This window comes from Loxodonta africana, chromosome 10, assembly GCF_030014295.1.
Source record: "Loxodonta africana isolate mLoxAfr1 chromosome 10, mLoxAfr1.hap2, whole genome shotgun sequence".
NCBI lineage: Eukaryota > Metazoa > Chordata > Mammalia > Proboscidea > Elephantidae > Loxodonta > Loxodonta africana.
The window spans coordinates 10,300,608-10,358,882 of record NC_087351.1 but is presented as its reverse complement, the minus strand read 5'-3'; the positions used below and the strand labels follow the sequence as shown (position 1 = coordinate 10,358,882).

Here is a 58,275-nt window from a genome sequence, read left to right as displayed (position 1 = left end):
TTATTTTCTATTTTTGTGTGTGCTTGAAAATTTTCTTAATATAAAGTTTAAAAATATAAGGAAAATGACAACCTAATAATTTACAGAGAGAAGTAAAATAGTCAGGTGGCCTGGATGTTCAAGTTGCCTTAACCAGGAATGTTACATGGAAGGCTAATTTGAGCTAGGATTACTGAGTACACACAACCTCCACCAGACTGAATCCAGCACAACTAGATGGTGCCTGGCTACCACCACCAACTGCTCTGACAGGGATCACAATAGAGGGTCCTCAACAGAGCTGGAGAAAAATGTAGAACAAAATTCTAACTTAAAACAAAACAAAAACTGGACTTACTGGTCTGACAGAGACTGGAGAAACTCCAAAAATATGGCCCCTGGACACCCTTTTAGCATCACCCTTAATGATGTCACCCCTGAGGTTTACCCTTCAGCCAACGATTAAGACAGGCCCATAAAAGGAAACAAGACTATATAGGCACAACAGCCCTGGGGCAAGGACTAGAAGGCAGGAGGGGACAGGAAAGCTGGTAATAGGGGACCCAAGTTCAACAAGGGAGAATGTTGACATGTCGTGGGGTTGGCAACCAATGTCATAAAACAATATGTGTGTGGTTTTATGAGGTGCTAGTTTGCTCTGTAAACCATTATCTAAAGCACAATAAAAAAAAATTGCTGCGTACATCTGGACTCTTAGCAAGGGAAGTTAGCTGTAGTGCCACATTTAATGGCACCATGCTCTGGGGTCACTTCCACCAAGGGGATGTACCCCCTGTAGGGCCCCATGGGCTCCCTTCCCTCAGGTTTGCTTGTAAAAACATTGGGTTCCCTAAGGTGTTGTAGGCTGACTGGAAGCTGGGTCTTCTTGCTCCTAGTCCAGTCTTCTTGTAGGACTCTATCTGTGTCTACTCTGGGACATCACCTCACTACTATATTTCTATAATTACTTTTTTTTTTTTTAACATACCAATGTGTGCCACAAAAGATTACTGCTATGTTAACATACAGTATGACTGAAACACCTCTGTTTCTATAACCTCCAAAAACCATTGGTTTGATCTCTAATTACTAAATTACAGCTGCAATACAGTCCTACTTGCCCAAGAATACTCCCAGAGCACCTTGAGTGGGATTTTGAGTGCACCAAAGTCATTGACAGCTTCCTGGTTTACTCCAGTACATGATCGAGTCCCTCTTTGTATGTAGCTTTTGCTCATATCACTGGCGTAATCTCTTATCTTCAGATCTTGAGAGGCACCTCACAGTTGTTATCTCCCCATACCAACCATGACTCAGACAGTGACAGCCTTTACCAAGCACGTAGCACCAATAAAGCCTAATCAGCCAAACAAGCCAATCACCAGGAACCAGCCCTTAGTCTGACAAAAAGGGACTTAATAACTTCTTTTTTTTTTTAAATAATTTTTATTGTGCTTTAAGTGAAAGATTACAAATCAAGTCAGTCTCTCACACAAAAACGCATATACACCTTGCTACACACTCTCAATTACTCTCCCCCTAATGAGACAGCCTGCTCCCTCCCTCTACTCTCTCTTTTCGTGTCCATTTCACCAGCTTGTAACCCCCTCCACCCTGTCATCTCCCCTCCAGGCAGGAGATGCCAACATAGTCTCAAGTGTCCACCTGATCCAAGAAGCTCACTCCTCACCAGCACCCCTCTCCAACCCATTGTCCAGTCCAATCCATGTCCGAAGAGTTGGCTTTGGGAATGGTTCCTGTCCTGGGGCAACAGAAGGTCTGGAGGCCATAACCACTAGGGTACTTCTAGTTGAAGTCAGACCATTAAGTCTGGTCTTATGAGAATTTGGGGTCTGCATCCCACTGCTCTCCTGCTCCCTCAGGGGTTCTCTGTTGTGTTCCCTGTCAGGGCAGTCATCGGTTGTAGCCAGGCACCATCTAGTTCTTCTGGTCTCAGGATGATGTAGTCTCTGGTTCATGTGGCCTTTTCTGTCTTTTGGGCTCAGAATCACCTTCTGTCCTTCATTCTCCTTTGATCCAGGTGGGTTGAGACCAATTGATGCATCTTAGATGGCTGCTTGCTAGCGTTTAAGACCCCAGATGCCGCTCTTCAAAGTGGGATGCAGAACGTTTCTTAATAGATTTTATGCCAATTGACTTAGATGTCCCCTGAAGCCATGGTCCCCACACCCCTGCCCCTGCTACGCTGGCCTTGAAAGCATTCAGTTTATTCAGGAAACTTCTTTGCTTTTGGTTTAGTCCAATTGTGCTGACCTCCCCTGTATTGTGAGCTGTCTTTCCCTTCACCTAAAGTAGTTCTTATCTACTATCTAATTAGTGAATGTCCCCTCCTACTCTCCCTCCCTCCCTCCTCTCGTAACCACAAAAGAGTGCTTTCTTCTCTTCAGTTTAAGCTATTTCTCAAGTTCTTATAATAGTGGTCTTATACAATATTTGTCCTTTTGCAACTGACTAATTTCACTCAGCATAATGCCTTCCAGGTTCCTCCATGTTATGAAACGTTTCACAGATTCCTCACTGTTCTTTATCGATGTGTAGTATTCCATTCTGTGAATATACCATAATTTATTTATCCATTCATCCGTTGATGGGCATCCTGGTTGCTTCCATCTTTTTGCTATTGTAAACTGTGCTGCAGGAAACATGGGTGGGCATATATCTGTTCGTGTAAAGTCTCTTATTCTCTAGGATATATTCCAAGGAGTGGGATTGCTGGATCGTACGGTAGTTCTATTTCTGGCTTTTTAAGGAAGTGCCAAATCAATTTCCAAAGTGGTTGTACCATTTTACATTCCCACCAGCAGTGTAGAAATGTTCCAATCTCTCCATAGCCTCTCCAACATTTATTATTTTGTGTTTTTTGGATTAATGCCAGCCTTGTTGGAGTGAGATGAAATCTCATTGTAGTTTTGATTTGCATTTCTCTAATTGCTAATGATCGTGAACATTTCCTCATATATCTGTTAGCTACCTGAATGTCTTCTTTAGTGAAATGTCTATTCATATCTTTTGCCCATTTTTTAATTGAGTTATTTGTCTTTTTGTAGTTGAGTTTTTGCAGTATCATGTAGATTTTTTTTTATTAACTTTTACTGAGCTTCAAGTGAACGTTTACAAATCAAGTCAGACTGTCACATATAAGTTTATATATACCTTACTCCGTACTCCCACTTGCTCTCCCCCTAATGAGTCAGACCTTCCAGTCTCTCCTTTCATGGCAATTTTGCCAGCTTCCAACTCTCTCTATCCTCCCATCCCCCCTCCAGACAGGAGATGCCAACACAGTCTCAAGTGTCCACCTGATATAATTAGCTCACTCTTCATCAGCATCTCTCTCCTACCCACTGTCCAGTCCCTTTGATGTCTGATGAGTTGTCTTCAGGAATGGTTCCTGTCCTGGGCCAACAGAAGGTTTGGGGACCATGACCGCCGGGATTCCTCTAGTCTCAGTCAGACCATTAATATCATGTACATTTTAGAGATCAGACGCTGATCAGAAATGTCATAGCTAAAAACTTTTTCCCAGTCCGTAGGTAGTCTTTTTATTCTTTTGGTGAAGTCTTTGGATGAGCATAAGTGTTTGATTTTTAGGAGCTCCCAGTTATCTAGTTTTCCTTCTACATCCTTTATAATGTTTTGTATAGTGTTTATGCCATGTATTAGGGCTCCTAACGTTGTCCCTGTTTTTTCTTCCACGATTTTTATTGTTTTAGATTTTATATTTAGGTCTTTGATCTATTTTGAGTTAGTTTTTGTGCATGGAGTGAGATATGGGTCTTGTTTCGTTTTTTTGCAGGTGGATATCCAGTTATGCCAGCACCATTTGTTAAAAAGACTGTCTTTTCCCCATTTAACTGTTTTGGGGCCTTTGTCAAATATCAACTGCTCATATGTGGATGGATTTATGTCTGGATTCTCAATTCTGTTCCATTGGTCCATGTATCTGTTGTTGTACCAGTACCAGGCTGTTTTGACTACTGTGGCGGTATAATAGGTTCTAAAATCAGATAAAGTAAGGCCTCCCACTTTGTTCTTCTTTTTGAAGTAATGCCTTATTTATCCGGGGCCTCTTTCCCTTCCATATGCAGTTGGTGATTTGTTTCTCCATCTCATTAAAGAATGTCGTTCGAATTTGGATCCGAATTGCATTAAATGTATAGATCGCTTTTGGTAGAATAGACATTTTTATAATGTTAAGTCTTCCTATCCATGAGCAAGGTATGTTCTTCCACTTATGTAAGTCTCTTTTGGTTTCTTGCAGAAGTGTACTGTAGTTTTCTTTGTATAGGTCTTTTACATTTCTGGTAAGATTTATTCCTAAGTATTTTATCTTCTTGGGGGCTACTGTAAATGGCATTGATTAAGTGATTTCCTCTTCGATGTTCTTTTTGTTGGTGTAGAGGAATCCAACTGATTTTTGTATGTATATCTTGTGTCCCGATCCTCTGCTGAACTCTTCTATTAGTTTCAGTAGTTTTCTGTAGGGTTCCTTGGGGTTTTCTGTGTATAAGATAATGTCATCTGCAAGTAGAGATACTGTTACTTCTTCCTTGCCAATCTGGATGCCCTTTATTTTTTTATCTAGCCTAATTGCCCTGGCTAGGACTTCCAGCACAATGTTGAATAAGAGTGGTGATAAAGGACATCCTTGTCTGGTTCCCGATCTCAGTGGGAATGTTTTCAGGCTCTCTCCACTTAGGGTGATGTTGGCTGTTGAATTTGTATAAATGCCCTTTATTTTGTTGACGAATTTTCCTTCTCTTCCTATTTTGCTGAGAGTTTTTATCATGAATGAGTGTTGAACTTTGTCAAATGCCTTTTCTGCATCAATTGATAAAATCATGTGATTCTTTTGTTTTATTTATTTATGTGGCAGATTACATTAATTGTTTTTCTAATGTTGAACCATCCCTGCATACCTGATATGAATCCCACTTGGTCATGGTGAATTTTTTTGATATGTTGTTGAATTCTATTGGCTAGAATTTTGTTGAGGATTTTTGCATCTACATTCATGAGGGATATAGGTCTATAATTTTCTTTTCTTGTGGTGTCTTTACCTGGTTTTGGTATCAGGGATATGGTGGCTTCATAGAATGAGTTTGGTAGTATTCTGTCCTTTTCTATGCTCTGAAATACCTTTAGTAGTAGTGGTGTTAACTTTTTCTCTGAAAGTTTGGTAGAACCCTGCAGTGAAGCTGTCCGGACCAGGGCTTTTTTTTGTTGGGTGCTTTTTGATTACCTTTTCAATCTCTTCTTTTGCTATGGGTCTATTTAGTTGTTCTACCTCTGTTTGTGTTAGTTTAGGTAGGTAGTGTGTTTCTAGGAATTCATCCATTTCTTCTAGGTTTTCAAATTTGTTTGAGTATAGTTTTTCATAATATTCTGATACGATTCTTTTGATTTCAGTTGGGTCTGTTGTAATATCGCCCATCTCATTTCTTATCCAGGTTATTTGCTTCCTCTCCTGTTTTTCTTTTGTCAGTTTGGCCAGTGGTTTATCAATTTTGTTGAGTTTTAAAAAAAACCAGCTTTTGGTCTTGTTGATTTTTTCAATTGTTTTTCTGTTTTCTATTTCATTTAGTTCAGCTCTAATTTTTATTATTTGGTTTCTTCTGGTGCCTGTGGGTTTCTTTTGTTGCTCTCCATGAATTTGTTCAAGTTGTAGGGAAAATTCTTTGATTTTGGCCCTTTCTTCGTTTTAGATGTGTACATTTATTGATATAAATTGGCCTCTGAGCACCGCTTTTGCTGTGTCCCAAAGGTTCTGACAGGAAGTGTTTTCATTCTCATTGGATTCTCTGAATTCCTTTATTCCATCCTTAATGTCTTCTGTAATCCAGTCTTTTTTGAGGAGGGTATTGTTCAGTTTCCAAGTGTTTGATTTCTTTTCCCTGCTTTTCCTGTTATTGATTTCCACTTTCACGGCCTTATGGTCAGAGAAGATGCTTTGTAATATTTCAATGTTTTGGATTCTGCTATGTGGTCAGTTCTAGAGAATGTTCCATGTGCACTAGAAAAGAAAGTAGAGTTGGTTGCTCTTGGGTGGAGTGTTCTGTATATGTCTATGAGGTCAGGTTGGTTGATTGTGGCATTTAGATCTTCCATGTCTTTGTTGAGCTTCTTTCTGGATGTCCTGTCCTTCACCGAAAGTGGTGTGTTGAAGTCTCCTACTATTACTGTGGAGCTATCTATCTCACTTTTCAATGCTAATAGAGTTTGTTTTATGTATCTTGCAGCCCAGTCATTGGGTGCATAAATATTTAATATGGTTATATCCTCTTGGTATATTGTCCCTTTAATCACTATATAGTGTCCTTCGTTATCCTTTCTGATGGATTTAACTTTAAAGTCTATTTTGTCAGAAATTAATATTGCCACTCCTGCTCTTTTTTATTGTTGTTTGCTTGATATATTTTTTTCCATCCTTTGAGTTTGAGTTTGTTTGTGTCTCTAAGTCTAACGTGTGTCTCTTGTAGGCAGCATATAGATGGATCTTGTTTTTTAATCCATTCTGCCACTCTCTGTCTCTTTATTGGTGCATTTAGTCCATTTACATTCAGGGTAATTATGGATAGGTATGAATTTAGTGCTATCATTTTGATGTCTTTTTTTGTGTATTGACAGTTTCTTTTTCCCACTTGATTTTATGTGTTGAGTAGATTTTCTTTATATATTGTCCTTTCCTCATATTTGTTGTTGTTGATTTTGTTTCTCCTGAGTCTGTATTTTTCCCTTGTTTTTTATTTTGATGAGTAGGATAGTTTGTCTCCTTTGTGGCTACCTTATTATTTACTCCTATTTTTCTAAATTTAAAACTAACTTTTATTTCTTTGTATCACCATATCTTCCTCTCCATATGGAAGGCATATGATTACATTTCTTAGCCCCTCTTTATTATTCTAATGTTGTCTTCTTTTATATAATAACATCGCTGTCACCCTGTTTTGGGCTTTTTTGTTTGTTTGTTTTATAATCTTGCTTTGTTTTTTTGGATTTCTCTATCTGGGTTGACTTCTGGTTGCTCTGCTCAGTGTTCTAGTCTTGGGTTGATACCTGATATTATTGATTTTTTAACCAAAGAACTCCCTTTAGCATTTCTTGTAGTTTTGGTTTGGTTTTTACGAATTCCCTAAACTTGTGTTTATCTGGAAATGTCTTAATTTCACCTTCATATTTAAGAGACAGTTTTGCTGGATATATGATTCTTGGCAGGCAATTTTTTTCCTTCAATTTTTTAAATATGTCATCCCATTGCCTTCTTGCCTGCATGGTTTCTGCTGAGTAGTCCGAGCTTATTCTTATTGGCTCTCCTTTGTAGGTGACTTTTTGTTTATCCCTCACTGCTCTTATAATTCTCTCTTTATCTTTGGTTTTGAGAAGCTTAATTATAATATGTCTTGGTGACTTTCTTTTAAGATCTACCTTAGGTGGAGTTCGATGAGCATCTTGGATAGATATCTTCTCATCTTTCATGATATCAGGGAAGTTTTCTGCCAATAAATCTTCAACAATTTTCTCTGTATTTTCTATTATCTTTCCCTGTTCTGATACTCCAATCACTCGTGGGTTATTTCTCTTGATAGAATCCCACATGATTCTTAAGGTTTCTTCATTGTTTAAAATTCTTTTATCTGATTTTTCTTCAAATATATTAGTACCAAGTGATTTATCTTTGAGTTCAGAAATTCTAGCTTCTATTTGCTTAATTCTGCTCCTCTCCTTTTCTACTGAGTTGTCTGATTCTGTAATTTTATTGTTAATCTTCTGAATTTCTGATTGCTGTCTGTCTATGGATTTTTCTGGCTTATTAAACTTTTCCTTGTGTTCTTGAATAATCTTTCTAATTTCTTCAGTTGCTTTATCCTTGTGTTCCTTGGCTTGTTCTGCATATTGCCTCATTTCCTTCCTGATGTCTTGAGGGGTTCTGTATATCAAACTCTTGTATTCTGCATCTGGTAATTCTAGGAATGCACTTTCATCCAGGAGATCCCTGGATTCTTTGTTTTGAGACCCTGTTCGGGTGATCATGGTCTGTTTCTTTATGTGACTTGATATTGACTGTTGTCTCTGAGGCTTCTATAAGTTATTGTATTTAGTTTATGGTTGCTTATTGTGTCATAGCTGCTTGGTTTGTTTTGTTTTGGTATACCCCTATGGGTTGGTTGAGTGAGCTAGCTTGATTATTTTCGCCTTTGGAGCTCTGGTGTCCCGTCCCCAGCTGGCTAGAGCTGTTATCAGGTACATCAGTCTAGGAGTCCATTCAGTTTTCTTGTATGAATTCAGCTCAGGTTTCCAAGTCGCTGATATCAAGTGTGTGATACAGTTTCTGTCGTACAGTCTTAGAGGAGCAGGGGTGATTGGCATATATACCGGCATCTGATTGCAGCAGGGGGTCACACTCTGACCAAGGCAGGGGGCTGAGAACTGACCCCCAAACGTCTCTGAGGAAAATGCGTCTCTGTTCCCTAGAGCGTGCTGGTAGGTGGGTTCTGCAGAGGGACCATGGGCACCCAAAGTTTTTGGTTTTAAGGACTGGGAGGTACCAGTTATCTTTGGACCCCTGTCGCGGGTGGCTGGGTGGCCTGAGTGGAGCTACCAGTCCTTAGGTCCCTGATGTGGGTAGGTGAGGACCTTGTTTAATAGGCAAAGCAATGTCAAACGTCAAACACCCACCTCTCCACCGCACAGCTGAAATGGTTGGTGTTTGCCAACAAGGGCCTATTGTCCTGAAATAGGCCCACACAGGTCCATGCAGAAGGGAAAGTTGCTCAAGGTCCATGGACGGCTTATGCCTGGACAGGAGCCGCTTCTGTCCTGAGCTCTCTTGATTAATGGAGCTAGCAAATTATCTTTTCCCCCAGTTGCAAATATTTTCCTTCCTCAAGGCCAGGAGTATGGCTCTAGGTGCTCACCAGGGTCTATCTCAGGCCCAGGGATTCAGCTGCTGAAGCCGGGTTGGGGGTTGGGGGGGGGGGCGTGGTAAAATATACGCAAGTACTTAGCTTTTGCTGAGAACGCTGTTCTCCTCAGGTTCCGGAGGTGTGAGTTCGCTGTGTGGCTGGCTGCTTCTCCCTGAGGAAACTGCGGATGAACACTAGTACTAGCCCGTCTCCGCCACTGCTCCGGGAATGGTGCGTGAGGGCTCCCTGGGATTCAGGTCCGGTAACTCCTCTCTACTTCTGAACGGCCTCTTCCTCCCCCTGCCCCTCAGTTCATTGTCTAAGCTTGCCTTTGATGCTCAGGGCTCCCAGTTTGTCACAAATATACTCGTTTCACTTGTTTTTTCAGGTCTTTGTTGTAAAGAGGGCTCGACGGAAGTGTCTGTCTATTCCGCCATCTTGGCTCTGCCTCCGGGACTTAATAACTTTTCGAGAGAGTGGGTGAGCACTCCACAACTGTGAAATGCCACCCTTGACAAGAGAACTCTAAACCCATTATCTATTGCTGTTGAGTCAATTCTGACTCATAGTGACCCTTTAAGACAGAGCCCCTTAGGGTTTCCAAGGAGCAGCTGGTGGATTCGAACTGCTGACCTTTTGGTTAGCAGCTGATCTCTTAACCACTGTGTCACCAGGGCTCCCAGTTGTACTCTCCTAGGAATGTTTAGGATAATTAAAGGATAAACTTCCCTCATGTACCTGTGAAGGAGCTAGTGTAGTAGATGTCGTTTTTAGAGGATGAATGCCAATGTCAAGAGAGCAGATGGAGAGCCCCAGAGGGTTCCAGAGTCTCACCTCTCCTGTGACTCCTCTAGCCTGGGACTGTGGTGGTCACCCAGGAGAATGACGCCTTCTGTCTGCAGCCGGGAGCTCCTCACCCCCCTTCTGCTCTTCTTCCATCCCAGGATCCGGTTCCAGGGACTGTCCCAAGGGCTTAGACATCTGATGTCTGCACCCAAGGACTTCCCCTGTCCAGCTCCCTGACCCTATTCCAGGCACTTAAATCCTCTTTAGGTCAAGGTGGTTGGTGCCTCCGTGCTACTACCAGTGGCAGCAGGCATCCACTTCTCCTGCATCCAGCTTCTGGCTTCCCTTTAGGACCTCTCTTCCTTGGGATAAATGAGAAACTTCACTAACCGAATTGTTGGTTCAACTTCCACTCCTGGTGGCGCCTGTGTAACATCTTACCTCTTAGGGGCTGAAACCTGAGGAAGCACAGGTACCCTGAGGGTTCCTGACATTGTGGCTTGTCCTGCCTGCTCAACATCTCTGCCCTGTTTCACCAGCCCCAGCCTCCCAGAATGACAGGAATGGCTAAAGGGAAGGGCATGAGTGAGACCTTCATGGTTTAAAAATTGCTTTCAAAGTTTCAGATCTGTGAGATGGCTATTTGCATTTTAAGAGACAAGAAACTAGGGCACAGAGAGATTGAGTAATGTGTTTACAGTCACAAAGTTAATCCGCATTGCAGCCACGATGTGAACTGAGGTATTCTGTCTCCTGGAGTTTATTTGTATCTAAACCCAACTTATTACTGAACTACTAGATTTCTATAATGAAAATACTGTTTGTAGCAGCAGAGTTGTGGTACCATCCATGAAGACTCATTATGAGCAGCGGGTTGACACTGTTTGGAGCCAAATGCCATATTTCATTGTGTTGACCTTACTAATGTAAAGCCACACATTTCTAACTTTTCATTGTGAGCAATCAATAGGTAAGGTCTACAGTTGATAAATCAAGAAAAATAGGTATAAATACATGCAGTTTCAAAAGCATAAACTGTTAACAAAAACTCTGAGCAACAGGTCGGGGAGTGGTGAGGCAGTGTGACTGGGTGGCAGGAGAATTTTTTTTATTTTCAACACTTCTGAGTTTTTAACCATGTGTAGGTATTACTTGTATAAAGTAAAAAAAAAGTTTAAAAATGGAAAGAGGAAATGAAATAGAATAAAAAGTAGCCCACCAATGAGCACTGTTTAGTCATATGTGATACTAGGCAGTCAATAGAAAAAATGCAGTACGTCTATATGAATTTTAAGTGAAAAAAGAAAACCGCAGAACAATATGTTAGGCTAATACTATTTATGTGAAATATTCATACACACACACATGCACACACGCGCACACACACACACACACACACACACACACACACACACACCAAACTGGAGGGATAAGGGGTGGGGAGGAGAGAAACGCTTTTATAACTTTCTACATATCTGTATATTGTTTGAATTTTTTACAAGAAGCATGCATAATATACTCATACTATGGAACATTCTGCAGGGTCAGAGCTAAAGTGAGTCTGAGTATTTCCCTTTTCGTCTTAGCCATGAAAGAGCCCAAGCGTGAGTACACTGTGGTGTGTTTGAGAGCCAGGATCTTACGCTGACGGTAGTGAGCACGGCCATGGGTTCTCGGCTTCTACGGCCTCCGCGGGACTGTTGCAAAAGGGAAGCTTGTGAATTAAACCATTCCTGTCATTCTGTAACGTGACCACAGAGCTAACCACAAAGCCTGATTCGTGTTTCTTCTTTTTGTGTTGTTAGATTTCCTTGCTATGCTTGGTTTTGAGCAGATGCCACTAAGAGTACATGGGATTTAAGCCCCCAAATCAAGCATCTGGTGATTGTGGAAGGATGCCTGTCTCACACTTTGGAAGCCTGGACTTGGAGTTTTGACTAACGCTGATGCTCGTTAGGATTCTACTGTGACCTTGACTAGTTGGTTATTGACTTTGAGCCTCAACATTCTCATCTGCATCAGGGGGATGCTTACGTTATTTATCCCACAGGGCTGTCGTGAAGATCCAATGAGACAACCTATACGAAAGCCTTTGAAAAGCATAAGCACCATACAAGCAACTGTAAAAGATCATTAGTTTATTAGTCTTGGTAACAAAAAAGATACTTAATGCCCAGTGACCACAGGGTTAGAAAATGTCCTGTTTCCCCTTTCCATCCCCTGCACACACACACACTCACACACATTCACACTGCCAATCAGCCCTCCCATCCCCGGAGCAGCCACTGTGCTGATGTGACTCCTGGTGCCAGTAATTCACTGTGGTTTTAATTTACATTTAATTGTATTTTTCTGACAACTAATACTCACCCTGAGAAGTTCCTTCTCGTTCCTTCTAGTCAATCCCCTTCCCTTCCCCAAAGCTGACCACTGTTGTGATTACGTAGTTTCTACCACAGATAGGTTTCCCCGGCTCTATAACTTTATATAAAAGGAACCACACGGTATACACTTTTTTGTGTAAGGCTTCTTTCATTCAGCATACTGTTTTTGAGATCCATCCATGTTATTGTGGTTATCAGTGGTTTGTTCCTTTCAGAAGACATTTTTATCACAGTGAAGATTTCCTAGTTTATTTCAACTTCTTTTTTGTGTAATTTCTATGTGGGAAATTCCAACCTATTCTTCACATTTCTCGTCCAATTGTTAATCAATTTTTTGCACAGTTTTGGGTCTGTCGAATTTTGGATCTTTAAGTTTTTGTTTATTTCTGGTTTTTTATCATGCCCAGGTAGTTTCCTTCTTAGAGTCTCTTGGAGGCTGTACCAGAGCCAAAGCTATTTTAGAATTCTTTCTTTGAAAGCATGTATACGTTGCCATGCTAACACTAGCTGGATTGTGTGTGTATTTATCCAAATGTCCTATTTATTCCTATACATACCACATGCCGTCGAATCTACTCCAACTCTTGGCGACCTCATGCGCGTCAGAGTAGAACTGTGCTCCATAGAGGCTTCAGTGGGTGATTTTTTGGAACTAGATCACCAGGCCTTTCTTTTGAAGTGCCTCTGGGTAGACTCGAGCCTCTAACCTTTAGTTTAGCAGCCAGGAGTGTTAACTGTTTGCACTACTCAGGGGCTCCTTCCTTAGGTTATGTATTTACAGTTGAATTATTCACGTAAACACTTAGTTTAGAATACCTACTAGTTTCTGTAGAACTCACCAGTTATTCATGGTATTTGATGAAACACTTTAAGTACAGAAGGAACCCACTTCTCTCTCTGCTCCTTTTTTTTTTTTGGTGTATTTGACTTTGCAGTTGGGTCTAGAAGTTGCAGAGGTATGCATCTGCATCTCTGGTTACAAGAGAGAAGTGCATAAAGCAGCCAAAGCGAGCTTTTGCTGTTTGGAAGAATGACTTCCATGCCATCTGCAGACAGCAGGCTCTGTTTGAAAGCTGCGCTCCCCTAACCCCACTCTAATAACTGAAGTGGCTAAAGAAGAGGGAGTTGCAGGTGCTGTGTGTCTTCCCACCTCTCCTACCTTTCCTCTGAACTCTCAGTCTCCTCTAGCTCCCCTCTCTTTGTACCTACCCCCCTTTTTAATTCTCCAGAAACAAGGGCCACCTTGTGCAGAATTGTCACCTCAGCCCCCCCCCCGCCCCCAGGAGTCCCTTTGCTTCCTGCTCCTCCTCTACTTCTCCATGCCCAGCCCCCACGTATCAGCCAGGGTTCAACCAGAGACACAGAACCAGCGGGAGATACGTTAAGACTTACTACAAAGAATGGGCTTACATGATAGTGGGGACTAGAAAGGCAAGTCCAAAACCTGCAGGGCAGGCACCCAGGAAGCGCAGAATGGGACTCCTGGGTGTAAGCTGAACCTGTTTTCTACAAAGGAATTTCTTCCTCTTCAGGGAAGCCTGAGTTCTACTCCTAAGGTCTTTCAAATAATTGAGTCAGGCCCTCCCAGATCGTCTAGGGCAATCTCTTTTATTTATCATGGACATTAATCATATGAACAAAATACCTTCATAGCAACACCTAAATCAGTGCTTGATTGAATAACTGGGGGCTATATAAAAAAAAAATAGCCAAATTAACCCATAAAACTGACCTTCACACACAGTTTCCGATAGTATTTTGCTTGTACTTACTGCCTTGACTGGTAATAAAATGTTAACTAATGGGAGCTGGATGTTTCCCAGGGGTATTTTCATTTTATGAAGATATCTTTTTTTTTTTTCAATTGTACTTTAGATGGAGGTTTACAGAACAAACTAGTTTCTCATCGAACAGTTTGTACACATATTGTTCTATGACTTTGGTTAACAACCCCACAACATGTCAACGCTCTCCCTTCTCAACCCTGTACCAGTTTTGAAGATATCTTGAGAGCCAAAGAAATGAAATAATCATGAAATAAAAATTGCTAAGGCATGTGTGCGTTGGAGTGGAGTATGGGTGGAATGAAAACTTACACCTACTCCAAATACCAGGCCTGCTACTTGCAAGTATGGTCACCTTCTCACTGTCCCACATTTCTCTTTCAGTTCCCTGGGATATCAGCCATTCTTAGTCTTTTATTTTATCTCCATGAACTCCTTCACCTCCCTACCAACATATCTACCCACTGCCTTCCCACAACCACCTCCAGGTTCTCTCCTATGTACACACCCTGAGATCCACATTGAACACATCCATGGGCTTCCCCCACCCCCACCTCCCTGTGCATGTATTTATAGGCTGCATTTTTCTTCCATGTTCAATCCGCTTCCTGTAAAAATTTTTAGGAAGACCAAATTATTCTTTCATCCATTCAGAAAATGTTTATCTAGGGCATTGCCTGGTGGTGCATGTAAACAATTTCTGGGCCAAAGGACCTTGACTCCTAGTGCATGGGACAGAATGAAATGAGCCCAGAGAACAGAGGAAGGAGCAGTGTGTTCTGACTGGGGGATGTGTGAGCGCTTACAGAGTCCTTCAGCTGGGATTTGAAGGTTAGGAAGGATTTTGATGGGTGGAGAAGGGTATTTCAGGTTGAGTGAACTACATGAGCAAATGCAAGGGGGCCTGAAGATGCAGGGGGAATTCAGAGCCTGCTCATGGGTTTGGATGTATCATGTTGATGCATGGATATTCTGTCTTAGAGGTAAATCCCTTCAGGAATGTATCAGTTGTCCCATCTCGTTTGTACTACTTCAATACATCTCTCTTTTCCCTTGGCTTGTGTATCTGGTTTATTGAATGTGCTGCAATCCAGAGCATCGTGAGCAGAAACTAACAGTAGTAGTGGTCTGCTGCCAGATCCTTCCTTCAAGAGGGCTCATTCTCCTAGCTGCTGGGCATGTTGGCTGCTGATGCCTCACAGCTGAGGTTCTTTCTGAAGGGTGCTGACTTGCCCAAGTTTATACCTCTCCCCAGGGACTCAGGCCCTTGCCTCACTTTAGGACAACTCAAATGGCTGTTGCAGCTTCAGAGCTCTTCATAGTGGTTCACCTCTTCTCCTTCTACCCAGCCCTGCTTCTTTCACTTCCTAACAGGGTTTGTTCCTGAAATTACCCTCCAACAAACCATTTGCATGCAACGTTCTGCCTCAGAATCTGTTTCCTAGGAAATCTCATCTAAGACAGTTGGTGCCAGAGATTTCTGAGCTGAATTACCCACTGGCTGGCTAGGAAGGAGGATGCCATCACTGGTGGTTGGTGAAGTACTGGTAGTGCCTGGATGCAGCTGTACAGTTGTTAAATCTTTCACTGGTGGTGAACTGGTGGGACACAAGTGGGAGGAAGTGCATTGCGAGGTGTAATAACCCAGGTCTTTGAGGTGTGTGGGGGAAGTAGTAACTATAAGGACCATGGGATTGAATGGTTCTTGCAGTATGCTATTGAATTATAGGAGGGGGGAAAAAAAGATTGAGGGTGATTAACCTCCAATTTAAGAAGAAATATGAAATCCAGAAGGTTTCCTTGGCAGCATATAAGTAAACTCTCAGATCCTGCCACCAGATGACAGCAAAAGTTGATGATCAGGCCCAGGACCTTATCTCCTCTTTGGAGAAGAATGAATTCTCAATCATGGCAAGTCTGTTACACTGAGAGCATGGTCCTGATTGGGAAAGTTTGGGATCCTGAGACTTGAGGTGGGAAATCTGCATTGATGAACTTGAAAATCTTGAATCTGGAAGTTCCACTGGATCCACTTGGCCTGAAGAGGTAGCCCATTACTTTCTATTAAAGGCTGGTGGTCCCCCTTTACTCAAAATAATGTGGAGACCTTTGCCTTATAAGACAGCTTGCACTCACCCCCCAGAACCAACCTCATCTCCCTTCTAGCCCACCAGACCAATTACTAGGTCAAGTAATAATCTAACCCATCACTCCCTTTAGCTGCTAAAGGGAGAAGTGGACCACATCCTGAAGGGACTGCGGGGTCTAGCTAACGTGTCTTGGCAGGAGCTGGAAGCATATATATGGGACTAAATCCCAAGGATGTGGGCTCAATGGGGGTGAGATACAACACTGGATAAAGGATACAGGATTTAACACCCTGTAAGATGGTGTTAACTTGCTTCTAGGATGGGTGGTCTGTGGGGATGTTAACTTGCTTCTAGGATGGGTGGTCTGTGGGGAAGCTTTGAAAAAGCCATGGCCTGCACTAAGTGAAATGGAAACGTTGGGACTTCCACGGCAGACAGTAGGGGAAAGGATCACAATGCTCAGAGACGTGTGCGTGCTAGAGTGGACGTGGCATAGAAGACTAGAAAACCCACCTGCTGACTCTTTCCACAGGAGTACCTGGTCGATACTCCATTTACTGGTAAGAGGGGCTTAACTGAGAAACTCAGCTGTGACTCTTTGTAGTAATTCTCCTGGGGCTGTCAGCAAGGTATGCTGTTACAGAACCGGCTCCCAATAGCTATGGGGATGATAGATTCCTAAAATTTAGCGACCAGGTGGTAGCTCTGAGAACCTCGGAAGCAAACTGTGCACAATTATCGTAATGAACAGAAAAGGGAGAACGGCAGCCAGAGGAGGCTGCCACACAGGGAGCTGTGAGGAAAGCTGTGGACAGGGTTAAGAGATAATGGGCCTGGGGCAAGATGGGTGGATAAGTGGTAAGAGTATTGCTCCATCTGTGAAATAAAAAAAAATCAAGGATAGATGATCAGGAGGCCAAGGGCAGCCACCGAAACAAAAATCATGATTACTTACAGTTTCTGAGCCTGAGCCAGTGTTCTGGCCCCGAGTCCAATGTGTGAAATCTGTTGTCTCAGGTGTATCTTTGCTAGAGAAAGGTAAAGTGATCTCAGATAGAGACCATTGATCTGACTGACGCATTCTTTTCCATCCTGATAAGGAAGGAGAAGAACAAGCATTTGGCATTCATGTGCAGTGGACATAGTGTGCATGTATGTTGTTGGCCCAGGATTGGGTTAGTTTTCCATCTTCTTACGTAATATAGTTCAAAGAGGTCTTGACCACCTGTAGATGCAAGGTGTCACTTTGTTCTAATGTGATAAATTCTGTGATAAAGTTATATTTATGACTTCATCAGACTGGATGAGCAAAAAGTGACTAGTATGGAGGCCTGTGTGATGGCTAATTTTAATGCATCAACTTGGCTAGGCTATGGTGCCAGCTGTTTGGTTAAACACTAGCCTAGATGTTGCTGTGAAGGTATTTGGTAGATATAATTAACATTTCCATTCAGTTGATTTTATGGTAATGTGGGTGGGCCTCATCCAATCAGTTGAAGGCTATAAGAACAAAAATTGAGGCTTCCTTGAGAAGAAGGAATTATTCCTCAAGACTGCCCTACAAACTTTGGATTTTAGACTGTAATATCAATTCTCTCCTGAGTTTGCAGCCTGCCAGCTTACCCTACAGATTTCCTACTTGCCAGCCCCGACAATCACGTGAGCCAATTCTTTAAAATAAATCTCTGTGTGTGTGTGTGTATATACACACGAACACACGTACATACACACACACACATATATACACACATACATGTGTAAAACCAAAACCAAATCCATTGCTGTCAAGTCAATTCTGACTCATAGCGACCCTATAGGACAGAGTAGAACTGCCCCATAGAGTTTCCAAGGAGTGGCTGGTGGATTCAAACTGCTGACCTTTTGGTTAGCATCTGAACACTTAACATACATATATCCTATTGAAAGAGCCCTGGTGGCACAGTGGTGAAGCGCTCAGCTGCTAATTGAAAGGTTGGTGGTTTGAACCCACCAGCTACCTCATGGAAGATGTGGCAGTCTTCTCCCATAAAGATTACAGCCTTGGAAACCCTATGGGGAAGTTCTATTCTGACCTATAGGGTTTCTGTGAGTTGGAATTGACTTGCCATCAACGAGCTTATCTTTCTGATTCTGTTTCTCAGGAAAACTCTGAGTGATATATCATGGAAAGACACTTACGCCCCAGAAAGCGGGAGATAAAATCTATGAAGTTTCAGAGACCCATTATATCGGTGAGATTTTTAGAGGTCCAGCGGTCTTGGACATGCCAGGACAACCTCTCTAAAGTAAAGGACAAGTTACTGCATTTACACCTCCCATCAACTATTTTTTTTTTTTTATCAACTAAGCAGGAAGCACAATACCCAGGAGACATTTTGAGGTTCCAGAGACACCACATTCCACACTTGGGGTACTTCTCTAACTCATTTACTGAAGAACAAGAAAGTCTTCAGCAGTGCAGTGGATTTCTCTTATATATGTCCTTTCTGGCTTTGGGTTTATAAGTGTGCCAATAATGATTGGTTGGACTGTGGTCTGGCCTGTGATTTGTCTGTGTTAATGCACTTTGCAGTGATTGGTCAATTTACTATGCAAATAGGGTGCAAAAAGCCACCCAGTAAGATTGAATGACTTGTGGGGATTGGTTGGTTTGTGGTCCTGTGGGGAGAGCCATGCCTTGAAATTGATAAGGAGCTTGCTTATATAAGCAGCCAACCTGACAGAGGTTTTTGAAAGGCAATGGGAGAGAGAGGAGGAGGGAACCTCCTAAAAGAGCTACAATATGAGTCAAGAGCTGTAACACTGAAGACGGCATGAAATGGCGCAAGGTAGAGGCAAGCACAGAAGAGCCCAGCAGAGTCCAGCAGAGCCCAGTGGCAGAGAAATGGCTGCAGTGGTACAAGTGGCAGGAACCGTGGCACTGGCAGGTAACTGTGGTGGGTTTGCTGGCCCAAGGATAGAGGCGGCTGTGGTCAGTTTTCTGGCTCACAAAGAGAGGCAGCTGTGGTGGGCTTGCTGGCCCACAGAAAGAGGCAGCTATGGTGGGTTTGCCAGCCCATGGAGAGAGAGAGCTGAGCACCTTTGGGTAGGAGGCTTGCTGGCAGAGCGGGGTACTTGTTGACATAGCCAAGAGAGCTGTAACACTTACCTGAGCAGGGCAGAGGCCTAGAAGGCAGAGGCCTGTGTCAGCTGACACAGCCAAGAAAAGGGCCATTGGCTGGCACAGCTCAGAGGGAGCTGAGAGCTATCCTGATTGGAAGCTGTCATGCTGATGAAGTTGGTCCTGATCCCGAGTTGTAGCTTGTTACTTTCTTAGTAAACCACACAACTCTAAGTATGGTCTATGAATTGTGTGGCCATTGCAACAAAGTATCGAACCCAGTAGAGAGTAGAGAGTGCTGTGGGTGGAGGGTGACCCATGTCAGAAATGGCGAAGAAATTGGAGAGTGGGGGTATGTCTGATCTCTACCTCCTAGGAACCAGCTTTGTGCTGATTCTGATTTTTATCCTCTGTGAATCTAGACACAGAGGATAAAAATCCTTGATTGTAGCTTCCCAGGGCAGGAAATGTCTCTGCAGCAGGTTGTGAGCGACACTGTTGCCTGGGCCTTGTGGCCTGGCAGACCCTATGATGTTAGAGGTATCCGTGGTGGGAGATAGACCTTGTGCAGTTTATGATAAGCCCCGATAGGAGAATCACTATGTAGACCTGAGATTCTGGAACAGGGCCCATCACCTTCAGGGAAAGACTATGGACTTTTGGAAAATCAGCGCCTGTTGTGTTACTGGGGCCTGGTAGAAATTGAGCATCTGTGTGATGGTTAATATTATGTGTCAACTTGGCTAGATCGTGATTCTCAGTGGTTTGGCAGAAATTATGTAATCATCCTCCATTTTGTGATCTGATGTGAGCAGCCCATCAGTTGGAAAGAGAGTTTCCCTTGGGGGTGTGGCCTGCATCCAATACCTATTTGGATGTTCTGGCAAAGCTTGCTCTCTCCCATCTTGCGTTTGTGTCATCATCCTCTGACCTCCGGTTCTTGGAATATGAGAAGCCTTCTGCCTGCCACCTGACCTGCAAATTTTGGATTCTCCAGCTCCGGCAGCCTCCAGCCCCATAGATTCAGGACTTGCCAGCCTCCACAATTGTGTGAGCCATTTCCTTGAAATAAATCTCTCTCTATATTTTTATATGTGCTTCACTGGCTTTTCTCCTCTAGGCAACCCAACCTAAGACGTTTGGTACTCAGAGAGTAGTTCTAGAGGGACAAAGTCTTAAGGATGAGCTTTCTGAATTGGTTCTCAAATCTGACTAGTCTTAAAGGCTCTAATGATTCTAATTCCAGTAGTGAAGAGGATACTGCTAATCCATGGCATGAGGTGGCAGTAGAAATATGTAAACTATCACCACCATTGGATCAAATATTTGTGAGAGACAAGGCTCTGGGTGTTTGTGTATTTGATACCTTTCAACATTTCTGTCAAACTGGAAGGTATAGGGAGGGTGGTTGGTTGGTCCTGCTTTTACTAGACGAAGTGGTTCAGGGATTCAGAGTCACAGCTCAGGCACCACATAAAAGACCTGAAGGTTGTCACTTGTGCCCTGAAAGAAAGCCTTATATCTTGTAGTAACAGAGCTAATATTGCAGAACACCAAACATTGAGTCTTATCCTAAGAGTGGCTGAATTACAATGCCAATTAAATTCCCAGTGCTGAAGTTAAAGCGAGAGCATGGGCTGGGAAGAAATGGGATCCTGAAACTTGGAATGGAGACATATAGGAAGATAATCAGAAAGCTGGGGACATGAAGCCCCTAAATTCTGTTGAATCGCTCTTGCAAACAGAACCAGCCCTCTCACTCCCTTCTGAAGAGATTACTCCAGCTTTGTCTGCTAAGCCACTCTGCCAGTAAAACTATTATCTCTTCCACCCCCATCTGAAAAGATCAGCCCAGCTGTGTCAAAAGAGCCTTTGTCTGAGATACTGCCTGGACCATTGACTAGGCTATTGCCTGAGGCAGGTACCTTATAAGCCGTTCTGAGTGTCCCCAGGTTGCACCCCCCACCACTCATTTTTGCTTCTAGACCTATAACTAGACTTAAGTTCCAGTGAACCCCAAGAGGTGAAGTACAAAGTGTGACCCGTGAGGAGGCTTGATTTTTCTGATATATACAAGCAGAAACCTGGGGAATATGTGTGGGAATGGCTATTAAGGGTGTGGGATAATGGTGCAAGAACATGAAGTTGGATCAGTCTGAGTTTATTGATATGGGAACACTAAGGACAGATTCTTCATTTAATATTTCAGCTTGAGAGGTTAGAAGAGGATATAATAGTTTATTTGCTGGTTGACTCAAACATGGATTAAGAGGTGGCCTACACTAAATCAAGGTGAAATGCTGGAACTGCCTTGATATACTGTAGAATAAGGTATCCAAAGATGTAGGGAAATTGGATTTATCAGGCTGGACAAACAGACCCACCCAGGGAGTGCCCAGAGGACAAACTTTTCACCAAAACTGTGAGGAACACAACATGGTTGAATCTGGAGAACATTAGGCTGAGTGAAAAAAGTCAATCACAAAAGGACAAATATTACACGAGACCACTATTATAAAAAAAACTCATGAAAAGGTTTTCACACAGAAAGAAACAATCTTTGATGGTTATGACAGAGGGAAGGGATGATGAGGGAAAAACACTAACTAGACAAGAGATAAGTGGTAACTTTGGTGAAGCGTAAGACAGTACATAATACTGGCGAAGCCAGCACAACTTGACCAAGGTAAAGCCATAGAAGCTTCATAGATACATCCAGACTCCCCGAGGGACCAAAATACTGGGCTGAGGGCTGGAGGCATGATCTTGGGGGACATCTAGTTTAATTGGCTACATAGTTTGTAAAGAAAATGTTCTACATTCTGCTTTGGTGAGTAGTGTCTGGGGTATTAAAAGTTTGGGAGAAGGGAGAATGAAGAAAAGCAAAGAAACAAGGGAAAGATTAGTTCAAAGGACTGATGGACCACAACTACCACAGCCTCCACCAGAATGAGTCCAACACAACCAGATCGTGCCTGGCTACCAGCAGTGACTGCTCTTACAGGGATCACAGTAGAAAGTCCCAGACAGAGCTGGAGAAAAGTGTAGAATAAAATTCTAACTCACACACACACACACACACACACACACACACACACACACACACACACAAAATAACAGACTTACTGCTCTGACAGAGACTGGAGAAACCCTGAGAGTATGGCTCCCAGACACCCTTTTAACTCAGTACTGAAGTCACTCCTGAGGTTCACCCTTCAGCCAAAGATTAGACAGGCCCATAAACCAAGACAAAATGAAATTTCTAGGGGTACAGTAGCGTAGGACATGTCAAGTTAATCCTTCTAAAGTGAAGGATAAGTTTTTGCATCTGGCCTCTCCTACGACTAAAAAAGAGGCACAATGCCTGGTGGTCCTCTCTGGATTTTGGAGGCAACATAACCTTCGTTTGGGTGTGCTACTCTGGTCCATTTAGCAATGACTGGAAAAGCTGTTAGTTTTGAGTGGGGTGCAGAGCAAGAAAAGACTGCAACAGGTTTAGGCTGCTGGGCAAGCTGTTTTGCCACTTGGGCCATACGATCGAGCTGTTCCAATGGTGCTTGAAGTGTCTATGGCAGACAGAGTTGCTGTTTGCAGGTGTTTGGCAGCCACTTAAGATTTTGGGACAAAATCCTGCCAACTTGTGCAGATAATTACTCTCCTTTTGAGAAGTAGCTTTTGACTTATTACTGGGCCTTAGTAGTGACTGAACACTTAACCATGGGCTGCCAAGTTACCATGCGGCCTGAGCTGCCCATTATGAGTTGGGTGTTGTGTGACCCACAGCCATAAAGTTGGACGTGCACAGCAGCACTCCATCATTAAATGAAGTGGTATATACAAGATTGGGCTTGAGCAGGGCCTGAAGGAACAAGTAAGTTACATGAGGAAGTGGTACAAATGCCCATGGTCTCCATTCCTGTCACTGTCACATTACCTTTCTTCTCTGTCTTAGTCATCTAGTGCTGCTATAACAGACATATCATAAATGGATGGCTTTAACAAAGAAATTTATTCTCTAAGAGTCTAGAAGCTTAGGAGTTTAGGAGGCTAGAAGTCCAAATTCAGAGTGTCGGCTCTAGAATTCTTTCTCTCTCTGTCAGCTCTGGAGGAAGGTCCTTGTCATCAGTCTTCTCCCGATCTAGGAGCATCTCTGCTCAGGAACCCCAGGTCCAGAGGATATGCTCTGCTCCTGGGGCTGCTTTCTTGGTGGTATGAGATCCCCATGTTTCTCTGTTTGCTTCTCTCTTTTATGTCTCAAAAGAGATTGGCTCAAGATACAACCTAATCTTATAGATTGATTCCTGCCTCATTAACATAACTGCAGCTAATCTTACCACATCAATATCATAAAAAATAAATTTACAACACAGGAAAATCATGTCAGATGATAACATGGTGAACAATCACACAATATTGGGAATCATGGCCTAGCCAAGTTGACACATATTTTTGGAGGACACAATTCAATCCATGACACTCTCCCACTCTACACCTATGGCCTCAGGGAGAGTTCCTCATGTTCAGTTGACTGAGAGAGAGAAAACTTGTGCCTGGTTTACTGATGGTTCAATGTGATATGTAGGCACCACTTGAAAGTGGATAATAGCAGCACTACAGCCTCTTTCTGGGACCTCCTTGAAGGACAGTGGTGAAGGGAAATCCTCCCAGTGGGCAAAACTTCGAGCAGTGCACCTGGTGGTTCATTTTCTGAGGAAAGATAAATGGCCAGATGTGCGATTGTTTACTGATTCATGTGCTGTGGCCAGTGTCTTGGCCACTGAAAGGAACATAATTGGAAAATGGGAGACAGAGGTGTGAGGAAGAGGTATGTGGATAGACCTCTCTGAATGAGCCAAATAATTATGTAAAGATACGTGTGTCTCATGTGAATGCTCATCAGAGGGTGACCTTGGCAGAGGAAGATTTTACCAGTGAAGTGGATAGGGTGATGTGCCCTGCAGATACCACTCAGCCTTTCTCCCCAGCCACTCCTGTCATTACCGATGGGCTCATGAACCAAGTGGCCATGGTGACAGGGTTGGAAGTTATGCATGGGCTCAGCAATATGGACTTTCACTCACCAAGGTCACCTTGGCTACAGCCACTGCTGAGTGCCTAATTGGCCAGCAGCAGAGACCAACATATAGTCCCCAATTTGGCACCATTCCTCAGTACAATTAGCCAGCAACTTGGTGGCAGGCTGATTACATTGGACCACTCCCATCATGGAAAGGGCAGTGTTTTGTTCTTACTGGATAGACACTCTGGATATTGATTTGCCTTCCCTGCACACAATGCTTCTGCCAAAACTACCATCTGTGAACTTATAGAATGCCTTATCCATTGTCATGGTATCCCACACAGCGTTGCCTCAGATCAAGGAGCTCGCTTCACAGCAAATGAAATGTGCTAATGGGCCCATGATCCTGGAATTCACTGGTCTTACCATGTACCTCATCATCCTGAAGCAGCTGGCTTGATAGACACAATTATGACACCAGCTAGGTGGCAATACCTTGCAGGTTGGGACAATGTTTTCCCGGGGGCTGTATATGCTCTAAACCAGCATCCCATAATTTGGCACTGTTTCTCCCATAACCAGGATGCATGGGACCAGGAATCAAGGGGTGGAAATGGGAGTGGCACCACTTACTATTACCCCTAGTGACCCACTTGCAATTTTTTTGCTTCCTGTCCCTGCGACCCTATGCTCTGTGAGTCTAGAGGTCTTAGTTCCCAAGGGTTGAATGCTCTCACCAGGAGACACAACAAAGATTACGTAGAACTGGCAGTTAAGAGGAAACCCTGGTGGCGTAGTGGTTAAGTGCTACAGCTGCTAACCAAAAGGTCGGCAGTTCAAATCCACCAGGTGCTCCTTGGAAACCCTACGGAGAAGTTCTACTCTGTCCTATAGGGTCGCTATGAGTTGGAGTCGACTCGATAGCAACGGGTTTTGGGCAGTTAAGAATGCCAGTGGGCTGCTTCAGGATGATGAGGTACATGGTAAGTCCAGTGAATTCCAGGATCATGGGCCCATTAGCACGTTTCATTTGCTGTGAAGTGAGTTCCGTGATCTGAGGCAATGCTACATGGGATACCAAGACAGTGGATAAGGCTTTCTGTAAGTTCACAGATGGTAGTTTTGGCAGGCTTCTGGTGTCTCTGGATCAACAGGAAAAGAAGGGAGTTACCATATTGGCTGGTGTGATTGATCCTGATTACCAAGAGGAAGTCGGATTGATATTACACAATACAGGTGAAGAAGAGTAGGTCTGGAATGCAGGAGATCCTTTAGGGTGTCTCTTAGTACTGCCATGCCCTGTGATTAAAGTCAGTGGAAAACTGCAGCAACCCAATTCCGACATGACTTCTAATGGCCCAGGCTCTTCGGGGGTGAAAGTTTGGGTCACCCTCCCAGGCAAAGAACCATGACCAGCTGAGGTGCATGCTGAGGGCAAAGAAAATATGGAATGGGTGATGGAAGAAGGTAGTTCTAAACATCAGCTACAACCACATGACCAGTTGCAGAAACAAGGACTGTGGTTGTTATGGATATTTCTTCTCTGCTTTCTTATATGTGTGTGTGTGCATAGATGCCTTTGTTTTCTTTCCACCCTTACCCCATTACTTATTGTAAAATACAAGATGTAAATGGGGTTAGTGCATTTTCAGTTGTAAGCATGTTAGTTGTAACATGTTAGGCACAAGTATGACTTTATAATTGCCTCTATTAGAGATTATGTACGTTTTAAGGAGGCGTGTACTGGTGCCAAGTTGACAAGGGGTAGACTGTGATGTTAATGTTATACGTCAGCTTGGCTAGGCTGTGATTCTCAGCGGTTTGGCAGACATTATGTAATTATCCTCCATTTTGTGACCTGATATGAGAAGCCAATCAGTTGGAAAGAGAGTTTCCTTTGGGGGTGTGGCCAGTATCCAATATATACATGGATGCTCTGGCAAAGCTCACTCTCCCTCTTTCTGACCCTCTATTTGTCCTGTCATCCTCTGACCTCAGGCTCTTGGGACATGAGAAGCCAACAGCCTGCTGTCTGACCTGCAGATTTTGGGTTCATCAGCCTCTGCAACCGTGTGAATCAGAAGAAGTCTGGAGCTTGCCACCTGATTTGGGACTTGCCAGCTTCCACAATTGTGTGAGCCATTTCCTTGAAATAAACCTCCCTCTCTATATTTATTTATGGAAATAAATCACTCTATGTATTTATTTATGGAAACCCTGGTGGTGTCGTGGTTAAGAGCCATGGCTGTTCATCAAAAGGTCGACAGTTTGAATCCACCAGGCGCTGCTTGGAAACTCAATGGGGCAGTTCTACTCTGTCCAATACGGTCGCCGTGAGTCAGAATCGATGACATCGGGCTTGGGCGTATGTATTCATATATGTGCTTTACTGGTTTTGTTCCTCTAGAGAACTCAGCTGAAGACAGTCTGATTGTGTGGTATCGCATATCCATGTGGCCCGAACTTCCTTTTGTGAGCAAGGTTCTGTAAGGACACCTCGTGGGCCTAATAGCAGCCCATTGTATTTTGGAAGTGGTGTATCTCGATTGGGCACAAGTGGGGACACAGGCACAAGTAAACTCCAAGAGCAGGTGATCCAGATCCCAGTGACATTTACAAACTTTGCCCCTTTTATGACTTTGTCCAGTACTTCCTGGGTGAAAAAATGCCAGCAAAATCTTGTCTCAGTAATGTCTAACTAAAAAAACAGAAATTATTCCGGGTATTTGAAACAAAGAATTTAGTATAAGGAATTGTAACACTCAGTGGTGGAAGAAATGAGAAGCGCACAGGTGAAGGTGAGGCAGTCCAGAGGCGAGCAGCGGCTGACAGGAGGTGGTGTTCCTGGAACCCAGAGGTTGGGATTAGCTGAAGTGCCAGTTGTCAGTTTATTGCCTTGCCACCCTGTGTTCTCCTTCATTGCCTGTTCTGCAGTAATGGAGATGGACCCCATGGTAGTCATAATTCTGAGATGGCCCACAAGAGTCCCACCTCCCTGGTTGTACATGTCCCATTTGGGCTGGACTGTGAATATGATGGATTTTGCTTCTGTGATTAGATTATATCACATGACAAAGGTGAAGGTCTTTTGAAGATGTAACTGAGGACCCAAATCAGTTGACTTTGAGTTAAGCAAAGGAGGGTTTTCCTGGGTGGACCTAGCTAATCAGATAATCTCTTAAAAGGGGCTAGAGTCTTTGGAGAGGAGAGATTCAGTGTGAAAGGGCCTATGGAGGGAGCCACATTGGCAAGCATGGCCTCTAGTTGCCGAGAGTGGGCACAGCCACAGGAAAACGGAACCTCAGTCCTGCAACTGCAAGGAACTGAATTTTCCAGCAATCTGAATGAGTGTAGAAGCAAGTATTTCCCCAGTTGAGTCTTCTGATGAGGTTGCAGCAGGCTGACACCTTGATTTCAGCCTTGTGGGACCCTGAGTAGAGGACCAAGCCAAAAAGTGCCGAACTCCTAACCCACAGTAGTTGTGAGATAATAAACTGGTGTTGTTTTAAGCCACTAAGTTTGTGGCAATATTTTAAAACCAAAAAACCAAACCCAGTGCTGTCTAGTCGATTCCGACTCATAGCGACCCTATAGGATAGAGTAGAACTGCCCCATAGAGTTTCCAAGGAGCAAGGAAGCCATAAAAAACAAACACAGGCCCTGTAAATGGTTCTCCGTTGTCAGCTGGCATGATAATAAGCTTTGTCAGTAGAGGGCGCTGGGGAGGCATTGCAAGGGGAAGGGTTATTACTGATTTCTGCGCGCTCCTCTCACCAGGGCTCCTGCAGGTGCCGGCTTCCGCACTGCCTGGCTCCTGCTGCAGGTCCGACTCCTGTAGCGCGTGCAGCTTCCGCGGCATCCTGTAGCCAGCAGTGCACAACGCTCGCAAAGGACAGTTTCTCCTGGTACCTCCTAAGCCAGCTTTGCTGCGAGTTGCCGTGTGTGGCTCCTCACTGTAGATAGCTTCCCTCAGTACCCCACCAAGTTCTGCTGGTGCGGCACCTCAGCGGACTTCTCCACCATCCCCTGAGCCACACTGCTCCATCTCCAACAAGACCTGGACCTTAGTCTTGGTGGGATTGGGAAGAATCTTCCTTGGATGCTCCATCTCAGCACTAGCGTGTGCCTGCATCCTACATTTGCTATTTCCGTACTCTTCAGAGTTGTCTTTTATTTCTTACCATTCGGTCTTGCATTACTCTCGTATCCGTTTTAGTTCATGACTCTTTCTATTAATTATTAAGCTTACCCTGTTTAAATTATCACATGGTTTCTTACTCTCACCTGGTTGGATGCTGACTGGTACACCTGATAGAACTGGTGGGGAGCTGGGGCAGAGAGGAGAGCCAGCCACTGCTCCAGTTGCCACCTGAGGCAGAGAGGGGGTGGGAAAAATATCCCGGCTTCTCCTTTACCCTCCCCTTCCAAGCTCCCAGGCTCCAGTCTCTACCAGTGTCTCCCATTGGCCAAACTCAGCTGTAAGGCAGCTGACACAGAGACCAGAAAACACAGACAGGTGAAGGGTGAGGAACGGGCCTGAGGGCAAACAGGACTGGCAAAAAACCCTGCAGTAGCCATTGATATTAAGGAATTAGCTCCATGATGGAAAACCTAGTGGAGTACTGGTTAAGAGCTATGGCTGCTAACCAAAAGGTTGGCAGTTCAAATCTACCAGGCTCTCCTTGCAAACTGTATGGGGCAGTTCTACTTTGTCCTATAGGGTCGCTATGAGTTGGGATTGACTTAATGGTGATGGGTTTTGGAATCTTATAATGAAATATAGCTAGGCTGTATTTGATCTCTTTATTAAGTAAATGAAACTGAAGCCTATCCCTCCCCCCACCAACCCCGAAACATGTAATAGAGAATTTTCTGAAATCTTAGAAGGGAAAACGATATTCTGAAATCTTCAGCTGTTAATAAAATATTAATGTGTGTAAGTGTACTCTTTGATCTAGTAAATTAAGTGAGCAGTTTAGAAAAAATACTTTAAGATAAAGGTCAGTGAAAAATTAATTTCAAAGTCAGCACTCTGATAAGTTCATTCAAGAGATGTTGACAAGATTTTATAGGAAGGCCGAAGACTAAGGCAAAAGTTTAAAAATAACTTGATCCACTGGCATTTTTTATCGAAAAAAAGAAATTGGAGACTCTGAACTCTATGTATTATTGACCCTATCATGTTACAAAGAAACTGAATTTTTATATTTCATCTTACCATCTGGTCTGGAGAGTCTTTGGAAATTATTTGTATTCAGCAAGAGAAACAATTTGAAGAGTACATTTTAAGAAAATAAGGACTATTTTTAACAATTTTGAATGAAGCATGATTAACATATCCTAGCTAATTTAGATAAAACTATCCCAAAAGGAAAGCTGACTATTGGGATAATTTATTTATAATGATTGAAATCACACTTTCTGATTCACAGAGAAAGAGAATAAAGCAATAATTGTTGGTGGCCACTTGGATATCTACACAATAAGATGAATAAATTTTGTGAAAACTCCAAAGCAGAAGAATCATTGTCTTTTTTTTTAAATAATTTATTTTATTTTATTTTTTGTTGTTGTAGGGGATATACACAGCAAAACAGACACCAATTCAACAGTTTCTATATGTACAATTCAGTGACATTGATTACATTCTTTGAGTTGTGCAGCCATCCTCACCCTCCTTTCCTGAGTTGTTCCTCCTCCATTAACACGAACTCACTGGCCCCTAAGGTTCCTATCTAATCTTTTGAGTTGTTGTCAATTTGATCCCAGATAGATAGATCTTAAAAGAGCACAATGCTCCAGGTAGACGTTCTCTATTACTTAAGCTAAACTACTGTTTGGTTTTAAGGAGACTTCAGGGGATATTTTTGTTTGAGGTTTAAAGATGATCTCAAGGCCATACAGATTTGTGGGTTTATCTAGCCTCCAAGGCTCCAGAAAAATCATTGTCTTTTTGAATAAATTTTAAAAAGATTTAAAGTTCTTTGAATGAAGAACAATTTTGCCTTTAGTTTTACTAATTGTCAGAAAGCATTGGTATGCCAAATTATTACTACTTACTGTTATGAATATTAGTTGGCTATCAATCACCATAATGCTAAAAGATAAAGATGAAAAAAAAAATGAGACACACATCCTCCCCCACCCCAATAGAAATAGATAATGAAAGTTGTATTGATGAAGAAAGGCCTTGGTGTTGGTGGTGATCTCTGAACTTTACTCTCGATCTTCTAAAGCTGCAGGTCCAGAACTTCAGTTGCTGTCTTACACCTAAGAAAATTAGCTTATTGCATGAGATCGATTTGTACAAAAGAAGTGAATTTGTAATAAAACGTATAATTGCCAAGCCCTCTGATATTCGTTTAAATCACTTAGTCTCTCTTATCCCACTGGTAGAATTCCATATGGAGACCTGGGTTTGACTCCTGGACAATGCACCTCTTACAGCTACCACCCATCTGTCAGTGTAAGACAGACAGCAGAGGCCCTGAGATCAGAGGGGGCCTGTCTGAAAAATAGCGAAGAGACTGGTGTGGTTAGAGGAGAAGCAAGTGAAAGAGAAATAGACTATACTATCAGGGAGGTAATAGGGGGTTGAGTGTAGAACCTAGAGACTTAGTAAGACAGAGAACAGAGAGGCCCCCAAATCTGCAAAAAAATAATAAGAAATGGGCCAGAGCACAGAAACAAAGCCATTCCCCAGTACAGTGGGGCAGGGAATCTAAAAATAGCCCACAAACTTCCTTAAAGTTGCCTTTCAGAGGCAACCGGAGAAAACCAGGTCCAAGGACATGCACAGAACATCCACCTGAGACCCCTGTATGACCTTCCACCAGAGGCAGTGAGGGGTTACAGTCCCAGCCAGGGAATCAAACCCACGGAGCAAGAGCCTGTGCAGGCATGACACACCAAAATAAGTCCTGCTATGAATCCCAGAGGCGTCCAGGACAGGAGCCATCTTGGAAAGCTACTGCGCACGCACCTTAGTTAACATATCCCCACCTGTGCCTATGAATAAACATGAATCTTTTCCAGCCCAAGAACTTTTAAAAACTCAGGCCTGTCTTTTGTTCTGGGAGATAAGGGTAAGCATTGCTCTAGGCCCTCCTCATCTCCGCTTGCAAGCCTCTTCAGTAAAGCTTTGCTTGTGTAGGAAACTACGTGCCTTATCTGCTCATTCTTGACCAGTGAGAGGCAAGAACCTTATTCCAGTAACAAATGGAGGCTTCTGTGTTGCTATGATGCCAAACAGATTTCAGCGGAGTGCCCAGACTAAGGCAGACTAAGAAGAAAGGCCTGGCAATCTACTTCCAAAAATCATCCAATTAAAACTGTATGGATTGCAAAGGTCCAATCCACAATGACCATAGGGACAGTGCAGGACCAGGTAGTGTTCCGTTGTGCGTGAGGTTGTCTGGAAGTGGAGGCCAACTTGATGACAAATAACAACAACCAGAGAAGTCTAACGAAACTAAATTAAGGTTGGTAAAATCTGTAACCAAGGCATTAATAACAGAAATAATATTTCTTCTGACACATAACAAGTACTTAGTTAGAGGCTGCTATTATTTGCAATAGTGCTTTACAGTTTACAGATCTCATTTATATGTCTAAGAAGCATATGAAATAGTGGGTCTCGTATCAACCATGCTTCTTTTTTACTGATGAAGAAAACAGAGGCTCAGAGATTAAGTGACTGGGCTAAAATCTCGTAACTGAAATAATCAACATCTGTTGTTTTGGTTGGTCCAATTTCCTTCCTTCTTTTGCTAACAAGCCTCTGATTTTCCTTAAAGAAACTATCCCTGTGCCTTTCTATAACCTTTTTTTTTTTTTTTTTGCTAACAAGCCTCTGATTTTCCTTAAAGAAACTATCCCTGTGCCTTTCTATAACCCCTTGGAGGCCTGCCAGTCAAAGGCCTTGCCTTTCCCTGTTATGTGTGGTCCAGGCAGGTCCTTCAGGGTCCTTTATAACCCTGTCATGGATTGAATTGTATTCCCCAAAAGTGTGTGTCAATTTGGCTAGGCCATGATTCCCAGTATTGTGTGATTGTGCACCATTTTGTCATCTGATGTGATTTTCCCATGTCTTGTAAATCTTGTCTCTATGATGTTAATGAGGTGGGATTAGTGACAGTTATGTTAACGAGGCAGGACTGAATCTACAAGATTAGATTGTGTCTTAAGCTACCCTCTTTTGAGGTATAAAAGAGAGAAGCAAGCAGAAAAACATGAGGACCTTATACCACCAAGAAATAAGAGCCAGGAGAATAGTGAATCCTTTGGATCTGGGGTCCCTGTGCTGAGAAGCTCCTTGACTGGGAAAGATTAACAACAAGGACCTTCCCCCAGAGCCAACAGAGAAAGGCTTCCCCTGGAGCTGGCATGCTGAATTTGGACTTCTAGCTTCCTGGACTGTGAGAAAATAAACTTCTGTTTGTTAAAGCTATCCACTTGTGGTATTTCTGTTATAGCAGCACTAAGTAGTTAAGACAACCCCCCCGGACTCAGAGCTGGTCTAGGGGTGGGCATATGATCCAAGTAATTTGGATCTTTTTAAAGGGTTTGGAATTAATGCTGGGGGGTGAGTTGGCCTCACTTGGGAGCTGTAAGGACCAAGAATACCTGGAGCCATTTTCCTAGCACGCTGAGAGATGTTGGCATGAAGCCAACACCCTAAAGAGGGAGAGAGCGGGAAAGGTTCCTGATTTCATTTTGGAAATGGATACAACTATCCCTGAAGCCACTTCAAGATCTGTCCTGAAGTACAACGCTGTCAGTGGTAGGATAATATCTATATGCTTACCAGGAAGACCAGTTAATATGACTATTATTCAGATTTAGGCACCAACCACTAAGGGCAAAGATGAAGAAATAGAAGATTTTTACCAACTTCTGCAGTCTGAAATTGATCAAATATGCATTCGAAATGCATTGATAATTACTGGAGATTGGAATGGGAAAGTTGGAAACAAAGAAGTAGGATCGTAGTTGAGAAATATGGCCTTGGTGATAGAAGCGATGCCAGAGATCCCATGATAGAATTTTGCAAGACCAACGACTTCTTCACTGCAAATACCTTCTTTCACCAACATAAATGGCCACTATACACGTGGACCTCACCAGATGGAATACACAGGAATCAAATTGACTACATCAGTGGGAAGAGATGATGGAAATGCTCTATATCATCAGTCAGAACAAGGCCAGGGGCCGACTGTGGGACAGACCATCAATTGCTCATATGCAAGTTCAAGTTGAAGCTGAAGAAAATTAGAACAAGTCCATGAGAGCCAAAGTACGAACTTGAGTATATCCCACCTGAGTTTAGAGACCATCTCAAGAATAGATTTGACGTGTTGAACACTAATGACTGAAGACCAGATGAGTTGTGGAATGATATCAAGGACGTCATATATGAAGAAAGCAAGAGGTCATTAAAAGGACAAGAAAGGAAAGAGCAAAATGAATGTCAGAAAAGACTCTGAAACTTGCTCTTGAGTGTTGAGTAGCCAAAGCAAAAGGAAGAAATGATGCAGTAAAAGAGTCAAACAGAAGATTTCAAAGGGTGGCTTGAGAAGACAAAGTATTATAATGACATGTGCAAAGACCTGGAGATGGAAACCAGAAGGCAAGAACGTGTTCTGCCTTTCTCAAGCTGAAAGAACTGAAGAAAAAAATTCAAGCCTTGAGTTGCAATATTGAAGGGTTCTCTGGGGCACAACATTAAATGACCAGGAAGCATAAAAAGAAAATGGAAGGAATACCAGAGTCACTACACCAAAAAGAATTGATTGGTAAACATTCAACCATTTCAGGAGGTACCGTATGAGCAGGAACCAAAGGTACTGAAGGAAGAACTCCAAGCTGCACTGAAGGCACTGGCAAAAAACAAGGCTGTAGGAATTGATGGAATACCAATTGAGATGTTTCAACAAATGGATGCAGCCCTGGAAGTACTCACTCGTCTATGCCAAGAAATTTGGAAAACAGCTACCTGGTGAACCAACTGGAAGAGATCTATATCTATGCCTATTCCCAAGAAAGTGATCCAACCGAATGCAGAAATTATTGAACAGTATCATTAATATCACATGCAAGCAAAATTTTGCTGAAGATCATTCAAAAACGGCTGCAGCAGTATATCGACAGGGAACTACCAGAAATTCAGGCTGGTTTCAGAAGAGGACGTGGAACCAGGGATATCATTTTTGATGTCAGATGAATCCTGGCTGAAAGCAGAGAATACCAGAAAGATGTTTACCTGTGTTTTATTGACTATGCAAAGGCATTCAACTGTGTGGATCATAACAAATTATGAATAGTATTGTGAACAATGGGAATTCCAGAACACTTAATTGTGCTCATGAGGAACCTTTACATAGATCAAGAGGTGGTTGTTTGATCAAAAGCAAGGGGATACTGCGTGGTTTAAAGTCAGGAAAGGTGTGCGTCAGGGTTTTATCCTTTCACCATACCTATTCAATCTGTATGCTGAGCAAATAATTTGAGAAGCTGGACTATATGAAGGGCATCAGGATTGGAGAAAGACTCATCAACAGCCTTCATTATGCAGATGACACAACCTTGCTTGCTGAAAGTGAAGAGGACTTGAAGCACTTACTGATGAAGATCAAAGACCACAGCCTTCAGCGTGGATTACATACACCTCAACATAAAGAAAACAAAAATCCTCACAACCGGACCAATAAACAACATCACAAAAGTGGAGAAAAGATTGAAGTCATCAAGAGTTTCATTTTAGTTGGATCCACAATCAACAGCCATGGAAGCAGCAGTCAAGAAATCAAAAGACCCATCGCACTGGGCAAATGTGCTGCAAAAGACCTCTTTAAAATGTTGAAAAGCAAAGATGTCACCTTGATGAATAAAGTGCACCTGACCCAAGCCATGGTGCTTTTAATCACCTTCTGTGCATGTGAAAGTTGGACGATGAATAAGGAAGACCAGAGAAGAATTGACGCCTTTGAATTGTGGCGTTGGAGAAGAACATTGAATATACCATAGGCTGCCAAAAGAATGAACAAATCTGTCTTGGAAGAAGTACAACCAGAACGCTCCTTGGATGCAAAGATGGTGAAATTGCGTCTCACATACTTCGGACATGTTGTCAGGAGGTACCAGTCCCTGGAGAAGGACATCATGATCAGTAAAGCAGAGGGTCAGCAAAACAGAGGAAGACCCTCAATAAGATGGATTGACACAGTGGCTGCAACAATGGGCTTAAGCATAACAATGATTGTAATCATGGCACAGGGTCGGGTGGTGTTTTGTTCTGTTGCAGGTAGGGTCACTACGAGTTGGAACTGACTGGATGGCACCTAACAACAACAACAACAATCCCTGAAGCCAGATCAACTCCTGGACTTTTTAGTTCAGTGAGTCAATAAATTCCTTATTTTGCTTAGGCTGGTTTGGACTTCTTTACTTCCAACCAAAAAACGCTAATACAACCAATGAATATCTTAGCTGGATGTGAAACAAGTCTTTTGACATCAAATTCTTTGGTGTTTCACTGCTGCATACTTCAGAAAGGTGTGCACAACTCTAAGTGTTAAAACTGACCAGGTGCTCCTCTGGGAAGTTTGGAACCCTGCCCTCTTTTTGTGAGGCACACTGCTCTGGATTCTCTTCAAATTATCTTTTTAAAAATTATGTCACCTGTCTTTTCTCAGATTGCCTAAGAAGAAAGACTACCTGCTGGCAGCTGTGATTGTCATCGCACTCTTCACAACCGTTCTGGTTCTCCCCCTTCCTGAGCATGTGCTAGGGTGACACTTTCTGCCACCTGGAAGTGGGGTGTGGCCATGTGACTGGCAGTGCTCAGTGAAATGTGACACAGGTCACTTCTGGGTGATAATCTTCAAGAGTTGGTGTACAATTTGCTTTGTTTCTTCTTCCTACCGCAAGGATGGAGGATGTTGATGACGGTGGAGGTTGTCAGCTGAGGTCTCTGAGTGAAGACTTTCTGGAGCTGAGCCCTTTAAAAGATGGACCTGTGCAAGCTGTTGAGGCTCTCATCTCTGAGAGTTGCTACTGGAGCATAACTTAGCCTGCCTTGTCTGATACAGGACCCAGTGCAGTCCCCGAACTCACCTTTAACAGGCTTTGCCTGTAGTGACCCTCAATAACATAAATAAGAAAGAGAAGCAAAGTTGAGTTTCCATCTGTCTCTCTTTTTTTTTTTTAACGAATTACTTAAGCATTTACTTGAAAAATAGAAGTTTGAACAAAACTTGGTTTGTATTTTCATACGCAAAATGTTTATAATAATTGTGTGCACTTTCAGAAAATTTCAAAAGCCATTGCTTTTGACTTGCATGTATTTTACAAAACTTTTCGCGGCAGGGCTAGGAGACTGTGTGGATGAAATAATGCATGTAAAAATGTTTGTTATATAATGTAAGGAGGGCAAGATGGAAAGCGTGGCAGAGTGGCAGTGGGTGGAGATATTTTAGCACTTCACTGAGGTACAAGAATGTTCCTCATGTAAATAAAAGAAAGAGAAAAATGGTTACAGTTGTCAGAGAAAAAAATTATCTTTTCAGATTAGTTAACCAAAGGCAAAATGGCTACCTAGTTTCTTTAGAAACTCCTCTGAAGGAAATCAGAGAAAAGCCCAAAGTTCCTTTCCCTTGTTATTTTAGAAGGCCTTGTGTCCTCCTGCACGAGCGTGTTTACATTTTTGACACTGTAATCCGCTTTCTCCTGTGTGTCATCCTCTTCTCCCATCCCTTTTCTCTGCAGCCCCTGCCCCTCTATCATTGTCTCTCAAAACTTTTTTGTCACTTAACTCTTAGTTCTGATTTTGGAAAAAAAACAAGGAGAGACAGATGAAAGGGAGGGAGAGAGTGAATTTCTGTGAGAGAAGTAGGTCGAACTGGGAGTAGCTTTTATCAAATCATAGCACATTCTAAATATAGGGCATTCCTGATAAACAGAAGGAGAAAAAAATGTTCATAGATTAAGCTTTCTTTCTTTCAGTGATTCTCCTACCTATCTACTCCCCTGCAGTGAGCAAAAATGTAGGATATAAGAAAATGTAAGAAAAATAGAAAAACTAAGACGTGGGTAGACAGTTTTGCCATATAGCATTGTGTTTGTCTTTTCATCTTCTGGATTTCAAGGTCCCGTAAAGATCTAGACTTACTTTCTTTTTGCACTGAATATATACAGTATTTAACTTTCTGGATAGTGCTTCTTTTAATTTTTTTTAAGCAGCTTCTTCACAAGTTCAGCGTTGTTACCTTTTTGTCTTTTTTTGGTCTAAATGACTATATACCAGTTTCTCCACTAGGTTCCTTTACTGATTGTTTAATCTGTTAGCCTTGTCTTCCCCCAAAAGACGGTTAGCACCTTGAGGCCCTTGAGTGCGAGGTTTACTTTTGCTGCTCACGTCTTTCCTGCCTGGAAGGCTTTACTGCTTTTTCTCTGCTGATGACATCCTCTCTGTCCTTTAGGTGGCAGTCCCTGGGTGGTACAAATGGTTAACATGCTCTCTGCTGCTAACCAAAAGGCTGGTGGTTTGAGTCCACCCAGAGAAGCCTGAGAAGGAAGTAACTCTAGTATGTGTAAGTACTAGAAGTTTCCGACAGACAGGGGCCAGGATTTTTACCTCTTTTTACCCCCTGCAGTGCCTAGTCCAGCCTTAAGTACTCAGCTGTTTGGAGAGGAACTACTTCCAAAAAATCAGCCGTTTGAAGATCCTACAGAGCACAGGTCTACTCTGATACACGTGGGGTCACCGTGAATCGGCATTGCCTCAGTGGCAACTGGTTTGTTTGTCCTTCCAGGTACAGCTTAACTTCCATTTCCTCTATTCGTTGTCCTCTATTAAGCTTTCCGTGGGAGGAAGATGTGGCAGTCTGCTTCCATAAAGATTTATAGCCTTGGAAACCTGACGGGGGAAGTTCTACTCTGTCCTGTAGGGTCTCTATGAGTTGGAATCAACTTGATGGCAATGGGTTTGGTATTAAGTTTTTTAAAAATTTCTCTACTTCTCAATTTCACAATTGCACATCTGGGCTAGGCTGAGTGATGGCCCCTCCAAAGATGCTCATGTTCAGTTCCCCAGACGTGTGAATAGTACCTTACATGGCAGAACGGACATAGCAGATGTAGTTAAGGATCTTGAGAGGGATGATTGCCCTTGATTATCCGGGTGGGCTCCATGTAATCACAGGTTTCCTTATGAGAGGGAGGCAGGAGGAGCAGAGCAGGGGAGGAGGTGATGTGGCAGTGGGAGCAGAGGGAGGAAAGGCAGTGCAACACTGGACCGTGGGCCAAGGAATGAGGGGAATCGCTAGAAGCTCATGAAGGCAAGGAAGCAGATTCTGACCCGGGAACCTCCAGAAGGAATCAGCCCTGCCGACATCTTGAATTTAGCCCACTAAGAATGATTTTGGTTTTTGACCTCTAGAACTGTAAGATAATACATTTGTGTTGTTTTAAGCAATTACATTTATGGTAATCTGTTACAGCAATGATAGGAAACAAACATGAAAACATTATGTCCTTTGTAATCCCCTAGTTCTGCTTCATATAATTTAGTGCTTCACTGTCATGCTCGGTAATTCTACTCCGTGTAAGTACTAGAAGTGTCTGATAGACAGGAACCAGGATTTTTACCTCTTTTTACCCCTATAGTGCCTAGTCCAGTCACAAGTACCAGCTATTTAGAGAGGATTATAACTTGGGTACACAAAAGGGGATGGCCACTACCCGTGGGGAAATGAGGGCATTTTGAAAGGCACACATGATGATTCAATGAACTGTGTTTACCTCCTTGACATCAAATTCCAACATTTTAAGTGCTGTCACGTGAACAGACATATGCACACCCATGTTCATTGTAGCATTATTCACAATAACAAAAAGACGGAAACAACCTAAGTGCCCATCAACAGATGAATGGATTAACAAATTGTGGTACATATGACAGTGGCATACCCCGCAATCATAGAGAACAATGATGAATCCGAGAAACATCTCACAACATGGATGAATCTAGAGGGCATTATGCTGAGTGAAACAAGCCAATCACAAAAATATTGCATGAGACCACCGTTATAATAAACCCAAGAAAAGACTTGTTATTAGGTGGTTGTTGTTAGGTGCCATCAAGTCGGTTCTGACTCATAGCAACCCTGCATGCAACGGAACGAAAAACTGCCCGGTCCTGCGCCATCCATACCATTGTCGTTATGCTTGAGCTCATTGTTGCAGCCACTGTGTCAATCCACCTCCTTGAGGGTCTTCCTCTTTTCTGCTGACCCCGTACTCTGCCAAGCATGATGTCCTTCTCCAGGGACTGATCCCTCCTGACAACATGTCCAAAGTATGTAAGATGCAGTCTCGCCATCCTTGCCTGTAAGAAGCATTCTGGCTGCACTTCTCCCAAGACAGATTTGTTTGTTCTTTTGGCAGTCCATGGTGTATTCAATATTCTTCAACATCACAATTCAAAGGCGTCAATTCTTCTTTGGTCTTCCTTATTCATCATCCAGATTTCACATGCACAGGAGGTGATTAAAAGCACCATGGCTTGGGTGAGGTGCACCTTATTCGTCAAGGTGACATCTTTGCTTTTCAACATTTTAAAGAGGTCTTTTGCAGCACATTTGCCCAGTGCAACGCGTCTTTTGATTTCTTGACAGCTGCTTCCATGGCTGTTGATTGTGGGTCCAAGTAAAATGAAATCCTTGATGACTTCAATCTTTTCTCTGTTTATCATGATGTTGCTCATTGCAACGTCCAGTTGTGAGGATTTTTGTTTTCTTTATGTTGAGGTGTAATCCATACCGAAGGCTGTGGTCTTTGATCTTCATTAGTGTTTCAAGTCCTCTTCACTTTCAGCAAGCAAGGTTGTGTCATTTGCATAACACAGGTTGTTAATGAGTCTTCCTCCAATCTTGTTGCCCTCTTCTTCTTCATATAGTCCAGCTTCTCGTATTATTTGCTCAGCATACAGATTAAATAGGTATGGTGAAACAATACAACTCTGACGCACACCTTTCCTGACTTTAAACCAATCAGTATCCCCTTGTTCTGTCTGAACAACCACCTCTTCATCTGTGTAAAGGTTCCTCATGAGCACAATTAAGTGTTCTGGAATTCCCATTCTTCGCAATGTTATCCATAGTTTGTTAAGATCCATACAGTCGAATGCCTTTGCATAGCCAATAAAACACAGGTAAACATCCTTCTGGTATTCTCTGCTTTCAGCCAGGATCCATCTGACATCAGCAGTGATATCCCAGGTTCCACGACCTCTTCTGAAACCGGCCTGAATTTCTGGCAGTTCCCTATCAATATACTGCTGCAGCCATTTTTTAATGATTTTCAGCAAAATTTTGCTTGCGTGTGATATTAACGATATTGTTCTATAATTTCTACATTCAGTTGGATCACCTTTCTTGGGAATAGGCATGAATATGGATCTCTTCCAGTCAGTTGGCCAGGAAGCTGTCTTCCATATTTCTTGGCATAGACGAGTGAGCACCTCCAGCGATGCATGTGTTCGTTGAAACATCTCAATTGATATTCCATCAGTTCCTGGAGCCATGTTTTTCGCCAATGGCTTCAGAGCAGCTTGGACTTCTTCCTTCAGTACCATCGGTTCCTGATCATATGCCACCTCTTGAAACGGTTGAACATCAACTAATTCTTTTTGGTGTAATGACTCTGTGTATTCCTTCTATCTTTTTTTGATGCCTTCTGCGTCGTTTAATATTTTCCCCATGGAATCCTTCACTATTGCAACTCGAGGCTTGAATTTTTTTCTTCAGTTCTTTCAGCTTTAGAAATGCCGAGCACGTTCTTCCCTTTTGGTTTTCCATTTCCAGCTCTTTGCCCATGTCATTATAATACTTGGCTTTGTGTTCTCGAGATGCCCTTTGAAATCTTCTGTTCAGTTCTTTTACTTCATCAATTCTTCCTTTTGCTTTAGCTGCTCGATGCTCAAGAGCAAGTTTCAGAGTCTCCGCTGACATCCATCTTGGTCTTTTCTTTCTTTCTTTCCTGTCTTTTCAGTGACCTCTTGCTTTCTTCATGTTTGATGTCCTCAATGTCATTCCACAACTTGTCTGGTCTTTGGTTGCTAGTGTTCATTGCGTCAAATCTATTCTTCAGATAGTCTCTAAATTCAGGTGGGATATACCCAAGGTCATATTTTGGCTCTCATGGACTTGCTCTGATTTTCTTCGGTTTCAGCTTGAACTTGCATATGAGCAATTGATGGTCTGTTCCACAGTCAGCCCTTGGCCTTGTTCTGACTGATGATATTGAGCTTTTCCATCATCTCTTTCCACAGATGTAGTCAATTTGATTTCTGTGTGTTCCATCTGGCTAGGTCCATGTGTATGTCACTGTTTATGTTGGTGAAAGAAGGTATTTGCAATGAAGAAGTTGTTGGTCTTGCAAAATTCTATCATTCGATCTACAGCATTGTTTCTATCACCAAGGCCATATTTTCCAACTACTGAGCCTTCTTAGTTTCCAACTTTCTCATTCCAATTGCCAGTAATTATCAATGCATCTTGATTGCGTGTTCGATCAATTTCAGACTGCAGGAGCTGATAAAAATCTATTTCTTCATCTTTGGCCCTAGCTGTTGGTGTATAAGTTTGAATAATAGTCGTATTAACTGGTCTTCCTTGTAGGCGTATGGATATTATCTTATCACTGACAGTGTTGTACTTCAGGATAGATCTTGAAATGTTCTTTTTGACGATGAATGCAACACCATTCCTCTTTGAGTTGTCATTCCCAGCATAGTAGACTATATGATTGTCTGATTCAAAATGGCCAATACCAGTCTATTTCAGCTAATGGGTAGGATATTGATGTTTATGTGTTCCATTTCATTTTTGATGATTTCCAATTTTCCTAGATTCATACTTCGTACATTCCAGGTTCCGATTATTAATGGATGTTTGCAGCTGTTGCTTCTCATTTTGAGTCATGCCACATCAGCAAATGAAGGTTCCGAAAGCTTTACTCCATCCACGTCATTAAGGTCGACTCTACTTTGAGGAGGCAGCTCTTCCCCAGTCATCTTTTGAGTGCCTTCCAACCTGGGGGGGCTCATTTTCCAGCACTATATCAGACAATGTTCTGCTGCTATTCGTAGGTTTTCACTGGCTAATGCTTTTCAGAAGTAGACTGCTGGGTCCTTCTTCCTAGTCTGTCTTAGTCTGGAAGCTCAGCTGAAACCTCTCCTCCATGGGTGACCCTGCTGGTATCTGAATACTGGTGGCATAGCTTCCAGTATCACAGCAACACGCAAGCCCCCACAGTGCGACAAACTGACAGACACGTGGGGGCTTACATACCGAAAAAAACAACCTTTGATGTTTGTGAGGGAGGGGAGGGTGGAGAGGGGAAATCACTAACTAGATAGTAGACACGTGTTAACTTTGGTGAAGGGAAAGACAACACACAATGTATCCAAGGTTAGCACAACTTGACCAAGCAAAGTCACAGAAGCTTCCCAGACACATCCAAACACGTTGAGGGACCCAGTTACTGGGGCTGAGGGCTGGGGACTGTTGTCTCAGGGGACATGTAGGTCAATTGGCATAACATATTTCACAAAGAAAATGTTCTACATCCTACCTTGGCGAGTAGTATCTGGGGTCTCAAAAGCTTTCCAGAGGCCATCTAAAATACATCTATTAGTACCATCCCATCTGCAGCAAGGAGAATGAAGAAAACGAAAGACACAAGGAAAATATTAGTCCAAAGGACCAATGGAGCACATGAACCACAGCCTCCAGAAGCCTGAGCCGAGAACAACTAGATGGTGCCTGGCTACCACCACTGACATCTCTGACAGGGATCACAATAGCAAGTCCCAGACAGAGAGGGAGAAAAATGTAGAACAAAACTCAAATTCACACACAAAAAAAGACCAGACTTGCTGGTCGGACAGAGCCTGGAGGAACCCCTAAGACTATGGCCCCAGGGTCATCCAGCTAACTGAGAACTGAAGTCACGCCTGAAGTCCACTGTTCAGCCAAAGATTAGACAGTCTTATAAAACAAACTGTAACACATGAGGAATGTGCTTCTTAGTTCAATCAAGTATATGAGACCAAATGGGCAACACCTGCCCAAAAGGAAGGATGAAAAGGCAGAAAGGGACAGCAAAACTGGACAAATAGACACAGGGTATACAGGAAAGGGGGAGAGTGCTGAAACATTGCAGGGATTGCAACCAGTGTCACAAAATAATTCATGTGTAAGTTTTTGAGTGAGAAACCATTTTGTGCTGTAAACTTCCACCTAAACACACACGCCCACACACAAAGAATTCTATGGGGGGTTGGTGTCCCAACATTTTGCTCTTGACCTCCGTGTCACATGCAGTGTCAGGTGCACCACAGCTGGATCATGGAGCCTGGAACACAGAGAGCACTCAAAAGGTTCTTGGTGCATGGAGCACCAATCTGTGGAGGTAGAGTCCCTGAGTGGGGCAAATGGTTAGCACACTCAGCCGCTAAATGGAAGGTTAGAGGCTTGAATCCACCCAGAGGGGAAAGAGAGAAGGTCTGGCAATCTGCTTCTGAAAAATCAGGCATTGAGTTCTACTCTAACACACACGGGGTCTCCATGAGTGGGACCTGACTCCATGGGAACTGATACTGATAAAGAAGGAAAAGGACAAACAGAAAAGCAACATGGGTCTGGAAGAAAGTCCTCTTTGCCTATTTAGCTGATTGTTTCTGTCGAGATGCTGCAAACGAGGCCTTAAATCATTCTTCCACAAGGAACAAGGGGACACAGGAATCGTGGCAAATCACCGGTTAGGAGTGCTGAAGCTCACAGAGGAGCCCTGGTGGCTTAGCTGCTAACAGGTCACCTGCTCTGCCGGAGAAAGATGTGGCAGCCGGCTTGTGTAAAGATGACAGCCGTGGCAGCCCTATGGGGCGATGCTACTCTGTCCTGTAGGGTCGCCCTCAGGTGGCCCTGGGTTTGGTTTGAGCTTTGGAAGCTGAGGGAGAGGTAGACATCGAACTTTTTAATGGTTCAAATCTCGGGGAAAGCACGCAGTCCTGGCTCTTAGGCCTTCTCTTTAACACTGGCACGAACAAGATTGCAAAGCCGCGTCCGGTCTGTCTCCGGGCTCGCGTCCAACCCAGGCAAAGACGGCTTCCGGTCACAGCGGCGCAGCCTCTCCCGACACCGAGCCCCGGCTCCGAGCCCCGCCCACGCAGCCAGCTGGCACGCCCCCCGCCGGCTGTGACGTCGGCGCGTGGCTCCCGGGGCGCCGAGGGGCGGGCCCGCGGTCACGTGCGGTGAGCCTGCGCTTTCCGCCCCATCACTTCCGGGTGCGACCACCGCTTCTGTCCGGCCGGGCTCCTGGGGCGGTCGGCACGGCATTCCTTCTTCCGTCCGTTCTGGCTCCTGCCCCTTCCCTGCTCGCAGCCGGAGGGTCATGAGTGTCCCTGAGCCGCCGCCCCCGGACGGGGACCTGACCGGGCTGCCCGACGGCTCGGGGGCCGGGGAGCCGACGCCGGGTACGTGCTGCGGGCGGCGGGCCGAGGGCGAGAGGCCGGGAGCTGTGCCGAGTGGGCGGGCGTCCTGGGCCGCCGCGGCCCGGGGCTGAGGGGCGGCTCCGAGTCTCTGGCCCCTGCGTGGACGTGGGGACTCGCGCGGCCCTGCTGCCCCGTGGGCTGGGCGGGAACGGGAGTCTGGACGGGAAGCGGGCTTTGGGGGCGGTTGGTGGTGGGCTCCCGTGGAGTCCCGAGCGCCCTAGGTGGCGGCCGGGGGCGAAGCGTGAGTCGGAGAGCCCGTGTGGCCACCGTTGCTGCGCACCCGACTCCTGCTCGGCGACATCACCGCACCGCGTCCCTCCCGCTGTCTCGCGCGCTGGGTTCCGGGAGGGCGTCCCGCCCACGTGTCCTGAGGCGCCGTCGCGTGCGCTGGATGCCCTTGCTGCGCGTCTGGAGTGGCGCTGTTGGCGGCCGGTCCCCGGGAGAGCTGAGAAGCTGGTCGCCAGGTTATCTTCTGTGTTCTGTGGCTCGGGCGAGGAGCCCTAGACGGGGAGGGCTGCAGGGCTTTGGGGGCGTCTTTGCTGTTACCTCCGCTTCCAGAAATAGAACGGTTACCCCAAGATAATGCTCCCAGCTTTTTCCTGGCCCTGTTTTTACTCATCGATCTCCCTCGCTTCGGACCTTCCTAAATTGCCTCTAAAAACGACTTCCTTACATGTCTTTGGAGCCTGGGCACCTTTCCTACATCTTGCTTGTTTCTCCATCTGCTTCCTCGATACCTTAACTGGTTGTCCTGCGCTAACCTCACGGCTTGTACATAAATGAAAGCAAATGTCTGATCCTGTTGGTGCCGAGTCACCCCCACTTGAAACTTTAAAATGACACTCGACTGTTCTTTCTCTTTTGCCTTCTCCCTCTCTATTTACTCTAGGAAATTATACAGTTATTCATTCGTCTCTGTATTTACAGCCACAGTTGGAGGCTTGCCCACCTCCGGTCTCTTGCTCTTCCAACCCATCCATCCCACTGCAGCTCGTCGCTGCCCCAAGATAAAGCTGCGATCATGTCGCTCCTTTGCTCAGAAACCTTAAGCAGCCCCTCACTACTTGCTTAGTAAAGTTCAGGCTCATTAACATGGCCCTCCAGGGCCCTCATAGGCTGCTCACATGGTCTTATACTCTAGCCACCCCAGACTCGTTCCCCTTTATACAGCGATCCTTCCTTCGATAGTCCCGCTTTTCCTCATGCTGCTTGCTTTACCCAGATTGCATCCCTTCTGCTCCTGTCCCAGAATTCATACCTGTTTGGAAATTGTAATCATCATAGATCGTAGGTGGGGTTGTAAATTGGTGCTACCTCTTCAGAGCCAGTCATGCAGTATTTATTTCAAAAGTGCATAAACCCTTTGTCCCTGCAGTCTACTTCAGAGGATTTATCATACAGAAACAGTGACATGACTATGCAAAGACGAGCAAGGAAACTCGTTGCAACAGTGTTTGAAATAACAAAAACACTGAAAACATAGATGTCCGTGCTTGTAGAGGGCCCTCGAAAAAGAGGAAGAGTCTCAACAGGATGGATTGACACCGTGGCTGCCGCAGTGGCCCGTGCAGAATGACTGTGAACAGGGCGCAGGACCGGGCAGTGTTCTTCCTGTGATACACGGGGTTGCCGTGAGTCAGAACCGACTCGATGGCACCTAACAGCAACAGCAGCAGGGGACTGGTTAAACAAGTTACAGCAGAATTCTCTTCTGCTAAAAAGAGTGCAGGAAGTCCGTATGTGTTGATGTAGAAAAATATCTTAAGAGACATATTTTAGTGAAAAGTTGCAGAACAGTATGAGTCCTATTTCATTTGTGATAAAAACAAGTTCTATACCTGGGAGTGCAAAGACAGCTTCTGGAAGCCCTGTATGAAACTCCAGAGTGACTCCCTCTGGAGTCGGGGGTGAGAGGCAGTATTTTCACTTTTCAGTTTATGGCCCCCTCTGTAGTGTTTAAGGGAAACCCTAGTGGTGTAATGGTTAAGAACTACGGCTGCTCACCAAAAGGTCGTCGGGTTCGAATCCACTGGCTGCTCCTTGGAAACACTTCTGCTCTGTCCTGTAGGGTCGCTATGAGTCAGAATCGACTTGATGGCAGCGGTGTTTTGGTAGTATTTGTAAAGTTTTTACAATAAGTAATAGTTCTAAAAAAAGAAAAGGTGGGGAAAAAACAATTCTGGCCACTGTTCAAGTCTCAGCTGAAATGCCCGCCCTTTCTTTAGGAATCGTTGTCAGATTTAACAGATGAGTTTCTCTCCCCTGAGTTTCCAGAACGGTTTCCCTTTCTCTAATGGTGTCTGTTTATGAATCGCTTGGACTGAGCCTTTCCAGGGAAGCGGACCTGCCTTATTTATTGTGTTGTTGTCACCGCAGAACCTAGTACCCAATACAGATGTTTGGCAAGTGTTTCTTGTGTGATTAGGGCAGGGACTCAGCCTCCGTATCAGTAGTCTCCTGGAATACAGGACTCTGTACTTAGTAGCTAATGTGTGTTAGGCTATAAGTAACCGAGACTATTCTAGTGACTACCCAGAGACTGGCAGTCCATGGGTGAAGTTGTGTGTGTGTGTGTGTGTGTGTGTGATGTACAGTGATGTGATGTGTACTAGTTGCTGTTTTAAGTATCCTTATTTGTGTGATTCTGTTTTTCTGTAATATTTGTTTTCTGTATTTTAAGAAAATGGCTGTTGTTTACACTCTTATAACAATCAAGCCTTAAGCAGTGGTGCTAATTGCCAGATAGAATTTATTTTCTTCCCAGTATCCCTAAATGCTCCACTTCTCCCATTATGTTTTTATTTGTGAAGTACTTCACTTTTTATTTAACTTAATCTGTTCGCACGTTGCATTGCAACTTTGAGAACTTGAAAGTTTATGTATGTATTTCTCAGGCTTAAAAAAGTCATTTTATTTTGATTTGTCTAAAAGCTAATCTTGAATATGACAGCATGTCATTTTTCTCAGTCTTGCCAAAAACTGTACCTGGGACCTGTGCGGTAAACAATGTGTGGTGATAAATGTGTTCTATGTAATGTCCTAATTTGGTGTTATGGATTATTACCAAATTATGATTGAGGTATTTCAGAGTTTAATATTAATTAGAAAATGCTCTTAGAATATAGTTTTAGTATGTGACCATCTCACTTTTTTTTCTTTATCCTAAATCAGTGACTCTGAAATCTTAGAAACCTTTAATCGTACCCTGTTTAGAAACTGCTTTGGTTGGAGCAGTGGCTGATGGGTATTCATTTTAAATATTTGTGAATACCTGGCAAGCACTGTGTTTGTACAAAGGGAAAGTCTGAGGCATAGTTCTTGGCCTCGCATTTTGGAAGTATGGAAGACAAGATTTACATAAAAGATAATGATTTATACACTCTTTTCTATAATACCTTCAGGTGTTGAATCTTATGAGAAATTCTCTCTCCCCTTCCCTAACAAATGACAAAACAACCCCTCTTTTACATGTAGATACTGTGTTATGGTATATGTAAAATAATTGTTGATCCATATTTTTGCTTCCATTGAATAGAAAAAAATATTTTTAGACGTTGCATTTTGTTTATATAGTTTTTGCAGGCTTTTGAAAGCAAGAATGCTTTAGTTCAGTGAACTCAGACTCCTTTCAGAATGCATTTAAAATTATAAATGTCTACTCTGACAAATAGATACAAGGGCAGATTTGTGCATGTGCAAATGTTCTTTTACCCTAGTCATTCTTTTATGCTAATAGCTTAAAAACAGTTTTTGAAACCCTGGTGGCATAGTGGTTAAGAGCTACTTGGCTGCAAACCAAAGGCCAGCAGTTTGAATCCACCAGGTACTCTTTGGAAACCGTATGGGGCAGTTCTACTCTGTTGTAGGGTTGCTATGAGTTGGAATCGACTCAATGGCTAACGGTTTTTTTTTTTTTTAATCCGTTTTTTGAGAGAAAACCCAGAAGGTAAAAGTTAAAGAACACCTGTTTGTTGTTGGGAGAGTGAGTTTGTGCTCTGAACCCTACCGCCAGCATTCTTTTTTCCTTCCTACCTGCTCACTTCTCTCCCCTCTTCCTAACGGTATCAGTTAAAGACTTGCCTAATTTGATTTTTGCTTGGGGACAGATGTAAGTGACACTTCTCCGGATGAAGTATTGTTAGAGGCCTTGACCATAGAAGACAGAGCCGTGGAGCAGCTGGCAGAAGGGTTGCTCTCTCACTATTTGCCAGATCTGCAGAGATCAAAACAAGCCCTCCAGGAACTCACGTAAGCTAACAAAAAACCATTTATGCACTCATTTCCTTGTTGGCATAGGTCGTAATTTCCAATCTAAGTATAATAAACCCTGTGGGGCAGGTCTACCCTGTCCTTTGGGGTCGCTATGAGTCCAAATTGACTCGACGGGAACGGGTGTTTTTTTCTTTTGGTTTTATTAAGATGTATTTTGTAACGTTTCATCATAATCAAGTATCTGTGTATCATTAGTGATAGCAGATTGTGGTAGAGGATTACGTAGTGATCTAAATGGAAGAGAATGAATTGAATGTTCTTAGAGGAGTCTCTTCCCAAAGGACTCCTAAACCTTATCTAGACTCCGGATCATTATGTTATGAAGTACTGCGTGTTGGGATGTTGCAGGGCGGCTATACCCCTGTTTCTGAGTTGAGAAATTGCTTCCATAAGAGTCACACTTGTGTTCAGTTGATGGTTCAGATAAGTTGCCAAAGATCCGTAAGTTATGTTTTTTTTGAGATGACCTGTTTCAGAGGCACAGAGTACTAAGGTGCTCTTAAACTTGGGGAGTGGTGACAGCCTGTTTTTGTTGTTCTGCTTGTCTTGGATGGCAGACTTGCTGGGTTCTTTTATCATCTGTTGTGTATTTCACCTTCTGTGTTCTTCTCTAATCAGAGCTGAATGGACAAACTTCAAATATTTAAATATTCGAACTTGCGACATTGAGTTAGATGACCCCTCAATGTCACTCAGCCCTGTGATCGTAACAGTGGTTGAATTTGGAGAGGAATATGAGGGAAGTTGACTTTTCTTCCTCAATAGAATTTTAAAGAGGACACCTAGGCGGTATATGGTTTGACCTTCTCACTTTATAGATGAGGAAGTTTAGGCGCAGAGAAATGAACTGAGTGTCCAGGATCAAGCAGCTGGTTGTTGGCCGTGGGATCTTGTGGTTCCTAGTCCTGTGCTTTTTCCATCTTGCTCCTTGTTTGTTCCCTTTGAGCTGTTACTCATTGACACGGCATCTTTCCCAGCTCTGCTTTGAAAAGTAATTGCTCCTCATTTCCTTTATGAGAATATTGTAATAATAAATATATAGAAACATGGAGTTTTTTGGGCAAGATAGTATAAAAAACTTCTTTGGGGGGATAATATATAGAGTTGGCACAAATAATTTTAAATGATTTGTTTGTTTTAGTTATTAGAGTCTGAACATGAAGAATAAAAACATGTAATTACTGATTACCAGGACGTAGCTCTGGAGTGTTATTTTGAAAACAGGTTATGCTACATCAAGTAAGCTTTGGAGATGAGGTCTCTGCAAGCACTTTTATACGTTTCCAGCTTGTTTTTAACCTTTAACATGATCCAAGGTGAATGTGTTTCCTTTAATGAGCCAGTGCTTATAGTATCTAAGTTTATTTTGGCTGTGTGCTTTTGTTTCAGACAGAACCAAGTTGTACTATTAGACACACTGGAACAAGAGATTTCAAAATTTAAAGAATGTCATTCTATGTTGGATATTAATGCTTTGGTAAGTATGATTTGTGAAGTTGGCGTAGGACTGGGCAGTGTCCCGTTCTGTTGTACATAGGGTTGCTATGAGTTGGAACTGACTCAGTGGCACCTAACAGGTATGATTTAGGTTAGTGACCTCTAATTTTAAAGGTAGCTTAGGGCTAGCCTTCCAGCGTAGCTTTGTACTTACATAAGTTTAGGATCTTTTCCTCTAATTTTAAGTAATTATAATTTGTCTCTTAATTGGAGATCATGGTTTACTTTACTAGAACCTCCATTGTCAAGAATTATCTTTCAAATCTTGAACTTGTAATAGGAAATTTAACTTATTTATAAAAATCTGATCTGTTCATAATTAGAGACTTAGAAAGGAGAACTGGAATTAAGGAACTTTTGGTTACTGTTTTTACCTTTAAGGAAAATTTATCTTTATTGAGCTATCACTTGCGTCTTTTTTCCCTTTCAACTAGCGTTGTATTTCATCACATGGCATGTTCCTAATGGTGTGACTAACTTTGTGACCCTTTGATGATGATCACTTACATCTTTCAGTGTAAGTGACAGTGGATGAATTCCATCAAAAGCTCTATAGCTTTTTTAAAAATAATTTTATTTTTTATTGTTGAGAATATACACAGAAAAACACACCAATTCATACACAGTTTCTACATGTACAATTTGGTGACATTGGTTACATTCTTTGAGTTGTACAACTGTTCTCACCCTCCTTTTCTGAGTTTTTGCTCCCCCGTTAACGTAAACTCACCGCACCCTAAGGTTCCTATCTAATGTTCCAAGTTGCTGTTGTCGGTTTGATCCTGTAAAGATAGATCTTAAAAGAGCATAATGCTCAAGGCAGACATTATTTACTTGTCAGGCTAGGCTATTGTTTGGTTTTAAGAAGACTTTGGGGGATATTCTTGGTTTAAGATTTAAAGATTATCTCAGGGCTTGAGTTTTGGGGATTCCTCCAGCCTCAATGGCTTCAGAAAGTTTAGATTTTATGAGAACTTTATATTCTTTTCTGCATTTTCCCCCTTTTGATCTGGATTCTTCTGTAGCATCTTTGATCAGAATGTTCAGCAATGGTAGCGGGGCGCCATCCAGCACTTCTGGTCTCATGGCACAGGAGGTAGCTGTGCATGGAGCCAGTCAGCCACACATTCCATTTCCTCCTCCTCTTCCTGTCTCACCTTATTCATCTGTTGCTCCTGGCAAGTGCAGAGCAATTGTCGTTCCTTGGATGACACTGCAAGCTTTTAAGATCCCAGGTGCTGCGCAACAAACTAGGAGGTAGGAGAGAAGCACTAAACAAAACATGCTATTAGGCCAGTCAACTGGGATGGCCCTGGAAACCATGACCCTAAACCTCCAAACCAAGGAACCAAATCCCATGAGGTGTTTGGTTGCTCATAAGCAGCCTCAGCAGCTACTCTTTTTTTTTTTTTGTCATTGTAAATATACCTGTCACATAGCTTTTGCCAGTTCAACTTTGTACAAGTGTACAACTTATTGACGTCAATTATATTGATTGGCTGTGCAGCCCTACCCTTAATCAATGAGATTTTTCCATCACCGTAAACCAAAACTCAGTATTCCATGAACAGTAATCCCACCCTTTCCCCTTCTCTCCTGCTCCTGTTAACTGCTAATAAACTTTAGTCTCTGCACATTTGTCTATTCTTGTGAGTGACTTACTTCACTCAGCATGATGTCTTCAAGCTCCATCCATATCGTATGTAGCATGAGAAGCTCTGTCGCTTTCTGATAAGAATTGATACACTTAATTTTAAGAAACAGGATATTAAAAAAATAAGGAACTCGTGGTTACCTTTCTCTTCCCTCTTGAACATTAGAAATGGTTTGGTTTGCGTGATTGTGTGGATACTCACATATACCTCAAAAAAACGGACTTTTCGTTGGATGGTTAATTGTTGTTGGTTGCTGTTGATTCCAACTCGTGGCGGCCCCATGTGTGCTGACTAGAATGGTTCCAAGGTTGTGACCTTTCAGAAGCAGATTGCCAGGCCTGTCTTGTGAGGTGCCTGTGGGTGGGTTGGAACCACCGACCTTTCCGAGAATAGTCAGCTGCTCAACTGTTAGTGCCACCCAGGGACTCCTTTCATTGGGTAAATGTGGCTTATGCATGTGTTCCTTTTATAATCAAAAAGCAGAGTCCATTTTCTCTAGCACTAGACAGAGACCTGTGGTAGTGGATTTAAGACCTACTTACTAGTTACTAGTATGTGACTTCTCGTGAAGGAGATGGGTAAGGCTACCCTGATTTACATTTGTTTTTCCCAATCAAGTTCATGTTGCAATAGAACAAATATTTGTCCAATGAATGAACCAAACGGAATGTAGTATTGTTTATTCAGTGTGAAGGGGCAGGAGCTAAGTCTCCCTCTTCTTTCTTCTCTCAGCCCAGGAGTGGTTTTGATTATCAGCTAGGAATGGAAAACTAGAAGGCCCAAAGAGCTATAAAGAAGGTCTGTAAGCTTTAGAGCTCATCAAACTCTTCTGCAGTCATGTTAAAACGGCTACTGAACTTTCTCTCATTTCTTCTCTCTCCGTTACCTTGTCTGAGACTGAGGTGCTTTTTTCCTTCTCTCCTACCTAGCTAGGCCTGCATCATCCTCCCGTCTTCCCTTGACATGGGATTTCGCTTTAGGTAATGGAGGCTGGTTGAGATGTAAAGCCCATACTTAGAACTCCTTCGGAAGCAAAGTGTCCTCACAGAGACTGTTCTGCTTGGTCTGGCTTCAGAAGTCCAAGGAATGTGACTAGGTGTGGGCCACAGTCCTCTCGGGTCTCTCTGACCATAGCTTGGTTTTCCTGGTGGGTGGAGACTCTTCATGAAACTGTCCTTTGAACCCAGGCTTGGCCTCTGCTTGTAAAGACAGTAGAAATATTTCACTCTTCTTGAATGGAACTGCTAGTGTTATTGGGTAGTCTTACTGAGATTTTAGGATTATATTGCAGGTTTCTAAAGCAAAATGTCTATACAGTAAAGTATAAATGTCTGTTCTATGGTCAGTAACTCTCTTTATTAATCTGAGCTGAATCGTCATTAGGATTTTAATATTTCTGCTAATGGCTTAAATTAAATTTGTATTTTGGAATTAAGTAATGGAGAGAATTAAGACTTGTAAAAAATTGACCACCTTGGGAATAATGAGCTGTCATTTCGATATTGACGTATTTATCCATTTTGATATCTTGGCCTGTTTTGACTGACTTTTCACTTTTCCACCTTCAGTTCACTGAAGCTAAACACTATCATACCAAGTTAGTGAACATAAGAAAAGAGATGCTGATGCTTCATGAGAAGACGGCAAAGTTGAAAGTGAGTTGGAAATTCTTTGATATTCTTTATAAGAGCAGAGGTTTAATTTATTTTTCTTTACTGTTTGCGTTTTATATATCCATGTATGATAACATACTAGTTCATGGTACGTTATTGTCTTTTAAAATCTGTGTTTTATTGAACCTCACCTTAGCCCTGTCTACTTGGGCTGGTGGGCTCATGTTCTCTGGATATGTAGTAATTCCCACCTAATGAGAGCTGGGAGTAACTTTTTTTTTTAGATCAAGGGGACCTTAGAGTACCCAGAACTAATTTAAGTCAAATGTTAAATTTACTAATATATATTGATTACCTCAAAGCAAAGCACTATTATTTTTAATTTAGGCCATAACCTATAACGATTGTTCACTTGGTTTTTACATTTTTTTGACACAGAAAAGAGCACTTAAACTGCAGCAGAAAAGGCAGAAAGAGGAGTTGGAAAGGGAGCAGCAACGAGAGAAGGAATTTGAAAGAGAAAAGCAGTTAACTGCCAAACCAGCTAAGAGGACGTGAACACTTGAATGTGTCGGTGTGTGTGTGTGTTTTCTTTGCTTATCCCATAGTCTGGATTTACAACGACCCAAGTGTAACTGGAGTTAAGGTAGTGCCTTATTCCACTGTTACATCTTGAAATCCTTTTCGGGATCGCTGTGTCTCCTTAGCTTCATTGCAGCTATTTTTCTAAGGAGTAGGTATGATATTAACTCGGTTTTGATATTTATATGTAATTTTTTCAATATTTACTTGATTTTAAAATTTATTTTCGCCTTGAATCATTTATAAACTGGGAAATGATCTGATTATTACAATAATCTAGAATCTCAGTGGTTAAAAATTAGTATACAATTTTTAGCTTAATAGGTGTAGATTTGAAAGTTTCAGTTTCTTATTTTATGAGATGACTTGTCTTTCTGGCAATACAGTGCTGGCTTTTGGTAATTGTTTTTTCATTGCTTGGTCAGGAAGATAGGCCAGCTGTTTAATATCACTGGGAAAGAGGTGGTGTGAGCCTTTGTGAAGAACATGATAGAAAAGTGTGTACATGTGAAATAACAGCTTCTTAGACAAAGGATAAGTGAACAGGATGCCAGATGGATTCTCGTAACCATATACGCTGTCTGCTTCCTAAAGTCTGAAACCACGCTGAACCTTTCTTGTTGCTTTTTAAGTTCTTACGTAGCTTCTAGGTTCAAGGTTGATTACATCTGTTTCTAAGGTTTAGGGGGTTATGGAGCTATCACTCACTCAATATGCTTAAATATTATAATACTTAGTAACAGGCATCACCCACTGAGATACAGCTGTCAGGTAGCTAAGATAACCCAGATTTCCAGCTGGAAGGTCTGACTGGTAGTTCTGCCTGTCCTCTCAGTTCCTGTGTGGCCTTACATGTGGTTACTTTTTCTGTGCTTTTATAAATTACTAATGTGGAATTACATATACCAACTACCTACTTTATAGATAAGGACAGGAAGGGTCGAAAACTAGGAGATAGCTTCTTCACAAAAGAGGGAGCATGATGCTTCCAGTGCTTTCTAGATTTTTTCCCAGTATTATGTGTAGGAACTTATTATGTGAGGGAAATAGAAAGTTTTGTTGTTTAAAATCCAGGTGTATTATTTGCTATGTTACTATTATTTGATGTCTAACTGGTTTCCAATCTCTGTTACATAGGAAATGTTGAAAACCTGTAAAGATAGATGATTAGAATGTGTATCTTTTATATTCTGTGTTAGATTTTTGGCAAGGTGGAATCACTGCCTCTGACCATGTATCAGGCTAACGGTGGAAAAAGCATTAGATTTAAGTTGAGTGCGAAACATTGGTCTGTTTAAAAGTTTAAATACCTTGGTGATAGAGCCTTTCCCTCTTTAATAAATGAATTATGGTCTCAAAATTCGCTTGATGTCACCTTTATACTTAAGAATATAAATATATTTTATTTGAAAATGCCAAGTGTGGCCCCCGGGTGCTCGCTGGAAACCACCAAGGGCAGGATTCATTAGGGCTTGCAGGAGAGTGGCATTATATTAGCTGAATGTTCTCATTTATAACCTGCTAAAGGCTGGGCACTGTTTCCCAGACAGGTTTGTGGAGTCTGGACACCACTCTACATCTACTGAGTCAAATCTTTTTTTTTTTTTTCCATTTCCCCCAGGTGATTCTGGTGTACCCTAAAGATGAGGATCACTAGTCTGATGGTCAAGGTTCCCACACCAGACTGCATACTGTTATTACCTTGGAACTTTTAAAGAATACAGACACTCCTAGACCTCAGTAGTTCTAAGGTGGAGCCTGCAATCTGTATTTTTCGAAGAGCTTCCTAGATACTTATGATGCAGGGAACCCTTGGTCTAGGCTATCTAGTGATTTATATAAGCAGTGAAATAATTTAAAAACTATCCAGTAACTCTTGGGATTAATCTTATGAAATAAATTCTGGACCGTTGCTATTGATATAAATCAGATTTAAGACTGAACCCTAGCAGATGGGAAATAGATGTAGGATTCTGGTTAATTAATCGAACTTTTGTGAGCTGTATTAGATTATGTTTATTGAATGAATGGGCAAAATGTACATTTTCAGAATTGCATTATGTAAATTTTGAAAACTTTTAAAAATGTTAAAAAGAATAGATATATCAGGATCTACTATTTAATCAGAAGTACTGTTGATAATTAAAATCTAAAACTTTATCTGTATTTCAGTAACATAGAGATACTTCTTTACTGACTGAGCCTAAATGGAAATACTTAGACTTGCTGTATTTTTGCATAAGATAGTGAATTGGTGCTTGAGAGACTTCTGTTTTTTAGTTGGAAAAAATTGCCTTTGTTTTGAAACTGTATCACAAATGTACTGAACTAAAACGTTGGGATTTCATTTCGTATTTTACTTTGCAGTAGGTATCATGTAAATATGCAGATGTTGCATGTAATATAGATTGTGTTCACTGTGAGTTTTTGAGTGGATACATTTTACAAATATGCCAATTATACACCTTCATACAGTAGTCTGTTTCTCAGCTTGTAAATGATAACTACTTCTTATATATTTAATAAAAAAAAAGGCTCTGAATTACCCAGTGTTATTTATCAAGCACAATTCTGTACCTAGCATCATGTACTCCCCTTCATGAACATTATTTCAGACATTCTCCTCTTGCTTTTTTCCTGTGTCTTCTCAATGTTTGCCATGTTTATATATCTCAGAATGTCCAGTCTACTGATGAAATCCTTTTCAGAAAGACGATAGAAAGCGCTGTGAAAAAATTCTAACTGAAATAACCCAACTTCCAACCAGAGACGTAAAAGATCTATATAAAGAAAATGACAAGACACTACTGCAAGAAACCAAGACACCTACATAAGTGGAAAAACATACCTTGCTCATGGATAGGAAGACTCAACATTGTGAAGATGTCAATTCAACCCAAAGTGATCTACCAATACAATGCAGTACCTATCCAAATTCCAACAGCATTGTTTAATGAGATGGAGAAACAAATCATGAGCTTCATATGGAAAGGGAAGAGGCCCCGGATAAGTAAAGCATTACTGAAGAAGAAGAACAAAGTGGAAGGCCTCACACTACCTGATTTTAGGACCTATTATACTGCTTTGGTAGTCAGAACAGTCTGGTACTAGGACAACAACAGATACAAAGACTAATGGAACAGAATTGAGAATCTAGATGTAAATTCAACCACCTATGAGCAGCTGATATTTGACAAAGGCCCAAAGTCTGTTAAATGGGGAGAAGACAGTCTCTTTAACAAATGGTGCTGGCATAAGTGGATATCCATCTGCAAAATGAAACAAGACCTATACCTCACACCATGCACAAAAACTAACCCAAAATGGATCAAAGACCTAAATATAAAACCTAAAACAATAAAGATCATGGAAGAAAAAATAGGGACAACACTAAAAAAGGAGCCCTAATATGGGGCATAAACGGTATACAAAACATTACTAACAATGGACAAACACCAGAAGTGAAAGTAGATAACTGGCAGCTCCTAAAAATCTAACACTTATGCTCTTGCGAAGACTTCTTCAAAAGAGCAAAAAGATTACCTACACGCTGGGGAGAGGTTTTTGGCTACAACAATTTTGATCAGCATGTGATCTCTAAAATCTACATGAAACTTCAAAAACTGAACTACAAAAAGGCAAATAACCCAATTAAAAAATGGGCAAAGGATATGAACAGGCACTTTACCAAAGAAGACATTCAAGTGGCTAACAGATTTATGAGAAAATGCTCACAGTCATTAGCCATTAGAGAAATGCAAATCAAAACTACAATGAGATACCACCTCACCCCAACAAGGCTGGCATTAATCCAAAAAACACAAAATAATAAATGTTGGAGAGGTTGTAGAGAGACTGGAACACTTACACAGTGCTGGTGGGAATGTAAAATGGTACAACAACTTTGGAAATCGATTTGGCACTTCCTTAAAAAGCTAGAAATAGAACTACCGTGTGATCCAGCAGTCCTACTCCTTGAAATATATCCTAGGGAAATAAGAGCCTTCACACAAACAAATATATGCACACCCA

At 42.5% G+C, this 58,275-nt stretch overlaps 1 protein-coding gene across 2 annotated transcripts; it reads left to right on the top strand.

Moving 5' to 3' along the window:
• The first annotated feature begins 44,398 nt into the window (after positions 1–44,398).
• On the top strand, positions 44,399–56,785 carry BLOC1S6 (biogenesis of lysosomal organelles complex 1 subunit 6). Of its 2 annotated transcripts, none has more exons than XR_010323097.1 (6): positions 44,399–44,606; positions 48,731–48,872; positions 50,286–50,373; positions 53,617–53,703; positions 54,100–54,398; positions 55,865–56,785. XR_010323097.1 is itself a non-coding variant. In XM_064292009.1 (6 exons), the coding sequence occupies exons 1-5, from the start codon at positions 44,525–44,527 to the stop codon at positions 54,217–54,219; spliced, it is 519 nt and encodes a 172-aa protein (XP_064148079.1). In that variant the 5' UTR covers positions 44,399–44,524; the 3' UTR covers positions 54,220–54,235; positions 55,865–56,785. The 2 variants fall into 2 exon arrangements, 1 of the variants encoding a protein (XP_064148079.1); XM_064292009.1 differs by having other exon boundaries at positions 54,100–54,235.
• Positions 56,786–58,275: the final 1,490 nt, after the last annotated feature.

What these genes read in the sequence shown, in the direction of transcription:
- BLOC1S6 (XM_064292009.1), top strand. Translation starts at nt 44,525, where the DNA reads ATGAGTGTCCCTGAGCCGCCGCCCCCGGACGGGGACCTGACCGGGCTG. An exon ending in GGCCGGGGAGCCGACGCCGG is followed by an intron (nt 44,607 to 48,730) that starts GTACGTGCTGCG and finishes GCTTGGGGACAG; the next exon opens with ATGTAAGTGACACTTCTCCG. An exon ending in CAAGCCCTCCAGGAACTCAC is followed by an intron (nt 48,873 to 50,285) that starts GTAAGCTAACAA and finishes CTTTTGTTTCAG; the next exon opens with ACAGAACCAAGTTGTACTAT.